This window comes from Heteronotia binoei, chromosome 3 (genome assembly GCF_032191835.1).
Source record: "Heteronotia binoei isolate CCM8104 ecotype False Entrance Well chromosome 3, APGP_CSIRO_Hbin_v1, whole genome shotgun sequence".
Lineage (NCBI taxonomy): Eukaryota > Metazoa > Chordata > Lepidosauria > Squamata > Gekkonidae > Heteronotia > Heteronotia binoei.
The window spans coordinates 159,878,999-159,939,946 of NC_083225.1; the positions used below are offsets into that span (position 1 = coordinate 159,878,999).

Sequence of the window (60,948 nt, forward strand, 5' to 3'; positions counted from 1 at the left end):
TGCGGACTGGGAGGGGAGATCTCCCTACCGACTTTTGACGGTGTCTCACTAATACCAGTGCGCAAGGTCAAAAGCCTGGGAGTGCTACTGGAGCCCTCCCTGACAATGGAGGCACAGATAGCTGCCACTGCGAAATCCGCCTTCTTCCATCTTAGAAGGGCGAGACAGTTGGCCCCCTTCCTGGAACGTAGCGACCTAGCAACAGTGATCCATGCAACGGTCACCTCGAGACTAGACTACTGTAATGCCCTCTACATGGGGCTGCCCTTGTGCCGAACTCGGAAGTTGCAGCTAGTGCAGACTGCTGCGGCCAGGCTGCTACTGGGACTACCTCGGTGGGAACATGTGCGGCCTGGGCTGAAGGAACTGCACTGGCTTCCAATTATATTCCAAGTTCGCTATAAGGTGCTGGTTATCACCTTTAAAGCCCTATATGGCCGAGGCCCTGCCTACCTTAGGGACCGCCTCTCCCCACACGTTCCCCAGAGAGCACTAAGATCTAGTTCTCAAAGCCTTCTAAGGATCCCTGGACCAAAAGAGGCCAAACTAAGAGTAACAAGAGAGCAGGCCTTTTCTGTAATGGCCCCCCACTGGTGGAACCAATTGCCGGAGGAAGTGCGAGCCCTGCGGGACTTTAATCAATTCCGCAGGGCTTGCAAAACCACTCTCTTTCTGCAAGCATATGAGGAACCCTGAAAGCGATATCTCGCCATCGAAATACGTCAACTGAATATAGCACCTAACTTAATTTTAGCTGTAATTTAATGTAACTGTTTTAACTGTATGTATTAATTGTATTTTAAAATTGTTTTATAAATCATGGTATACCATGTCATGTTAGCCCTGAGCCTGCTCCGGCGGGAAGGGCGGGATATAAATAAAAGTTTATTATTATTAAAAAGGATTTTTTCAATAGTGTATAATATCCTACAATATAGAATGTATCAGGGGGAAAAGCCTAGTGTATGAAATGGGAGAAAAATTTAAACGATCAGATACCACAAGAGTTAGAGACCTTTTTATTCAAGAAGACGTCACTGTTTTTACTCAGGCTGGGTATCAGAGGAAGCTGCTGGTTATATGATCTTTACTATCTGTACTGTAGGAAGTAGAAGGCATTGGAACTGATATCACAGAAAGGCAGATTTCTTCCACAAGTTTTGTATAACTTGCGTTACTGATGCTTTGATTGCTGCATATGAAGGTACCAGCAACAGCATGAAAGGCAGAACATGTGATTTGTTCCAGGTCTTTCTCCTCTGTTTCTTAGAAACTCGTTAATTCTGTTTTGAAATTTTCTTTAAATATCCATTATTTAAACTTATATATACACAAGGGATAAAATTATTTCATTGTGTCAGGATTTTCCTCCTAGCCACATCATTATCACACTGAATGACAATCTGTAGAAAGAAACCACTCATTAGCTCTTGCAGGTTTTAAATTGTATTTAGAGAGGTTTTTCCCCTTGTTGCATAGCCATTTTCTAGTATAAAGTCTGTAAAATTGTAAGCTGGGTCCTGTTAAATCATACTAAATCAAAATGAAGAAATAGATTATTTGTTCACTTGGCATTTTCAGTACCTATACAGTAGATGGGGAAAGAACAAAGTGTAATGTCCCTTCTTGAGTGTTTCTACCAGTTTTTGGTTCTGCCAAGTGATTTCCCTGCTTTCTGTCATTATGTCAGTGCCAGATGGTGTAAATGTCCAGTTATATTCAGTTAGAGCAAGAAAAGCTGAGAAAGAAAAACACTATGGAGCAAACTCCTGCACTTTGATGCGTCCAGGAAGGAGGTGGGTGATCAGAGTCTCTGATGCTGCCTCTAGCTGTAAAAAGATGCTTCAAGACTCCCCACTCTGTTTTCCCCCCTGTCTGGTAGGCAGAAGAAAGTGGAAGAATATTTAGTATTGTTGCATTTTGGCTTGGTAGGTCACAAGTTTTGCATACTTTGCATATGTGCGCAGTTGAGAACATCTCTTAATTATTTGAAGCAGCACTCATAGCAATGTGAATTCAGTATAGTTACAAAACAATGTTGGCAATGTACAAATACTTTACTAATTTTAACTTCCAGCTATCCACAGATTATGGATGCTTCACCAGCCATGTGAATATGTGAGCCTGGATTATGTTGTTTGTGTCCAGTGTTCCCTCTAAGATGAGTTAGTGTGGGGTAGCTCACAGATTTTTAACCTCTAGCTCACACATTTTTGTCTTAGCTCAGGAAGGATGACCCCAGAGCACACTAATATATGCTGTAGCTCACAACTTCAATGCCAGTAGCTCACAAAGTAGAATTTTTGCTCACAAGACTCTGCAGCTTAGAGGGAACATTGCTTGTGTCCAGTAGATTTTCACTGTTCTGAATAGAATTTGGCTAAGGCCTAGAATTTGGCCCAAAAGATTGAAGTAGTATAAATTAAAGCATCTCTGTGTGTGCTTTACCCTGTAAGAGAGTGTGATGGACATCTGTTGTTAATTGTGGAAAATGCAGTTATTAGGAATGTGGGATCTGCACTGAAAAAAAATGTTAAAAACATAGTGATTGCTTTATAGATGGGCCTAGATGAGAATAAATGTCTACCTTTTGGTTTTTGGTAGGAGCATTTGTGATCTGTCATCTATCTAAAGAGAATATTGAAAACAACTTTGAAACCATATTTTTGCTATGTAGCCTCCTTTGTTTAGAAGATTATTAGCCTGGCTAAATTCTGCCAAGAAAAACTCTGTTGCTTCCTCCTGTTAACTGTAGCATGCTCCTCTTTGTAATCTCATTGTCCAGTAAAGCCCTGCCAATTGAGTCAGCTTGTAAGAGATACTTGTATAACTTGAATTATTGGTTTCCATGGGGATTCTACTATGTGACCTGTTATTTCATCCTGCCTGTACATTTATTAAAACTTGGGCCTAGCTCTCACTGAAGTAGTAAACTGGACTGTACCATTTTATACAGAAGTGGGGATTTGCATGCTGGAAGTCTACTCTGTATGAAAAATGTTTCCTTGTAGAAAACTACCATGTTGGATATAGGATTCTAGCCTGGTCTTATTCCTGGCATTTTTGTGTGTGGAGGAACATTCACTCATTGGGGATGGGGGATCTGCTATTTGCAGTAGTATAGCCCAGATGACACAATTGAATACCAGAACTAGACCTCAGCTGCCTCACTTCTTTGGTATTTCTACAGTACATGATGATTTGTAGAGCTTTCCATATATAGAGTAATGGTTTTAAAACAAATAAAGCTGAATTGTGAATTTGTATTAAAGCAGATAATTCTCCCTTCTTCCCGCCTTCAAAGAAACTCAATTATAACACTGGCATTCTTTTACTATAGGATGTATATACTTATAGGGTGGAGCTCATCACTCCACTAAGCAAAGTTCAAAGGTTTTCTCCAACTTAAATGGCTCTTCTGTTGGAAAAAGGCTCCTTCCTTCCACTTTGGTATATGTCTTAAAATAAGGGTTGCCATGCTCCCTGTGGCACCTGGAGATCTCCCGTTATTAGTTGATCTCCAGATGACCAGGATGATCTGGAGAAAATGGCTGTTTTTGGAGGGTGGGCTGTATAGTGGACCTGCTGAGGTCCTTTCTCAGGTTCTACCCCCCAAATCTGCAGGAATTTCCCAACCCAGAGCTGGCCTCCCTACTCAAAATGTATGTTCTCCTGCATCTATTACCTCCCCCACTATCTGATCTATATTGTAAGTTCCATCAGGCTGGCAATGTATTTTTTGCTCTTTTTTGTGTTTGACAAAATGCTATGTAACTTAACAATGTTATATTATTGTTGTGAGCCGCCCTGAGCCCGCCTCGGTGGGGAGGGCGGGATATAAATCGAATAAATAAAAATCATATTCTGATTAGTAACTTGCATCTCCAGAGTGTGAAAGGAGAATATGCAACTTGGTAGGGTTTGGGAGATGTGGTTTGAAGTTCCTTAAGCACACACATACCCATTTGTTTCGACACAGTCAACCGTAGGAGAGGCTTGTTTCTAGAATTTCTGAATGTTCCATTTTGAGTCAAAATTCTTTCCACCCCCACTGAACTTTCTGAATCACCCTCATAGATTGGGTCTCTCTTTAAATGACAGTCCAGAAGGAAAACAAAACCACCTTCTTTTGCTTTATAGACAACAGCCTTATTCAGCCACAAAGTCTGGGCTTATTTAGCTAAGCATTGCCTGGTCTGTATACTGGATGTGGCAGGGGACCTGTTGAAAGTACAGTTTGTTATTATGGTGTAGAATTTAAATATCTCAGACTGTAAAAGGATGTCATGGGAGTTACACCGCCAGTTTTAGATGTGGCTTCTTAGGTTTCCCATCTTAGTGTTGCTCCTTCTAGCATTTCTGTAGGTTATAAAAAAAGCAACCTCAAATCATATCCTTGAAGCCTCTACTTTGAAGTAGTCACACACTATATTTTGAAATTCATGCCAGTTGCAGAATAAACTGGGTAAAGGACATAGCCTTGAGTATGTCGCACAGCAGTTACTTCTGTATTGCTTTTCTTCTTTTACACTTCATAGATTTACGTTTTGAATGAGTCAAGCAAAATTTGAGATCTGGGATTGGTTGCCTGTTGAACTGGATAACATACCTGCGGTTGTTGCTCTGTAATGGGAAGAATGGTCCAAAGATTTATTTACTTCATTTATGCTCCATCCTTCTGCTTGATGAGATGTGAAATAATGGCACAGGATGATTTTTTGTCAGATTTCCCATTTTTTCTATAGACTACCATCCTCTTTGTGAGTCCCTTGATTCTGCAAAGTTTCTGCCACTCATGGGCCGTTTTCGCACTAGCGTTTACTCTGGCGTAGCACCCCATTTACCTCCGGATCTTTTCCTGGTTTTCGCACCTGTTGCTCCGGCGCTGCGTCTTGCTCCAGTGCTGCAGGGGTTTCACGCCGGAGTATCTAGATCCACCTCCTTCCGGAGTTTTTGAAAACCTCCGGATCCACACCGGATCCACTCCTCGGAGTTTGCTGTGGGAAATCCATCCACGCCGGATTGACTGCTTTGTGGGCGTCACCCTCTCCCTTTCCGTCCTCCCACCCCATCCACCCCCCTTGGCCAATCATCAGCCGTTCGCGGCGCTTCCCAAAAGTGCCCGCACGGCCATTTTTTTTTTTAAAAAACTTCATCTTTCTTGCGTAATAGTGATATTTCGAAATTAACAAATAGAAAAAAAAACCCTCCTGAAGCAGCGGGTATGTGAGGTTGCTTTTCCGCTGTTGCGTTATTTCGCAACTTCGAAATTGCATTATACATTGTTTGGGGGGGGAAATCTAGTGCCGGCGTGGGCCAAAGCGTTCATGTGTGTGTGTTTTAAAAAGGCAATGCCTCCCTCAGCTGTGCCACCAGCATTTCTGGACCTGCACAAAATCGCCATGTATAAAATGGGAAGTTGGAGTCCTGCATTCTCCTCCCTGGCTACATTCCGCTCGGTTAGAAAACAGACGCGAGCTCGCTCTTCACACGCGCCACAGAAGGGGAAGGAGAGAATGGGGCGGGGGGGGGGGAGCTCTGGCAGCAGGAGTCAGTCAGGTCCCCGTTGCAGCTGCAAGCGCCAGCCGGGGAGGGGGAAGAGCGCGGAGGAAATGCCAGCTTCGCCACCCGAGAGGGATCGAGGCTGGGAAGGGAAGAAGCTGCCACACACACACACACAAACCCCTCCATTTCTCTCTCTTCGTTATTGCGATATTTCGCAACTCCGGAAAATAGACGCGAGGTCGCTCTTCACACACGCCACAGAAGGGGAAGGAGAGAATGGGGCGGGGGGGGGAGCTCTGGCAGCAGGAGTCAGTCAGGTCCCCGTTGCGGCTGCAAGCGCCAGCCGGGGAGGGGGAAGAGCGCGGAGGAAATCCCAGCTTCACCACCCGGGAGGGAGCGAGGCTGGGAAAGGAAGAAGCTGCCACATACACACACACACACACACGCAACTCTGGAATTTGTGTTGGGGGGGGGAATCTAGTGCTGGGATTCTCCACTGTGAATGCTTCTGTTAATACATAAAGGGCTGTGGAGGATACTACAGCTGCAGCCACTCCATAAGCAGAAGCGGCACACGTGATGCGGTTTACGTTGTTACGTTGTTATGCAATTAGAAGAAGAAGAAGAAGATATTGGATTTATATCCCGCCCTCCACTCCGAAGAGTCTCAGAGCGGCTCACAATCTCCTTTACCTTCCTCCCCCACAACAGACACCCTGTGAGGTGGGTGGGGCTGGAGAGGGCTCTCACAGCAGCTGCCCTTTCAAGGACAACCTCTGCTAGAGCTATGGCTGACCCAAGGCCATGCTAGCAGGTGCAAGTGGAGGAGTGGGGAATCAAACCCGGTTCTCCCAGATAAGAGTCCGCACACTTAACCACTACACCAAACCGGCTCTTAGACTTGCGCTTAAAAAAAAAATGATTGACAGGGCATCGAACTCAAGTCGCTGCTAGTGCAAAAACGATTTGAGCCGGGGCTTCATGGAAAGCGACTCCACTAAGGAGGCAATGTGCGAAAACGAGGAAAATGATCCGGACATAATTGCGCCGAGGAATAAGGGGAGCAAACGCTAAGTGCGAAAACGACCATGGTTTGTACCTAAAAACTGTTGGATGTAATGTAAGATTCACTGCATTGAGAGGGATTCCATTTGATACAGAATTTAAATTTTATGTCATCGTTTGATCACTGTAGACAAACTTAAGAATTATGGGCTGTGGGCAATTTTTGCCAGAACTGGCAACCTTCCATTATTTCCATCTTGCAGTTCCTGGGTAGTTCCTGTCACTCAGAAGCCGGATGAGGTAGTGGTTTTAGGCTGTAGGGTGGGGGGTGCGGTTTGAGGTCATGGGTCTGATGGAAATCCACCAGCGGATATTTTTGGTAGTATCCAAGCTACTGTCTGAACTGTGCATTTATGAATATAACTTTCTCAACTTAAAAGATTTAATTCATTTTTGTATAGAAAGTGATATATATTAATTTATTTGGAGATCGTTTGATCATCTTTAATGGGTCCTCAGCATGGTGTTCGTGGGCACTATGATGCCTACTGACACCTTTCCTGCTGCCCACCAGGTGGTTTTAGAAGGTAAGTGGCGTCAGATAGGTCTTTTGCCTGGCATGGCTTCTGATTAACTGGGTGACTTTATAAAAATGTTGCTTTGGCAGCAGCTGCTGCCATAGGACAAGGATTTTCACTGAGTGACTAAAGGTAAGTTGTGTGTATGCAGAACCCCTTAAAATAGACTTTAATAAAGATGTCATACATAAAATCACTCCCTGACATTTTGTGGTTGGCTCTACCTCCTGTGACAACCATTTTGCACTTGTGCTCACCACCCTGTGTTAAAATTTCAAAGGTCCCTGCAAACTCAAAATTGTTGGGGACCTCAGACTTATAGTGTTCTTTGAAATGAGGCTGCTCAGTATCTTGGTGAGGGGGGCGGTACAGGGTATTTATTTTACATTTATAAATGGTTATGTATGTAGCTATTCATTTGTGAAAACTGTGGTCCTTTGCAAAAATAAAGCGGTAAATGTTGTGAAAGCACAATAAATTTTTACAGTGAGTATTACCTTTATTACACAATTACTGGAGGGCCTTTTCCCTCCTGTCCACCGTTTAATGGAAAGATAGCTATTCAGCAAGTATAGAAGAACCATTTGTTTTTCAGTGGCAGATATGTTGTCTTAAGTACTTAAAATAGGTAGCACTTTATGGAAATCAGAAGGTTTCCTGAAAATGGAAAGAAAACTAAGTGAAGTTTATTCATGACTTTAGGGTAGGCTGTGGATTTTAATTTTCTCAGTTAAGGTTGGTGCCATCTGATGACTTTCTAACGTGTTAGGTCAGGAGTGGCCAAACTTGCTTAACATAAGAGTCAGATGTCTGAGAACTGCAAGACAGGGAGGGAGATAGGCAAGCAAATAGATGTGGGAAGGAGAGGTGAAAAGAAAGCAACTTTAAATGCATTCTCCAAGGTGTTGGCTGGCTTGGAGAAGTGATTTAAAGAGACAGATACCTTTTCCAAACTGGACAATGGGGTTGTGGGGACTTCAAGAGCCACACAATATGTGTAAAAGAGCCAGATGTGGCTCCCGAACTGCAGTTTGGCCACTCCTGTGTTGGGTAGTTCAACTATTGTTTCTTGTTTTCTTACTGCTTGATTTTAGTGATTTATGTTGCCTGTAGATTAAACATGTTCTGAAATATATTAAATGAATTTTAAATTCTAAAAGTTCTTGTGTGCATCAGTCTGAGAACCCACTGGGTCCAGCCTTGGCCTACTTGACATAGGGTGGTGTCCTAGAAATTCTTTTTAGCTACAAACTGTTGAGTTCTGATAGTCTTACTTGCTAATATACTGTTAAACTGCAAGGTGGTACTTTAAAAAGAACACACACACATGTTTGTCTGCCAACGCAGCAGGAAAGAGGCCTTCTGTTCCAAGTGCTGATGCAATTTGAGCAGTTTGTTACAAGCTTGCAAAGGTGGGAGGCATTTGGAGAAGAATGTGGACAGAATGATTGACAATTGTTGGGTGAATAAGAGGAGAAGATAAAAATTAATGCTAGGCCTTCTGATTTATTTTTATTTTATTTATTTAATGTATACTGTGCCATATCCCAGATGTGGGCTCAGGGCAGCTTACAGCATATTTCCTTGGAGTGAAGCAGAAACGAAATACATTGTGAGGCTAGGAATGAAAGAGTTAACTTATTTTCCACTTTATGCAAGTATTTAATGAAATTGGTAAGAAATGTTGAAATATGGAGCTGTGTGGTTTATAGAGGGGGGGATCGGGCATGAATATGCATTTAAGCAGAGTGCCCAGATCTTTTTATTTATGTTTTTGAGTTGCTTTTCAAACTTTTGCAAATTGGACAGCTCATTAAAAAAAATGGTAAAGATAGTCCCCTGTGCAAGGACCAGTCGTTTCTGACTCTGGAGTGACGTCGCATCACGACATTTTGGACAGCTCATAACAGCGTACAAAAGTTAAAACCTTAAATCCAATAAACAATCTCTGAAAACAACATCAGCAAAGAGAATTCAGAGTAACACCACTTCTGTCAACTGACACATTGTTAAAATCAAAAATCAACAATGGCCCGCCATAACTTTAGTGAATAACTGTCTGAAGTTGCCAATACAATCTGTATAGGGAGGAGACCTTGTTAAAGAATTCCAAGGGGAAGATTCCACTATTCAAAAACACTACTTTATGCTCTGGCAGGTTTAAGCACTTTAAACAATGGGACACTTGGCAGGGTTTCACTTGCTAGTAGCAAGGTATGTGGACCAGAATTTCATCTATAGCATTACATACTTTTTCTGTCTTCTGTGCTCTTTCCCTCTTTCTTTATCCTATCAGATAATATCATTGATGATAAAAGAAGAATGGCTAGGAGACTGGAAGTTCCAAGATGGGAAAACAGACACGCCAAAAATGGGGGGGAAGTTTCCATAATCTTTTTTCCAAAGGTATTTTTAGTTTTTCAGCAAAAACCTGGACATTTGGGGAATACTGGGGAAAAAACTCCTGAGAAACATTGTCTTGTAGAATGAATGAAATACTTTTTAAGGTTTTATTCACTTTAAATGCATTATATAAAGAATTTTAAGTAGGTAATCTATATAATAATTCCTGTGATTCTGTAAATATATACAGGAATTATCACCCAGTATATTACCAAGGATGTGTTTTTATTTTTATTTTTCCTGTCAGATGGCAACAGCTCAGCTATTTCTGCTGAGGTATAGCAGTGCAATAGTTTGCGGCTTTCTCTTTAGTATTGGATGTACTTGTTATTTTGCTTGTAGAAAAGTAAGGCCATTTAAACTTGTCAGATATATTGTGTATAAGGTATAAGTGATGTATTTTATGTTGTTTACACAGTTAAATATATTCTGGGTTGATATGAAAGAAAATACTTCATACATTTCAAAAACATTTTTAAAATGTCCAATTTTTCTTGAAGAAACAGGGAAAAATCAGTTTCACCTCTATAGTTTTAAAATTTATGAACATTTTACATCCTTATCAATGTCAGGGGCATGTTTATAGGAGCACAAGCGTGAATGGGATATTTAAAGGCACTATTGTTTCTGCAGGTGTCTAATGACTCACACAGGATTTGTAATACAGTTAAGGTCACCAGCTTTTAACTACGGTAGTTCCTCCAGCTGTACCTTTAATTACAATAGTACCACTATTTTGGGGACACCAACATAAACCCAAACCCTACAATTGTAGAGTATCAGTTCAGCCATTTCATACTGATACTAGGTTCTCTTATTGAATTTATAATATGTTGCATTGTAGCAAGGGGGTGTGCAACTGGTGGCCCATGACTCAGTCTGCTCCATAGAGAATTCCCAGGCGACCCTCAGCAAAGTCTCCAATCCTAAGGACCCAGTTCCTGTACATCTAAAACAGGCAAGGTTCCTTAGGGAGGCTTGGTCAGCTGTTAAAGATGCAGGTGTTTGGGCAGACTTAGCTGAATTATTGTTCATTTATATAGCGTTGGTTAGTGCCATACAGTTCTTAATCTACTAATCCTTTACAATGTAGGTGTGGCTGAGAAATGAATTGTCAAAGCCAGCTTGCTATCTTCATGGCTGGAAGGTGTGTGAGTGTGTGTGTGTGTTCATTTGGGTTTGTTTTTCTGCATCCCAGTATGTTGAAGAATAATTTGCCCTCTTTAAGAAATAAGTTCTTGTCAGGTGAAAGGAATAGAGCTCTGTCCAGTGGGCTCCCGGCCTCCAGCAATTTTAATGAGATAAAACCAATTGTATTTCTTCTAGATTGCAGTAATTGACTGTTAATCTTACAGAACAATGTTTTTAATTTAGACCTGCATAACATAAGGTCTGTAGGCTGATGGCGGCCCCATGTGGTTATCTGTAGGCTCCTGGGAAATTGCAGATACCTGTTGCTTTGCAAAGATTTTTTGAAAGGTTCATTTTTCAGAAACCATGCTGGTTCTTCAGCAAAGATTGTTCTTCTGTATGTTTAATGATTCTTGTTTTCATAAAGCTTTGTACGAATTTACATGGGCAGATGGTAGATTGATAGGTCTGTAATTTCCAGTTCCCTTAAAAAAATGATGTTAATGTTGGCTATCTTCCAGTTCTCCAGTTTCACCTAATAATAATAGAGTGCTGTCAAGACACAAGTGACTTATAGTTACCCTTCATCGGGTCTTCAAGGCAACAGATAAGTAGAGGTGGTTTGTCATTGCCTTCCTCTGCGTAGCACCTGTAATCTTCCTTGGTGGCCTCCCATCCAAGTACTGACCATGGCTGACAATACTTAGCTTCCAAACTGACGAACTCAGGCTATTCAGGCTGCTACTACCGTCTCATAAGAACATAAGAGAAGCCACATTGGATCAGGCCAATGGCCCATCCAGTCCAACACTCCGTGTCACACAGTGGCCAGTGTGTGTGTGTGTATATACACACACACACACACACATATACATACATTCATATACACACATACATACACACACATACATATATACACACACACACAGTAGCTAATAGCCACTGATGGACCTCTGCTCCATATTTTTATCCAATCCCCTCTTAAAGCTGGCTATGCTTGTAGCCGCCTCCACCTCCTTTTAATTGAGGACTTGTGGGAAGATTAGTGCTATTTTTTTTTCATCCTTGGCTGAAGATTTTACATCAAAGATTCTACATCTGTTCAAGGTTTCTCTCATTTAGTGTTGCTGGAACAGAAGCTGTAAAGTGGACCTTTGTGCTCATTGTCATACAGGTAGCAAAAACTATGTCAACAGTTGTCAAAAACATCATTCTTAGGGAGTCTGACAATTGAAAGGGAATACCCTAATCTGATAAGAACTCATTTAGGGTGCTTGTCGGACTTTGTGTATGAAATTTAAAAGAGGACTTTAGGACTGACAAATTACATGTTATCCTCTGTTGGTACATATATAAATGGCAGAGGCCCTTTGCCATGCTGAGGTTAATGCTATGCATCTAACAGAGTGGGTTCTGACTTAGTAGTTTATAAATGTGTTAGTTTTTTGGTTGCTGCAAGACTTTCTTTTAGTTGCAATAGTCCAACATGACTATGGCTGGATTCTGTTAACAAATTCTGAGTGTGAAGAGGTAGTGTGTCTCTCTCTCTCTCTCTCTCTCGGCTTGGCTTCGCGAACGAAGATTTAAGAAGGGTGCAATAGTCCACGTTTGCTGCAGGCTCGCTGGTGGCTGACAAGACCAATGTGGGACAGGCAGGTCCGGCCACAGCGGCTGCAGGGAAAAGTCTGATTTAGGGTTGGTCCTGTAGCAGTGCGATATGTATAGTAAATATTTATGAACTTTTTGAAACCACCTCATCTAACTGGTGTTTTATCAATTTGCTATGTTACTAATTTGTTTTTTGTAACTTTTTTTTTTGGAAACGGAAAACTTCCTGCAAAATTTTAATTAAAATTTTTTTGCATAAAAGTATAATAAATGTGGAAGAATTTGATACTGGTAGTTCAAACTGCTGTTGATTCACTTCTGCATTTTTTTTTCTTTCTAGGTCCATTGAGAAGATGGGTTGCAAAGGTCTCATTGGTATTGGACAGCAATTGTTCCGTCGGAAAGTTGTGGACTGCACAAGAGAAGACAGCCGTCTGTCACGATGCCTCAACACATTTGACTTGGTTGCTCTTGGTGTGGGCAGCACGCTTGGGGCAGGAGTTTATGTGCTTGCTGGGGCAGTAGCCCGAGAAAATGCAGGACCCGCCATTGTGATCTCATTCTTGATTGCTGCTCTGGCATCTGTGCTGGCTGGACTTTGCTATGGGGAATTTGGTGCTCGAGTTCCAAAGACTGGATCAGCTTATCTGTACAGCTATGTCACTGTGGGTGAGCTGTTGGCATTCATCACTGGATGGAATCTCATTCTTTCCTATGTCATTGGTGGGTATTTTGCTCCATTTAATCCAAATGGGACATCTGCATTTGTGGAACGTTTGCATAATACTCTGTTCTTAACAGCAGTTTCCTTTTTTTTTTGAGAGCTCAAAGCCCATTGTAAAAATTATGATCCCGACATAGGAAACACAGAATATATTTGGATAAAAAGGAGGGGTTATTGAGCATGGATAGACCAATAATAGTAGTTTATTTTTCGATTATGCTGTTAGAAAAAAAGAGACTGCATTCTTGTAAAAAATTGAGCATGAATAGAACCATGAAGTCAGTGGGATTAAGGGTACCAGACTATGCTAGTTGGTGACCTGAGTTTCTAACTCTCACGTTTGTGAATAAAAAGCTTTAAGGAGGTAAATGTGGCTGCCCTAGGCTCTGTGTTGCATCCCAAGGATCTTTTCAAATAAAGGTGGTGTTTTTCTGTGGCACAAGTAGTCTTACTGTGATTCAAGACTTCTTCTTGCACTGGAAAATGGTGCGGCCTTTAGGGGGAATGGACCTATAACCGTATGTGTGGACTCACTTCCTGGCTTATAAAACCATGCTGTTATTGAATTGGGTCCACTTGTACAGGGTGATTGGCAAGATTATATATAATTGCCAGTCACCTGTTTGAAGGCATGGGAAGACTGAATTCAGAGGAGAGCAGATTGGGACTGTCAAGAGTTGGTCGACTTGTCAGAATGTATGTTATGTAGGGGGACATGTGTGTTGATGCACACATGCATACATACATTTGTGCAGCACTTGAAACTGTAGGTGAGGAATAGCTAATTCTTTGTTGCTTTTGTGTAGAAAACTGGCAGACTGGGGGGGGGGGAACTGTGATGTTTTATTTTTCTAAAGGCTTTAGGTGACTGGATTTCCCTTTTTTAAACATCTGAAAGCATCTATTGGGTGTGGGGAAGAAAGCCAGGAGAAAATTATTGTAATTCCTCTCCATGCTGGTTCCCTCACATACTTTTTGCTCTCCATGGTACAGCATGGTTAACCATGTGTACTTTGATGGCTTGGTTGAGTTATTTGATCAACTAATTGTGCAGTTTGTGTAATTTACTGAATTCTGTCAAATATCAGAAATTGATTTTTCCTTGCAGTAAATTAGTGTCCCCGTATCAGTTTTGATTTCTGCTTTGTTCCCTAGATAATGAGCTTAGTTTAGCATGTTGAGCTTAATATTGCATCACCTATGGGGACACCTTTAGGGAATTCTGCATCATAATAGCAACTGTGTCTAAAGTCTGCTTGATGCAGGTTTTTCCCCCCTCTGCAGTGACTGGAATGCAGCTGAACAATGTTCATCTTTGTCTGTGTTGGTATCCAAACTACATACAGTACAGTCTTGCAGTGGGCAGTTTTTATTGTGTGGCTCAAGCATTTAGATCATATGAAAAAAGGAAAGGGCATTGGGGGTGGGGAGACAGAAATAAAGTTAATTGTTGTTAGTTTATTTTTGTAGTACTTAGTGAAGCACAGCATGACTTTACTCAAGGAGGGAATTTGTTCACCAAAAGAAGTGTTGCTGTTGGAAGGGCGTGGAGAGATGTATGTTAAACATCAAAAGCTCACTATTTATTTACATCCTCTTGGTGTTCATACACATTGTTTTAGGAATTTCCTTGCTTTGTAGGCATTTATACATGTTACAAAACACAGCTTTTGCTGATCATAGAAGGGCTCTCTACAAGCAGTAGAATCCCCCCCCCTTTTTTTGGTCTGTTTCGCAAAATATGAGGCTGGTTAAGAGCTGAATTTGGAATGCTCAAGGATAGTTTACCTGTGTTGAGGTGTGCATGAAGAACTACATGTTGAGGAAACTGAACTACAATTTTTTTTTAAAAAAAAAAACCTTTCCCCATTGTATTCAGATGTGCTTTTATATTCTGGGTTATAGAAGACAATCAGGCTGATGGCTTTGAGTATCTGGTTGCTACAGTTACATGACACAAAATCATAATTTCTAAACTCAGGGTAACAACTTCTGTGCCCCCCCTTTCATTTCAAGGGTGTCTGGGCTGATAGGGGGGAAAAAGCTTGTCTGGCCAAGCCAGTTCACTCTTTTTGCTGTAGTTCTGTGAATTCATAGGAGCAGCTGCTACTCATGTGATTGAACCGTGGCCTAAAGTCAGTAAACTGGGCAGCACCAGGGATGAGGCAGAACAAATCAGAGATGCAAAAAAGTGGTCACTCTTGTTTCATATCCCTTTCAGCCTGCTTTTCTGGCTCATCTTCTTTCCAGTACTAAAACAGTTGTTTACTGGAATCCTGAGCTTGTTTTACCAGCTTGAAACAAATTCGAAACTATCCCCCTACTGTGCATATAGTATGGCTAAGAATAGACTATTCCATTGACTTTGCAACATGATTGGGGCCCGCCATTATTTTTTATTCATGTGTAGCCTGCTTTTTCCCATTGAGAGTCAAGGTGGATTATAAACTATGAAAAGCAATTCAGTCAGACAGCAAGAGCCTCCAATAAAATATGGAGGCAATGTGGTGTTATGAGGTCTGTTTCCCCAAAAACATTTTTATATAAAGTCGTATCAGACTGGACTTTAAACTGTTCCTCTGGATCATGCCCTTGGAGGAGCATTTGCTGTGCATCAGCATATTGTTCATCTTCCAGGGTAGTGCTACATGTGGAGATATTTTAGAGGGGGACTTATTCTTGAGCAGGGTTGTTACCCCACAGTCTCATAGAGCTTAGAGGTACTCCCAGCTTTCCTTATATCTGTTCTTCTTACACCAATAATATATAGAGCATCTAGACATGGGTAGTTTTTTGAGAGTGGTCTAGATATGTGGTTCTCAATCTTTTGTGTATTAGCTCCCACTGACTACTGTCAAAGAACTTCGAGCCTTACCATGGTAGAAACCAAAAGCCCCCTTTTCCCAAGAAGGACATGTTTACAGGCATTTAAGGACATTTTTAAAAATTGCAGAAGCACAATGGATAGTCTGGCAAAAATGGTCAGCAGGAAGCAGCACATCGAAGACATTTGCTGGTGGGCAGAGCAGTGGGGAATTAAGAGAAACACCAAGTGGCCAAGGTTATTAGTAGCATTCCAAAAATGTCATGTATAAGTAATACAGTACATGTAATAAAGCTCACATATAGGCAATACAGGTCTACAGGAGATGGCACATCATAACTGAAGGTGGACTTGGGAAGAGCAAATTCTTATTTCTTATTATGAAAACCTTGCATTTCACTTAAAGTGTTGCTGCATCCCATTGGTGTATGCTTACCATCAGTTGAGAACCACTGGTCTAGGTTATTTGAACAATAAAGGAAATGTTATTGATTGAAATATCAGGTCTCAAAGAACAAGGTCATGAGTGGGAGAACGGCCCATTGGACTTACCGTGAGGGGTCCTTCTCCTCAGAGGTTCGGAGGACATCTCTGTGGGTTATTCCTACTATTCCTTCAGGGAGGCAGGAACACTTTTTTCAACTTCCTGTTGGCGCCTTCGGAATAACCCCGCCCTCAGTTGTGGGACTCCGAAAGCAGTGTCGTCTTCCCTCTAACTAGAAGGACTATAAACACAACTAACAACTCGTTTTAACATGTAAACTGTAAACTTGAACTCCGATAATACTGAAAGTAACACAGTACAAGGGAGATAGGCTATAGAAAGAAACCTAAGCGATGAAAATGAATCTGGGAGTGGCGAGATGTCCTCCGAACCTCTGAGGAGAAGGACCCCTCACGGTAAGTCCAATGGGCCGTTCTCCCTCAGAGGTTGTCGGACATCTCTGTGGGACCTACCAGAGCAGTCCCCTTTAATCGGGTGGGTCTTCATCGCTGACCTCCCCCAGAACATGCAGTAATACCTTTCTCCCAAATGCTGCATCTGCTGATGCCATGGAATGGATCTTATAATGTCTTATGAATGTAGACGGAGAGGACCAAGTAGCAGCTCTACACACCTCTTCGACTGAAGCCCTATTCAGCAGTGCCGCGTTTGTGGAGGCACTCCTAAGAGAATGTGCAGTGATTCCTCCAGGTACCTGTAACCCTGATGCCCTATATGCTTCGCTGATACAGGCCTTCAGCACTGCACTGATGGATGAATTAGACATCTTGTCTCCCACTCTTGGAGGAGAGATGTTGATGAACATGGATTCAGTTTTTCTAATTGACTCAGATCTTAGAATGAAAATCTTCAAGGCCCTGCGCACATCTAACGTATGCCAGACTACCTCCTTTGGGTGTTTGGGTTCTGGACAAAAGGTGGGTAAGTAGATTTCTTGTGAGCGGTGGAACCTAGAAGCAGCCTTAGGAATGAAGGAGGGATCCGTGCGCAGAACCACCTTTTCTTTGTGGAACACGCAAAGACCCGCCTTCACTGATAAGGCCCCCAGTTCCGAGACTCGACGTGCAGACGTGATGGCTACTAAGAAGAGAGTTTTCATTCGCACCCATTTTAAGTCCACCTCTCGAAGGGGCTCAAATGGCTTCTTGGTAAGCGCTGATAAAACGATATGGAGCCGCCAAGACGGAAAGCGATGGACTGTCGGAGGAGATTTCGATTTTGCCCCCTGCAAAAATAATTGGATGTGTGGATGTTGAGATAGCCTATACCCTCCAACGACCGGTAAGACAGTGGACAGCGTAGCTGGTTTTAACCTGGACTCCAGGCCCTCCTGTAAAAACGCTAGTATCTCCGCAATGGAAGGGGAAAGCGAAGGAACCTTTTTCCTACGACACCATCGGACAAAGGCCTTCCAGGTGGTGTTGTATATGCGAACTGTGGAGGGCCTTCTTGATGCTAGCATAGTGTCCGTCACCTCCGGAGAGTAACCTAGATTTCTGAATGTCTCCCGCTCAATCTCCACGCGGTCAGATGAAACCACCCCGGGTCGGGGTGCCACACCGGACCCTGATGAAGCATGTCGGGAGGAACTGGAAGTGACATTGGAAGGTCTATTGATAGCTCTGTCAACATTGAGAACCACGGACGCCGTGGCCAATAGGGAGCTACCATGATGATTTCCGCCTGTAGAGCTCTCACCCTCCGCAGTACTCGAGAAACTAGAGGGACCGGAGGAAACGCATACAAGAGACCTGGAGGCCATATGGCTGTCAAGGCATCTGTCTGTTCGGCTTCTGGATGGGAGAACCTTGTGAAGTACCTTGGTAGTTGCGAATTTGTGTTTGAAGCGAAAAGATCCACCTCTGGTAGACCCCAACGCTGGCATATGAGGTCGAATATGTCTGAGCTGAGGGCCCACTCGCCCTCGCAGATTTCCTGTCTGCTTAACCAATCTGCCTGTATGTTGTCCTGGCCTCTGATGTGTTCCGCCCTTAGAGAGGCCAGATGTTTTTCTGCCCATGTCAGAATTCTTGATGCTTCCCGGTGCAACTGTGAAGACCTGGAGCCCCCCTGGTTGTTCAGATACGCCTTGGCTGTGATATTGTCCGTTCTGACAAGCACATGCTTCTGGAACAATTGGGTCCTGAATGCAACCAGGGCTAGACGTATGGCTCTGATTTCCAGCAGGTTGATGGGAAGCAGACTCTCGGACTGAGACCACCTGCCTTGGACTGGCTTGTCCTGAAGAGACGCTCCCCAGCCCCCCAGGCTGGCATCTGTGAATACCTCCAGGTATGAGGGAGGATGGAACAACTTGCCCTGGCGAAGATGAGACAAGTCCGTCCACCATCGCAAACTCCTCTTGACTGACAACGGAATTATCAGATTTATGGCCTTTCTCTCCATTATCTGAAGTTGAAATGGTCGTAGGAACAGTTGAAGAGGCCTGGAATGGAATCTGGCCCATTGAATCATGTCTATGGTCGATATCAAAAGTCCCATTAGTTTGGCAAGCAACATCAGAGGTGATGATTTGCTCTGGATGACCCTGGAAGCCAAATCCTTGATGGCCCTGGCCTTGGACAGAGGTAGAAATAGCGAATTGCAAGTGGAGTCGATCATTGCGCCTAGGTGTTCCAACCTCTGACTCGGCTGAAGTGAACTCTTTTCTTTGTTCACCAGGAATCCGTGAGACTGAAGACACTGAATGGCCAGAGTTGTCCCCCGAAGGGATTTCTCTTTGCTGTTGGATCTGACCAAGAGGTCGTCCAGATAGGGGTGAATGTGAATACCCTGCTTCCTCAGCTGGGCTATTGGGTGAATTAACATTTTGGAAAAAACTCTGGGCGCTGTTGACAGGCCAAAGGGTAAGGCTCTGTATTGGAAGTGCTGATTCAGTACCACGAACCTTAGAAAACGACGATGAGAAGGGTGGATAGGGATGTGGAGATAAGCTTCGGTCAGGTCTATGGAAGTGAGGTACTCCCCTGACAATAGAGAGTCCATAATGAATCTCAAGGTTTCCATTCTGAAGTGACGTACTTTGACATAGCGATTTAGAAACTTGAGATCCAAGATGGCCCTCCAGTCGCCATTCTTCTTGGGTATGGTGAAAAGGATGGAGTATACGCCTTTCCCCTTCTCCAACCCTGGGACTAGTTCGACTGCTCGAATGTCGATAAGATGCTGAATTGCTTTTGAGGTGATGAGACGTTTGTGCTTCTGCTTGGGGGAAGGTGATCTGACGAATCTGTCTGGTGGAATGCGGTGAAACTCTATTGAATACCCCTCTTTTACAATTTCTAAAGACCATTGGTCTGCCTGAGAGGCCTCCCAGGCTTCTGCAAAGTGGAGTAGTCGAGCTCCCACCGGTACGTGACCGTAGTCATGCCTGCTTGGACTTGCCCTCTCTGTCAGGCTTGTCCATTTTGGAGAAGTTATTACGATTGAATTTGGAGCCGAATGAGCCTCTTTTGAAGGAATTCTTTGGTGTTTCCCAATTAAACTTCTTTGATTCAGAACGATATCTGGCCAAGGACTGTTGGGTCCGAAAGGACTGGGGGCCCCTCTTTTCATTCCTCCGAATGGATTTGGGCATGGCCTTCTTTTTATCCCTAGTCTCTACTAGGATCTTGTCCAAAGCGTCCCCGAAGAGACGATCCCCTTGAAAGGGATAAGCTGCCACTGTGGACTTAGAGAGGAAGTCAGCTTGCCAAGCCCTAAGCCACAGGAGGCGTCTAGCCACAGTAGCGGAAGCCATTGTTTTAGAGGCAAAGGTCAGTATATCTAAGGTTGCGTCAGCTGTGAATGACGCTGCCTTAAGGATGCGTGAGGCGCCCTCTAACATGCGTCTGTTGTCCTCTGGTAACATCTGGAGTAACTTACGTACCCAAACAATGGACGCCCTGGAGACCAGGGAGGCCGCGGAGGACGCCTTAACTATCATGGCCACAGATTCGTACAATCTCTTCAAGGTTGCCTCAGCTTTTTTGTCCAGGGGATCTCTAAGAGAACCCTGGCCGTCCTCTGAAACCAGTCCCGAAGACTGTAGAGCTGCTACTGGGCCGTCCACAGTTGGAGCTTGTAACAACTCATTGGTATAGGCAGGCAGTGCATATAACTTCTTTACTAAGTGAGGAAACTGCTTAAGGGAAGCTGGCTTTTCCCATTCTGCTCTAACCTGCTTTTCAAAGTATTCTGGAAAAGGGAAGACTTGTTCAGAAGCTTCCCCCCTGGGCAAGAACTCAGAATTACCACTGGTTCTTGACTTAAACTTCTTAGATTTAGCTACCTTGACTTCCTCATCAATAGGGCCCTCCTCAATTTCTAAGGCTGAAAGCGTTTTGGCTAGAAGAAACTGGTAATCTTCCTGATGGAAGAAACGACTAGCCTGTTCAGGAATTTTAACCTCCTCCTGTTCCTCCTCAGAGAAACATTCCCCCTCTTCCCTGTCTTCCTGGTCAGAGTCAGATGCCATAGTCTCGAGGATTGGGAAGACTGCACTGGGGCCTTTCGCGCTGCCTTAGTGGGCCAGGAGAAAGAGCGGGGAGGGTCTGCAGGAAAGGTTGATCCTTGAGGGAGAAGCCCCAGCCGGGCGCAAAAAGAGCCCATTTCCTCCTGCATAGCTCTTCTAATAAAAAGCATAGCCTCTGGGTTCAGAGGGTTGCCCATTTGTACATTACCCCCGTCCTGGAAGCCTTCGATGCGCGGTTGCAGGTAGTTCCGAGTCTCCGGAGTGCCTGCTCCTGGGGGTTGGAAGGTCTGAGAGCTACGCTCCGCACTTCCAAAATGGCCGCCGCTGCTTGCTGCCGCCCCGAGGGACGTAGCCTGGGCCTTCATTACGCGCCGTTTCTTGGCGCTCGCAGCTGGCTCGTCTGCGGCCGCGTCAGGAAGGGCGCGAACAAGCCGCAAAGGCAGGTCGGCTCCTTCGACGTGAGTCGGCGCTGCTAGAAGCGCGGCGCGCGACTCTCCCTCCTCGTCCGATAGGAAACCGTCCCTACTACAGGCCATTCTAAAACGACCCAGAACAAGTTTCCTCGGTAGTCTTTGATCAGCAAAGGCAGAAGGAAAAGGAGGGATAAGTAGATATGGAAAGGAAAGGATATGGAATGGAAATTGAGAAGAAGAAACAGAGAAAAAAAGGCTGAGCCTAGCCTTGTGCTGCTGCTCCCTGTAGAGGCAGGAACAAAACTGAGGGCGGGGTTATTCCGAAGGCGCCAACAGGAAGTTGAAAAAAGTGTTCCTGCCTCCCTGAAGGAATAGTAGGAATAACCCACAGAGATGTCCGACAACCTCTGAGGGAGAAGGGGACAATGGTATAATAATGCTACAATTTTATGCATAGGATTATGTGGATGTTAGTGGCAAGCCAGGCATACACCTTTAAATACTTACTCAAATGCAAGACTAGGGTTTTTTCAGGTATGCCATAAAAAAGATGGTGATGTCTTAAATTAGCATGCCAGTTACAGTTATGTACAATAATTTAAAAAGTTGTGTATAACATTAGTAGGAGTGGCTATTTACATTCAGGGTCATCTTCTTTTCAAATAAATACAGTAATTAAGCAGATATAAATATACCTCTTATAAGTGAGCAATGATTCCCCTCAACAAGAGAGGCCAAGCTAGAGAGAAGATTCTTGCTTTTTCAAATGGGATTATAGGAAATTAGCTTTTGGGGCCCTGGTCAAAAAACTGCCAGAAAGTCTAAACTAATATAAGATCCAAATTTAGGATCAGCTAGTAAGGCTCCAGTGATTAAGTTGGCAGCAAGAATATTCTTTGCTAGAGTGCACTTAATATGTCAATAGTGAATACAAAGGATCCTCCAGTTGAAGTTCTTGCTGAGATCAAAAAGTCTAGTTGATGGGGTTTAACACTTCAAAGGGCTATTAAACTAAGTGCAGGGCAAACAGTTGGCAAGTGTGGTTCATTTATATTTGATGAACACTTCAAAAAGACAAGGACAGACAAGGGTGATTGGTCATAACTTTGAAATCTACATTTCCTTGGATTATGGCTTTTATACAACAGAGAAATGGGTTACCCTGCTATTGTGGTGACTGGGGAGTTGAATTTATGTATGGCTTTCAGTTCAGTCCTATGCAGAGTAACCAAATTATTTCAGTGGGTTTATGTCAGGGTAATCATGGATATGATTAGACCATTCATGTATAAAGGAAATGCTTTTTTGTCACAAGTGGCTGCTTTCATACTTCCTGGGGAATCCATAGCAGTGATAAGGGAAGTAACCACTTCTTTGGCTGTGTCCCATGTAGCTTCCCTATTTCCATTATTGTGGTATGGGACCCAGAAATACTAACTTATCATGCTGTTGCTGAAATTCCAGTTATTAATATTTTTGAGAGCCCAAGGAAATAGGGAAACTAGTGTTCACACTTTCATATTAAGAAAGCTTTGTGGCTGTGGTATACTCTTATGAAGTGTTTGAACTAATGAATATAGTGAGAGAGAGTGTCTTCTGGCCCACTTCAAGTGTAGTCCTATGCAATGATTTCACTGGACTCAGATTGGATTAACTCTGCATACGATTGCACAGTACTTGGGTCTGAAAAAGTAAGAAAGAAAATCCAGCTGCATACTTCAGCCCTATGTTGTGAATTTGGTGGATTGATGGTGGAAGGAAGGAAGCCAAATGGAGAGCAGACTTTGCAGCCTGTGTCAGTCTTCAAGGCTAGCTTTTTTCTGCACAACAGAGAGATGGCGGAAGGAAGGAAGCAGAGCAGAGGTCATGCTTTGCTGGGGGCGGGGCTAGCTGTGGCTTTTCTTGTGACCCGGTAGTGAGGCTTCCATGGCCCGGTACTGGGTCATGACCCTGCAAATGGGAAACACTGCTCTAGATGCTTTGGGGGTGTCCAGATTCAGTGCACCCAAAGACCATTCTCCATTCAATCCTCCCTCTTTTTCCAGCGTGCTCAATTGAACAAGCACGCTATTGCAGGTTCTCATTTTTTCGTTCTCTGACAGGTACGTCAAGCGTGGCCAGAGCATGGAGTGCAACATTTGATGAACTTATAGGCAAACATCTTGAGACTTTCTTTCGTAACCACATGTCTATGAACGCTCCTGGAGTGCTAGCAGACTATCCAGACATCTTTTCTGTTTTCATTATCTTAATCTTAACAGGTAAGAAAGAGACAAGATCATGTTTTTGAAGCTTCTCTGGCTAATAATGTTCTTCTGCAGACCTCTTGTTTGTTTTTGTGGGAAGAAAGAACACTCTCATTTATTTTGGCTTTTGTTTTAAAAGCTTTGTTTGCTGTAAGTGTCAGGTTGACTTGTTGAGCAACTGCAGAGTTAAGGCTGCTGCGGCCACCTCCTGTTTGTAATTGCTTTGATAAGAATTGTGTCCTAGATGCTGAAGGGAAAATGAGGAAAGAACTGCAATAGCGGCTTATACCATGCCATTAATGGACTATACAGTTGTTAGGGAAATGGAATCTGAAAAGCTATGGACACTGCAGAAGAACTAAGGCTTGTAACTCACCTTCATAAGCTGCCAGTTCATATAATGTCTCAGCCAGGAAGTTGTGGAAAAAAGAAGACCGAATTGCAACTACCCTGTTGGATGGCTGTTTATTTTAGAAGAATCAAAACATTAAAATATGTATGTATGAGTGCAAAATTCTCAAACAAAACAAAAAAATCCTTCCAGCCCCTTAGCTGCATGTAAGTTATGCTGAAATGAAGGCCAGCAGTATGTTTACTTGAAACCGAATGCCATTTTTATAAAAATGCAAGATCTATGCAGACTTAACCCCCCCGGTGTATTTTGGCATTTGTTGAGCTGGTCTTACAAATGGTCTGCAGAGAAGTCAAAATTGCAGCTCTGCCATATTCTGGTTCAGTCTACTTTTTGCAGGTTTTCCAAAGGTTACAGACCATTAAGGTGTAATCTTAGGTGTGGACCTCAGGGCTGTTTTTCCTCAACCTGAATAGGCAGTTCCTCATTCTGCATCAGTAATGTGCCCATATGTTGAAAGTGCCCACATTTTAGGTCTGTCAAGTTTGTAAGCAGGGAACTGTGATGGCAGAGAAATTGCTGCGAATACCCAAATGAATTGTTACATGAATGCTACATCAGTGCAACCCATAGCAAGTCTGAGACCACTATCTTACCAAGACCAGTATTGTCTCCTCAGATAGGCAGGAGGTCTTCAGGATTTCAGTGGGACGTCTTTCATGTCATCATGCTACTTGATCCTTTTAACTGGAGATATGAGGGATTGAACCCAGGACCTTCTGCATGCAGAGCAGATATTCTGTCACTAAGCTATGAACATGCTATGTTACTGAACTGTTGGTAGCCTTATTTGGCACCCAAATTGGGGGGGGGGGGGGGGGAGATTGGCACAGTGAGTTGAACAGATGAAAGGGTCAGTAAACTTTTTTTTTTTTGCAGAAATAATAAAATACATTGTTTTTTCTTTTTTGATGGAGTCAAAATGTCTAATTATCTGATCAATTTTTAAAGGACTTTTAACTTTTGGAGTTAAAGAATCTGCAATGGTTAACAAAGTGTTCACTTGCATCAACGTTCTTGTCTTGGGCTTCGTGATGGTGTCTGGATTTGTGAAGGGGTCAGTAAAAAATTGGCAACTCCCAGGTGACAATGTGAATAATACAACAAATGCTTCACATGCATACAAGTATGTACCAGTTTTTATGTTTTTTTTCTAATATATGTTATGTTGTGGGGTTCTTTGTGTTAATGCATGCTATGTAAGTTCCATCTTAAGAAGTTGTTTTTGCTTAATTTAGTTCCATTTGGTAAAACATGTTTAGACTAGATGTGTCCCCAGTGTGAGCATATGGGCTGTTACTGTGGGCATACAGCAGCCTGATTTGTGTACAGATAGCTCTGCATAGGAGAGCAAGTGGACATCCCAGTTGTTGTGATGATAGTACCATTTCTAAAACCTTCACTCCTCTGGAAATTGGGAAGCCATATACACATAACCCACATGGCAGTGCTGTTTAACACAAACAGTGCCTCCATTTTAACTCAGTCTAGCTGGAGCTTAGCCAGCATCCCAATATACTGCTAAAGAGACAGCGAGTGTGGCCCACAAACGATAGGAATCCTTCAGTGCTTGTTCTGTCTACAGTTAAAGTAAAATGCGGCATAGTGGCTCAGATCCTGTACCTTTGCTTCTCTCCAGGTGCTGCAGAGGCAGTCCTCTGCTGCAGAGCTCACTTCTATCACGCTAGTCAGTTCCACTTGTGTAATTCCAGTGGGTTTTTTCCAGTGAGCTCAAAGTTCCTAAGCACGAGAGGAATAAAGTTTAGCTGCTGAGAACGGTCTTTGCAGTACCTGGAGAGAAGCCTCCATGGAGAAGAGGTACAGGATCCCAGCTGCTGAATCTAAGTTATAGGAGGGGGTATTTATTTTGAATTATATGCAAAGCCTGCAGACTCATAAACAGCAGACAAATGACAAAATAATATGAGATCAGACTTTGTCAGAACTAACACAACTTCCTTTTTACAATGAGGAAGGCTTTATACCAACCCAAGTGGGGGGTGGAATCTTTAAGATTTTGTTGCTAAATCTGCCCCATATTTCCAGTCATAGAAGGAATCCTCTTACCTCCTCCTAAACCACTCTCTGAGAAGGATTTTTGCAATCCTGCTAAGTAATACAGAGGGCCCTTTGTCTCTGTCCTGGCTCAGGCCACTGGCTACTGCATTACTTTTCCTGTAGCTCAATTTCTCTGGAATTTGACTGCCAAGAGCTGGCCCCTGAGCTCAGGGGGGTGGATGCACCTCCTTCCTTTGTTGTTTGCTCCTTTTCTTGACCCACTAACCCTTCTCTTCCAACTGCCCAGAAGAGCCATGAAAAGATTTTACTTGCTTTAGTGAATAGCGGTGATAGCAGCCAAGAGTTGTCTTGCAAGTTCATTCCAGGATGTACAGTAGGCTCACTCCAAATTCATTTATTGGATGAGCATGGCCCAACCCTAAATAAATGGATTTGTGCCTGTCAGTAGCTGTTGAGTTACTTTAACATGCTTATGATGTTTGAATAAAATTGTGCCTTTTGAACAAAACAAAAAAGGATGAAATGTAAAGCTTTTCCAAAAGAAATGTGCAGATAATGTTCCAATGTGTGTATCTACTGAATGGTTGGAGCATTCCCAAGTGCATGTTGTTCCATTGGAACAAGCTTGGGGGTTGGTTTACGCACTGCCCAGCATGTGGAGACTACCTGAAACTTCTCAACATGGAGGTTAATTTTTTAGGTGGGGGCAGTTTAATTAATTTTTGAGAACAATACTGCAACATCATGGGTCATGGTGGTGAAGTGGTTAGAGCATTAGACTAGGAGCAGGGATCTCTCTCTCTCTCTCTTTCCTCCCCCCCCCCCATCAGGGTGACACCTCACTAGGTTGTGACGATAAAAAAGAGGAGGGTGGAATTCTTTCTGAGCTGTCTAAAGAAGAGTTATGCCCTTCTAAGTCCATTGCCTTCAGTGGCCTTAGAAGGTTGTAACTCTGTTTAGGATTGCAGTGTTAATTTGGGGCTGACCTGCTGGAGAGGCAAGCAGCTGTCAGAAGCTTTCCATATGATTTACAAAGTTATGCAGGGTTTAATAAGGAAAGATCAAAAGGGCTTTAAAAATACCTTTTGACTATCCAGTCCATTCCTGAATAAATCTGACAGTTTTGTGGATATTTAGGAAAAAATCTCCAGAAAACAATCAAGGATTCAAGCATGTAAGCCCTGTTTGAGCGATGCCTTCTCAAAAAATAATTTCCACAGATTCAGTGGGATTTCCTGTGTACTGAGAGTATTAAAACCTTAATATGCTGGGCTTTGTTGTGGTTTCAAATCTGCATGCCCTTTGTGTGTAGCCCCCAAGCCTTTAGGCAGATCTACACCACAGACTTAAGATTGTTTTATGTTTCTGCTTCGGAGGAAACCGTGGGAACATTTGCTTTTAACAGCTGAAGGCCTACATCCCACCCCCCATAACAGGGTTTCAGTGTAGGTTACAACAATAAATCAGTACCAGATAACTTTGTAACTGTAATTTGAAATGGAGGCTATGGATCTTTAACAGAACATGGTCATGCTCCAGTGGGGTAACCACCTTATTTTGTCGCAGCGAAGCCAAAAACGAATCTTGTGGCTTTATAAAGAAATGGCAGTTTTTGGTGAAGCAAAAGTTCTCAGGATTGTCAAGCTACAGTTCCCAGGATTCTTTGAAGAAAGATTATGATCTTAAACCAATAGCAAACTGCATACTAAATACTATGCTGTCTCTAGAGAGAAAATGATAACATCACAACAGCCTAGTGAGAGAAGGTCAGCCTCTTCTCTGTGAAATGTACCTCTGGTTTCAAGGTTATTCTTTGAACTGGTGATGTCTTGCTAACAAAATCCCCTCTGGTCTCTTGTTTGATGTTTTTAGTGCCACTGAGGAGGAAATCCCACATGGTGCTGGTGGATTCATGCCCTATGGTTTCTCTGGAGTACTATCAGGGGCAGCTACCTGTTTTTATGCATTTGTAGGATTTGACTGCATTGCTACCACAGGTAAGGTCTCAGTGTTCACAGCGAGTAAACAGAGTTCTTCATTGTGAATTCTATGTGGGGGCCTTATTTGGATGCTGCTGTTCACGGTAGCATTAAACCATAAGAATGGAGAATGGGAAATAAAACAGAATTATTAGCCCATTAGCCCTGCACCATGAGATGCCTGTAAATAGACAGCAGTATTGCATGTGGGAATTAAAGTAGCTAGAACTGTTGACTGAAAGTAATAACTAAGCAGAATTGATAATAATCATTGGCTGCAGGTGGTAACATGTTCAAATGCTTTTGCTTTGCTGGGTGAAGGAATCTCCACTAACTAAAGCTGCGTGTTGTAATTTGACATGTCAGTGAAAAGTCCACATGGAACTCTTTCCCCAGCACCAGATGAAGGAAGGTATATCTGAAGATGCCTTAGACTTAGCCAGACCCTTGGTCTGGCAAAGTCAGTGTTGTCTAACTGGCTTCGGCTCTCCAGGGTCTCAGAGGCCTTTCACATCACTACCTAATCTGTTTAGCTAGAGATACCTGGGATTGAACCTGGGATCTTCCTCAGCATTCAAAGCAAATGCTCAAACAATGATCTGTGGCCTCTGTCCCTGAAGGTAAAATCACAGGATATGATGAAAAGCAGTATATGTTCCTTACCACATCTTTTTTGTGGTGACCAGACACTACCAAGTTACATGCATCAATGACCTCTGGTGAGCTTTGTCTGCAGCAGCAACCCAGTGTTTTAATTATCCAGCACAACACTAACTGTGCTCATATCATAAGAGCTTTCCAACATTGACATCAGAGCATGCCATGTCTTGATGTCCTACCATCATATTAGTTGTGATGAGTTAATATTGCTGATTTGTGTTCCTCAGCTGTTCTTGCTTATCCATTGAACTGTGGCTTTTAGGCACTGATTTTAGAACAGGGATAGGTGATTCTAGCTGTTTTGATTAATGAAACACGAGATCTAGGTGTTCCCCATATATTGATGACAACCAGCTCAAAATTATGGATGATCTCATACTGTGACTTTATGAAGCTACTAAAAAGCACCAGATTGTAACACCTAACCCCTATAGTGTAAGTCAGGGTGGGTGGAGGGAGCTGTCATGGCATTATCAGACGTGAGTGAAAGAGCCGTCCCTGAGACTCCTTTGAGATGTTCTAGTTTAGGGGTCCCCAACAACCAGGTCGCAGACTGGTATTGGTCCATGTCCTGCTTGCAACTGCTAGCAACTGGGCAGAGGCGGTGCACCACCCCCATCCACCCAGGATCCGGGTGGACGAAAGAGGCAGTGCGACCTCGCTCTGAGGCAGGGAGGCAGCCTTAGATTGAAGCAGAGCAGCCCTTCCACCCCTTTCATCCACCCGGGTCCTGTGGCACCACTGCTGCAACCTTAGCCTGTCCCTCATTTATAGACCTCTGCCTATCAGCTGATCGGCAGGGGTCTTTAAATGGGAGGGGGAGGCAGATTGGCCTTCTGCCACCTGGCCACATAGTGGGGAGGTGGCAGAAACAGCACCGGTCTTCCCCCATTAAAAAACCCCCATGGGGGGCAGCGACGTGGCACAAGCTGGGGGGCAGCCTGGGGCAGCAAAACCCCCAGTGCTGCAAAACCCCCAGTGCCCCCCCCCCCCCCAGTCTGTGGAAAAATTCTCTTTCATGAAACTGGACCCTGGTGCCAAAAAAGTTGGGAGCCACTGTTCTAGTTGATTAAATATATCAAGAAATCAAAACTTGAAAACTGATTGTTGTATGTTTGGAAGCCTTTAGGTCGGGATAGACACCTGCAGGGCATTTCCTTTGAAACACTTTGTTTTAATGATTGCAGTCTCTGTACAGAAGAATGAGGGTTACTTTTTCTAGGGTTTTAAAAATCTTCGAACACTTGTTGATAAACTCAAAATGAAATAAATGCTAATTACAGTATTTAGAAATTGAAACAAGTAAAATAGAGAGTCAAATTCCATTATGCTGAATCATGTAACTTGTTTGATATCTGGTATGTTTGAACCAAGCTATTTTACATTTAGAGTAACATTCTAGAATGCCATAGTTATTAACAATGTAACTACATGCCATTGGCTATGATAATTAGCTATACATTATTAGTTTTTCATGTGGAAAGTAATCATGCTTATGTGGTTTTTCCTGCTGACCATATAAAAAAAACCCTCCCCCCCACACTGTGGTGGTGGTGATGGTAAAGAATCTTGATTTTGTTTAGCAGGTATACATGCAGTGCTTTTTTTTGGTAGAAAAACCTAAGCAGGAGCTCATTTGCATTTAGGCCACATTGTCTGGCCTGAGAGTACGTGGCTGCTGCGTGGTGGGTTGGGCCAGCCCAAGCCCTGGCCAACCCAGGTGGCGCTCCACTCCTGTGGGCTCCTGCAGAAAAAAAGCCTTGGATACATGTACCATCCCATGTGGATTTTATCCCATTTCAAAGTTTAATGTTGCAAAAAACTAATTTTGCTTTCTGTCCCAAATCTTAATAGAGTAACAAAAAAGGGTGGAGGTAAAAGAAAAATCTTGCACAAATACAAACTGATTTACTGAAATGCTAAAAACTTGAAAGAAGAAATTTAGCTTTTGGCAAATATAAACCATTATTTCAGTTAGCTACAACTGAGTTGTAAACTTTGATGATTCAAGTAGAATTAAGCTCCCATGGCATCACTGACTGTGAAGATTTGTATTTTTCCTCCCTAGGAGGGAACTTGCTTTCTAAACATTTTTTTGCAATAACAGTTTCTGTGCTGATGGGTTTTTTTGCAGGAGAGGAAGTCAAGAACCCCCAGAAAGCAATTCCAATAGGAATTGTGGCCTCACTTCTGATCTGCTTTGTTGCGTACTTTGGTGTGTCAGCTGCTCTCACCCTCATGATGCCTTACTACCTACTAGACACGAACAGCCCTTTACCTAATGCTTTTAAGTATGTAAAATGGGAAGGTGCAAACTATGCAGTGGCTGTTGGCTCGCTGTGTGCTCTTTCTACCAGGTAAGTGCTGTTGCTTTCTTTGACTTGGTCAGTGAAGATGTTAACGTCCTGCTTTAAAGCAGGAGGCCTAGGGTGCATTATGAGTTGTGTGCCTTAAGCAGGTTTTCTGACTTGGATCCCACCTAACATTTCCTGAAACGAAGGATTTTCATCTGTAGAAATAGAATTCTCCAGCCTCTGTAGCCCAAATGCCCCTCAGAATGCTGCTGCTTGCCCAGGGGGTGGGGTTGGAGTAGGGGTGGGGGTCTAAGATCTAGTATGGGAGGGGGGAGTTGGTGAACACCCTCCCCCAGAATGCCCAGAAATTTAAAATGGGATCTGTGTTGTTTCAAGGTGCTCGGGTGCTCTGACTTCATTATCCTGCTGCATAGGATGTTTCTTGATCCCTAACTACTGAGCTGCTGTTCTGTTGTTGTTTTTAACCTGTGTGGTTTGCTCTCTGTTGTACTGATGACTGTTAATATTTTGAAAGCTACCTCAGAAACACTTGGTACTGAAAAGTGGGATATAAAAATGGATTCTTACTGATAAACAGATATGAAAAATCAAGTGGGTAACCCATGAGGAATTGCAGAGAATGACACCCCCCCTTTCCTTTCCCCTTTCTCAAACTTCCTCTGGCTTTTAAAGATGGCAAAACAGGCCATTGGATTTAAACTATTGTGAGGAGAACTCCAAATGCAAGTGGAAATTGAGGGCAGGAGAGGACTGATATCACATTGTCCATCTCCCTACCACCCATGATCTTCATTTTCAGTTCCAGTTTAAATGTGTTACATTGTTAAATGGTCTACTCCTCTCAGTTTATATAATTGTTTGAAAGATGTTGGGGATAAAGACAACTTTTCTAACAATTGTTTAAGTTACAAAGAAAACACCACCAGCAACAACTCAAAATATATTAGTGGGGACTAGGAATGGTAGATAGGAAATATAGACTATTTCTCACCCTTAAAAGATCATTTACATTGCCATCCTGTGCAGATGGGCTTGAAAAGTTGTAATTCTTAGGCTCTGTGGGGTATTGGGTGTAGTTGCCTAAAGGCTGGTCTCAGGCCTTTGGAAACATTCTGTTGGTCAGCAGCATATTGGGGGGGGGGTACTCCACATCAATACCGCATAGCAGTGACAGCTCCCCCCCCCCCACAAATGAATGCCCGATGTTTCCTATGGGGGAACTGAGGCAATTACCCTGATTTGGCGGGGGGGGGCTGCTGATCCACCCACAAAATGAATGACAGGTGTTTCCTGTGGGAAATCTCTATGGGACTGAGGACAACAGCCCCCATTGGGGATGGGGTGGAGAGAATGTTAGGTTTGCCAGCCCCCAGTTATTTGTTGAGAGAGGAAGCAATAGTGTGAGTAAAAAATAAAAAATGGTTACCATTGGGGGGTTTTACAAAGGGTGTTTTGTGCTTTGCACTGGTTTGTGGTTTGCAATGGGAGAGTTTTCAAAAATAGATGTGTTGTTTCCATCTGTATTTCTTTATTTACATTAATTGCCCATTTAATCATTTGCGATTTCACTACTTCATCTTCTGTAGACCATTGTAGAAGTAATTTATATACTTTTGAAATTAATTTATCATTGTCTCCAAGCAGAACTTTTTCCAATTCTGTTTGCTCTTTCCTTATTCCTTCAGTTTTAATATCATTCTCCACCAAGCTCTTTATTTGTTGCATTTGAAACCAATCATATTTATGATTCAACTCTTCAGCAGTTTTCAGTTCTATTTTGCCACTTTGTATTTTTAATAATTGATTATATGACAACCACTTTTCTTCACCTATCTCAGCCGTTATTTTTATTACTTCAGCTGCACTATCCATAACGGTCTTCTCTCATCTCCATATTTCTTGTATCATCCAACTGTGCTCTTGATATCAAGCTATTTCTTCACAGTAATCAAAACAAGAAGGATTCACTTTCTCATGTGCAGCTTTCACAATTTTTGTAAACTGGTGCCATGCCATATTGTCATATTGGTTCTGCAAGAGATAAAACAGCATTGTGTTTTTCTGTCCCCCACACCCCTTGGATCTTTCCCATGCCCCATTCCTCCCCCCCCCTTGCTAATTACCATTTCTAGGTAATATTCATCACACACTGGTTCTTCCTCTACCTTCTCTTCCTCATCCTGTCCAGTCTTCTTGCCTGTTATGTATTTCACACAACTATCCTCTTGACAATGTGCTATTGTTCTACAAAATTTACAGCCGTCTGCTCCTACTCTACAATGTGACAAATCCAGAATTTGATCAATTAAGTCTCCAATACAATCCTTCATCCTCCAGCTGCAAAAAATCCCACAATTCTAAATTTTTCCTGACCTCTGCTATCAACAACATCCCCATTTCCTTCATGCTACTTACATCCTCTTTCCAATTCTGAGCACACTGTACCCATTCCTCTTATTCTTCCTCCGCTTCATCTTTTCCCTCATCTTGTCCAGACTCCTTGCCATTGATTTTGGATGAAAGATGCTTCATCTCCTCATAAATAGGTTCCTCTCCAACATCAGCTTTCTCCCTATCTGTCTCCATGGTGTTCATATCTTTATGGACAGACTGTTCCATAGTCAGAACCCCGTCAGCCTCCACAGTGTTAATTTCTTCATAAAATAATGGTTCAGTAGAGTCGGGAAACCAAAAGCAACAAACACATGCCATGGGGAGGATGGGTGTGTAGTCTCCCCTATTTTAAGGAGCTCCATGGGAAAACCCTCTGGCACTCATTGGAGTGTTTAAATGTCGGTGGGACACGCCCTGTGACAACAGAGAGCATCCTGCACACCCCCTCCCTGGAATTTTTTTTTGAGTTTTCAAGCTTTGGGGGTTTTTCTGGTTGGGGGTGTGTGGAGGAGCCTCCCATGCCACCAAAAAACAGTGCCCCCTAAGGAACCATATACTGGTAGGGGGTCACACATCACCCCCCAAAATTAAACATTCTTTTCAGGACATCCCTTAACCACAGCAATCATACACCTGGCGACAATCCTAGCATCCTCTCCACCCCGTTTCCCAGTGGACACTTGCCCCTCAGTCCCATAGATGTTTTCCCCACAGGAAACATCAGGCATTCATTTGTGGGTGGATCAGGAGGTCAGTTGCCCCATCAGGACAGTTGCCTCAGGTCCCATAGAAAACATCTGGCATTTTTTTGTGGGTGTGGGGGGGGGGGAGGGCAGCTGTCACTTTGGTATGTGATCTTGATGTGAAACGGAGTACCCCCCATATGCTGCTTTGGTCAGTGTCGTGACTTAGTGAGAGAAAGACACAACACCGTGAAAGGCTCTCTTTTCCAGCATCCTCAGATGCAGGATTTTTAGAAGCCCAAATAATCTTCTACTTCAAAAAGGGCATGTATGACTCCATCCCCAGATTTACAACATGTATTTATTCTTGGAGTATCTGTAGTATTACAGCTCAGCTTGATCTTAATGTTATGTCTGACGCTGTCTTGGGTAAAATTTAATGCTTTTATTTTATAGTTTCTGGACTTATAAACATCATCATCTACCTGGAATTCCATTTTAGGCAGAAAAACAGATTAAAATGTTGATTGAGATATAGGGTTGCCAGCTCTGGATTGGGAAGTACCTGGAGATTTTGGGAGTGGAGCTGGAGGAGAGGGTGGGAATTTTGGGAGGGGAAGGGACTTCAGTGGGGTATAAAGCAGCCATTTCCTGTAGATGCACTGATCATCTGGAGATCAGTTGCAATTCTAGGAGATCTCCAGTCACTTATTTAGAATGTTGCAAACCTGGTTTTCAAAATGAATGGTTAACAGAGCAACTCTATGCACTCAGAGAATGCTTTACGGGTGTATCACTATTTAGGATTGGTCTGTAAAACTGTTGAGTGGAGGCTATTTGAATGCTGGAAATTCCAGCTTTAGTGATAGAGGGAGAGAGGAGGAGAGTTTTCTAAGTCTCACTTCTATAGATAGCAAAAGCTTCCATTCTCTCCTTTCTCTTTCTCATCCTGACTTTAGATGCCCGTACTGCAAATTATTTTCGTTTTGTAAAGAATGTACATTCTTTAAGGTAGAGATGGAGGCCATTTAGCTGGAATGTTTCTGTGCTGTATTTCTTGATGCATTGGTATGTAAGAAATGTATTAACAATAACTTGTGCCTTTGTCTCTTGCTAGCCTGCTTGGATCCATGTTTCCAATGCCTCGAGTCATTTATGCCATGGCAGAAGATGGACTCCTGTTCAAGTATTTGGCTCGGGTCAATGAGAGGACAAAAACTCCAATGATTGCTACAATAATTTCAGGAGCCGTGGCAGGTAAGACCAGATCCATGCTTCAAACAGTAATGTCCCACCTCTGTTTTAACCACAGAGAGCACACAGTAAGCTATACCTGGCATATGATTTCAGCTTGCCAACTGGTTAAATTCAGGGCTTTTTTTGGTGGCAGTACTCACCAGTACTGCCACCTTTTGGGGGGAGAAGGGCCTCTCTTAAGTCCTGAGGAGGTAGTTGATGGAAACTTATATATGAATACTAACAATCTTTTTTTAAATACCCCCCTCCCCACTTATAATTCCCTATTCTTGATTCTGAGAGAAATATTTTAAAACTTGACTCTTACCTGCATATTACATCTCGTCGTTCTTCCAATGAAGGCAGGACAGAGTACCTAATTCTATCCTGTTTTATTCTTGTGATATCTCTCTTCGTTAGTGCCCCTGGCAAATAATCTTTATACCTATTTGTTTGGTTTTATTGAGTTATTATCAACTACAGAAAAATCAGGGGACAAGAAACCGGAAGACAGGGAACATGTATTATTCCAATGCAAATTATATCAGTGTATTAGGGCCGACTATATACTCCCGATCTGTTCCAGTGTCCCTGGGAGAAATGTTAGACATCAGCTAGACAAATTATTGGCGGATAGGAATAAAAGAACCACTTTATGTGTGGCAAAATTTGCTTCGCGAGCTATGAGTCTCCGGAAGCAATTCCTAAGGGAAATATCCAACTGAATGCCTTGGCTATGGAACCTAACTACTGTTCTGGAGGGAAATTATATCATACTGTGTATGTTTTATTCTGATTATTGTTTTACCTGATTGTATTTTATTAAGTTATTTGTATCTAATTTGACTGGTCTATGACTGTTTTAAACTTGATTTGACTGTTAACCTTTCATCCAAATTTTAAATGAATTTTATGGATGTTTTTATCCAATTTCTTTGTAATAGTCATAGGCACCCAATTTTATGAATGCTACTGTTGGTTTTATTCTGTTTTTGATGCAAAAAGTTTTATGTGATTCGATTGTACAAGCTGGTCACTGACTGTAACAATAAACTTGAAGAAGTACAGAAAAATCATTATCTTGGCATGGCACATAATATAATGGCTACTCCAGTTGTTTCTGGCATTGCTTGTAACAGGATTTCAGTTTTACTCCTTACTGTAGGAGATCCAACAGTCAAATCCTGTCTCCCCTTAAGGTAAACAGTCTCAGTTCCTGAGGTTGTGATCTGTCTGTAGACAACAGCATGTTTTACTCCTTTTGCTTCATCACACATTCTCCCTAACAATCAAAAGTCATACATGCATAATAACTGTCATGGTTTATATCCACCTGTATTCTTTTCCAAATAGGGCTTTCTGATACTTACGATAGCTATAAATATTGTGCAAATTGGGCACTGCAAGATATTGTAAAATTCTTCTTCCTGTTCATATTGTGCTTGCTTTCTCTACACAGTGAATCATTGCTAGATTATGAACAAGGTTCATAATCTAAATTGGCACAGTGGTTTAGAGCATGAAATGTAAAAAGCTTTCTGTGTTTGTTTTCAGACTTTGTTTCATAAACACATCAATAGGGCAGGGGGGAGCATTTTGTGTGTGTATTGTAGGTTAAGTAGAATAAGAAAAATCAGTGTACAAGCTTTCAAGTTCTGTAGAACTCTTCACTAGTTATGCTGGTTGCTTAAAAAAACCACAAAAAGTATATAACACTCTGCGTTTCCAGTGTATTTTACCATCTGTTTCAAAGATATCTCTTCAGTTAGATTCTAGCATGCAAAGAAGGAGAGGGAGCATAGTCTTGTGACCCCTTTTTGTATGAAGCAGGGCTTAGAATGATTGTTGCCAAAGGGACCCAGCAACGTTCTTCACATAACAAGGGTTTTAGGAAGGAGTAATTCAGGTACCCAGGAGGCATTTGTGCTGCCTCTTGCCTTCAAGCATACTAACTGCCCCAGTTATTCTCCCTCTGAGTACAGGAGGACATCTTGGGTGCTTTCCACCATCTTGTCAGGGAGGCAGAAAATAGAATAATTCTTCTTCCTCTTCCTTGACCCTGGATCACCCAGATCTCCTCCTTCCTAGAAGATAGGAAGCAATTTTAATCCTATTCTTTATTCCTAATCTAATTCTTCCTTTTTTCCCAACCTTACTCCTCTAACAATCTTCTTAAATTCCAGTCTGTTACACTGAGCTACTTTCACTTTCCATCTGCCTTCACACCTTCACAGTAGTTGGGAGAGCGGCACGGCTGATTTTAAAGTGGCTGACTCCCCCCCCCCCCCCTTGCCTTCACTTGCGGAGCGCGGCAAAGAGTGGCGGATGGAAAATTTCAGGGACGAGTTCCTAGAATTCGCGTCCTCCATAAGTCGTCGTACTGAGGCTGTGGGAGTGGACCCCGGGACCGGCATGTCTTCCCAGCTTGCTGCGGTTCCCGGCAACGTTTTAGTGAATCTAGTCACTGCGGGCTGAAACGTCCAGGGGCTTCAATGGAAGGGCTTGAAGTTCCTCCACACCAGAGGCTCGCATCTGATGGCAGCCATTTTGAAGGAGGATTTTTGGCGTGCCAGGAGCTTTATGCTTTGCACCTTGGGATGGTTACTAATCTCCCGGCGGGAAACAATACAGGAGGCCAACCCCTATTGGATCACGCCTCCACGGTCGACCCAGCCCTAATACAACAAAGTGGTAATGTACTGTACCCTAAAGGGCCATTTTCTATTGAATTTATGACTATGCTCCAGCAAACAATTAGAGCAGAAATGTTTAATGCCTGTCAATCAGGGACTATGGGCATGGGGTCAGTGGGATCCAGATCTCCTTCCCCTCCTTCCTCCTCAAGGTGCGCAGAGAAAAATCTTTCCAGAGGGTGCAACTGGCCAACTAAGGCAGCCAGAAAAGAGATTTCTAACTCTAGATTGTTGGAGGAAGATTCAGAGGAGAATCAGTCAGATGTGGAGTCACAATCCAAAGATCAGGAAAGTTTTATTTCAGATGAGGAAGTGGAGGATGTCTGTGTCCCAGAGCAGTCCGCTGCTTTAAAGCTGATGCCTCTGGGGAGGAGAATCCCAGTACCGATACCAATCCCAGGAATAAAACTACTGGGGATAGGGAGTTTTTCCCAGGCTCGCACACCACTACCAAGGTTTTCCCTTTTCCACAATTCTTTGAGAGATGATTAAAAGCTGAATGGGGAAAACCTAACTCTAATCGGCAGTTTCCTGCCTTCGTAAAAAAGTTATATGATCTGCCTGTTTTTGCAAACGAAATGTTGCAGGTTCCAGTAGTGGACACACCAGTGATGGCTCTTCAAAATCCGGGTTTGGTGTCAGAAGATGGGCACTGTTCCATTATAGACAATTGGGACAAGAAAATTGACCTAGCCCTAAAAAGATCACACGAGGCGATAACTATGGCAATTAAGGCATGTACTGCATCGTCTATTGTATCTAGAGCAGCCATAGTCTGGGCTAGGAGACTCTCAATTGCTACCAGAAAATAATATGAAATTGATGGAGGGAACCACTAGACTACTTAAAGCAGCAGAGTTCACAGCCGACGCTTCTCTAGATGCCCTCACCTTCTGCTCCAGAAGTCTGGCATCAGGGGCATTAGCCAGAAGAGGCATCTGGCTTAGAGCATGGCCTGTAGACAACCATTCCAAACGTGATATCGTATCCATTTCAAGGAGAAAAGCTCTTTGGGTAGTGCCTTAGATAAGATCTTAGTGGAAAGCAAAGACAAAAAGAAAGCCATGCCAAGGAACATTTGCAGAACTGACAGAAGAAGCTTCTATTCTCAGTCCTTTCATTCCTCACACACATTGGCCAGATCAAGATCCTATGCAGATAACAAGAGATCATCCTGGAACCAACCAAGACAACCTTTCAGAAAAGGGTTCAATAATCCTAGATTCAACAAGCAGAATTCAGAGCGTAGAGACAAGCAGGACCAGGAGCCAAAATTCAACAAGGCGTGACTGGATTTCAACTCCGGTAGGGGGAAGACTTCAATATTTTCAAGACGCTTGGGAGGCTTCCCAAACAGATTGCTGGACATTAGAAATCGTATCATGTGGGTATGCAATAGAATTCAAAAGCATTCTACTGGAACGTTTTCTGGTGTCCCCAGTCCAGAAGAACTCTACAAAAAGATCTATAATGAACAAGGCCATCACACATCTCTTAGAGATCAATGCCATAGAACACATTCCAACAGATCAGAGGGGTTGAGGTGTTTATTCAATATTCTTCACGGTTCCCAAGAAAAACGGGGACTGGAGAGCAATACTCGATCTAAAGTTTCTCAACAGATTCATTTATCTCCGACACTTTCATATGGAGACCCTGAAGTCAATCACAGAGGTCTTACAACCAGGAGAGTTCCTCACCTCACTGGATCTCACGGAAGCTTATTTGCACATTCCGATCCAGCTATCTCATTGCCGGTTCCTTCGGTTCTGTGTGGGGAACACTTTCAATTCAGAGTGCTTCCCTTCGGTCTAGCCATGGCCCCCAAGGTATTCACGAAGGTGATGGTAAATGTTGTGGCACATCTCAGACAACAGGGGATCCATGTTCATCCATACCTAGACGACCTTCTGATCAGATCAGCGTCCAACCGGAAAGCTCTGTCAGATGTCCAAGCAACTATGCAGTGTCTGCAGGAACACGGCTTTCTTATAAATATAGCCAAGAGCTCTCTAGAACCAACACAAAGGTTGGAACACTTGGGGATTATAGATACACGAAAGAACTCTATCTTTCTTCCGAACAACAAGATACAGAAAACCAAGCAACTCGTGAATTTAGTCATTTGGAACACTCACACTCCATTATTGACTTTAGCCAAATTGATGGGTTTAGCCAAATTGATGGGTTGTGTTGCCAATGCCGTGTTTGCCAAGTACTCCTTTCCAGGCTTCTGAGTCTTTACCTACTCTGGCATTGAAATCGCCAAGGATAATCACCTTGTCCTCTGTAGGGGTCTTCCGTACGAGGTTGCGTAGATCAGCATAGAACTTGTTCTTTTCTGCAGGATCTGCTTGAAGGGTTGGGGCATACACACTGAAGAGTGTTGCATGCTGCTTGTTTTGAAGTGGGAGGCGCATAGACATGATGCGATCTGAGTGATCTGTTGGCAGGTTTTCGAGTTTAGAGGCAATGGAGTTCCTGACCATGAAGCCAACGCCAGAAAGGCTTACCCGACCAGTAGAGGGTATAGCCAGCACTGTGTTCTTGAAGACTACCTTCCCCAGGGAAACGGACCTCACTGAGAGCTGCTATGTTGATATTCAACCTGAGAAGTTCATGGGCAACTAGAGCAGAGCGTCGTTCAGGGCGACCACTGTCTACTGTGTCAAGCATGGTTCTGACATTCCAACACGCAAGCTTTAGTCTTTGCACACTTTGTGAGGCTGGTGCATGCCTTTTCTTTGTTATTTTTCGACCGCAAGTAAGGATGCCCGTTGACCGCGGCTAGCCAATTGGGGGAGGGGGAGGAGACGAGCTTTGTTTAGGCCACCTTTTCTAGGCCCCTCTCCATACGGAGCAAGCAGTGCTGTCCCTAAATAAGGCTGCTTGGTTGTTCAGGGTGCTGCCGAAAAATGCTTTCGTCTCCGGGTCAGCATCAGGTGACCAATACCCTGAACCGCCTACCTGCAGGATTGGGACTGCGGCTTCCAGTGGCATCTTCCACCTGCCGTTTCACCCCTTGCCCATCGCTGCAGGACTTGGTATGTTGTGGGTTGTGGATATGGATACCCTTCAGGCCTGCGCAGAGGAATTTTTAGGTGAAGTGCAGTGTGCGCAGTACTGGCTCCACCCTTTCACCATGGGGTCATCTGCCATGGCCCAGTAAGCCAGGACGACGGCAGCGAGTCCTCCAGGTGGTAGATGTTACATTAACGAGCTCTGTCTGCCCGGGCTTGATGTTAGAGTTTTCCTTCTCTTGGCTGGCAATGTTGGTGAGCCTAGCCTGCCCATCCGGTTATACCGCCGGACATTCGGTCGCACCATGACGTGGCAAACTCTGTGAAAACTGGGGGGACCAGCGAGAAGGTGTTGCCATGGATGCAGTAATGTAGGAGAGGCCATTGCAGTGACCATCTGCCAGGCATAGCCAGACAGTGACCACGCAGCGTTCACACCGGGAAAGGAGAGGCGATGTATTGCACATGCACTTTCCCTGGGGGGGGGGCAGGACACCCAGAGGGAGCCCACCCCCCACCCCCCCGTTTCAGGTGGTCTATATGATTAAGACTTTTGTTCAGTTAATCCTCCAAAAGTCTTAATCATATATGTTTCAGGTGGTCTATATGATTAAGACTTTTGGAGGATTAACTGAACTGAACCTGTTAAGAACTTGGTAGATAGAAATTTGTCTTGGAATTTAAGAGATCTTTTGATGTAGTGTCAGGGAGAAGCATAGCATGGAAAGGTTTTGTGTCCTGTATAATCTAGCAACATAGGAAGAATTGTATAACTCTTTTAAAGCAAGACTCCAGCGTTTGTGATTGTACACCCCCCCCTTCAACCCCCCCCCCCCCACACCAGACACTTGTGCAGTGTCTGCTAAAGGCTCAGAAACCAGATTGTTCTATGTAAATAGTCTTCTAGCATCCAGAAGAAATATACATGTTCCTCAGTACTTTGCTTTTCTCTAGGGCTCTCACTGCCCATTGTTTACTTCTTCTGCCACAGAAATGGCCACTGAGTTCATTCCTTTTCACTACTTCAGTTTTCTTTTGAAATTTCATTTCTTCAAGCAATCAGAGCAACTGAAAGTGTCACATGTAGGATTACTTGCACTTTCCAGACCTTGAGGTGGTTCTTCTTTTATTTGGAATTTTAAGTTTTTATTGAGAAAATGAAAGAAAAAGAAAAAAAATACCCATTCTAAGTAAAACATTCATCTTAATCCCAGGTATTCTACCCCAAAGTGGCATTACCCTATTTCAACCTATCCTTTGAAATTTCATTCCAGGTTTTGAAGTAATTATTTTAAAATAACATACAAATCGTATTTGTCAAGGTAATACCCAAATATTTAACCTTTCTATTTTATAAACTGTTTTTTTATCAATTGAATTTGATCTTGTATTTTCATATTTTTTTATCATCTTGGTCTTCTGTTTATTAACTTTATAGCACACAACTGCTCCAGATTCTTTCAAGTTGGTCATTAGGTTTTGATTTCCTTAGAGCAGGGGTCCCCAACCCCCGGTCTGCGGACTGGTACTGGTCCATGGCCTGTCTGGAACCGGTCCACGAAGCCTGGCCGCCCCCCCGTGGCACTATCCAGACTCGCCGCCCCTGTCTCTCCTCGCACGCCTCCACCACCACCCTCCGTTTTAAGGCAGAAGAAAGGGCGGTGAAGCACCGCCTTCTCTGGCTCCTTAAGGGCTGACCCCCACCCCGCCAACACGCTGATCTCGGCAGGAAAAACCTTTGTAGCAGTGGACAGCAACCTGCTGAAGAAGTGGCCCTGCCCTTGTCTCCTCTCCACTGTCTTCCTGGGTGTGGGAAGGAAGTGGGGTGGAGACAAGGGTGGCGCCACTTCTTCAGCGGGTTGCCGTCCACTGCTACAAAGGTTTTTCCCACCGAGATCGGTGCGGGGAGGGGCGGTCAGCCCTTAAAGGGCCAGGGAAGACGGTGCTTCACCGCCCTTTCTTCTGAACGGTAGAAATGGAGGGTGGTGGAGGAGGTGCCACGACGAGAGACGGGGCAGGAAGGCTGCACAGGCGCGGGGGAGTGGCAGCAAGGCTGCACGGCCATTGGGGGGTGGCAGGGAGGCTGCATGGTCACAGGGGGTGGCAGGGAGGCGGAGCCGAATTTGGTGCCCCCACCCTGCCAGCCCTGGGGCTGTGGTGGATGGGTTGGCCCTGGTGCTGGTCCCCGGCACCACAGAGATTGGGGACCGCTGCTTTAGAGGATTTTCTAAAACCAACATCAAATTGTCTGCAAAAACTCTCAAAGTATAAGATTCTCCTTTCATCTTTACACCTTCAGTTCTTTCTTCTTTTCTTACATCCCTATTCAGTGTTTCATGAACCAGACTAACAGCGCGCCTCGCGGCCTCACTGGATCGCTTCTATATGCGTCTTATGGCTACCCCAGCCCCTCTTCCTCCTCAGTTCTTCCTTTTGAATTTTCCCCTCACAACTATGGAACTCAAGGGGTGGGTGTAATATGGATTTCTCACTACTAGTCTCTTCGGGGTTTTTGTTTTGCTTTCAGATGGATATAACCTCAGTTTGTAGGTAGGGGACCACAGCAGCTTTGATAACTTTCCCAATATACTGGCACGAGAGAACTTTAAAGTAAACCACAGAAATTTATTAACATACACACCATCTCCAACTGGGGAATGGGAAATATATACATGGGCTATATTGTATCTCAAGCAGTTAACAGTTTCTTCGTAGTTCAAGCTTTATAATATCTAGTTCACTTAGGTCCCTCAGGTTTCACAGATCATACAGCTTTCACTCTCCAACACTATTCTGGGTTGGCCTCTTGGGTATAATGTGCCAAGTCCCTTAAGTCGACTGGTGTCTCTTCTCCTAGCCCTTCAGACTTCTAGACCCACATCTTTCCCTCAACCACCTCTTTAGCTTTTACGAGAAGTGTCTCTGTGTTTGTGACCTCTCAGGTCTTTTACTGTGATTCTCCTCTAGTCACACACAGCCCCATGGCTGTCTAAATAGAGTGAACAGTGAGCTTTGCTTCTCTCGAAGACTCTCCTCAGCTACTGTCTCAGCTCCTTCTCAGACCAACTGCTCTCTTCAGCAGTCTCCCTCAGACCCCGTCTGACACTAACTGCCCTCAGCCGTTAGCTGTCAATCACCTCTGAGAGTTCCGAGCACTCTGGCCCCCAGCCTCAGATCACCTGACGCAGGCTCTATGTGTCCTTAGTTTTCTTGTTAACCTGTTCATTACTGTCACACAGACAAAACAAAAGTGATTGACAATGGGCAACCTTGTCTTGTTCCTTCTCTGTATCTCACATGGTTTAGTCAAATCTCAATTGATAATTATTTTGCAACTTGTCATGTATAAATTGATTTAACCCATTTTGTAAAATTTTCTCCAAAATCTGTATTTTCCAAAACTCTAAAAAAGAAGGTCCACTTCAGATTTTCAAATGCCTTCTTTGCATCTTTAAAAAAATCGATACAACTGGTTTTTCTAGATGTTCCAAGGTATTTAATACAATTTTAAGATCATCTCTCAACTGTCTTTTGAGCAGGAAGCCAATCTGATCTTCATGTATAAATTCCTGAAAAATTATTCTCTTTCAGATAGTATTGTAAACCACATGTAGTCTGGAAATCAGTCTGTAATTACTTGGAAACATCAAGTCCTGTCCTTTAGGTATCAAAGTTGTGTTAGCCTCTTTCCATGTCTCCGGCATTCTGTCTTCTTATAAAATAGAATTCATTGTCTTTTGTAAAGGTTCTAAGAGTTTGTCCTCAAAACACTACCCAGAAAGCCATCCTGGGGCCGTTCCTGATTTAATTTTTTTATGGCTTCCACCACTTCTCTTATTGTAATAGGTCCATTCATAATCTGTCATTGTTCTGTGATTTTGGGTAAATATTTGTTTTTTAATATAATCTATTTTTTCCAATGAAGTATCATGACTTTTATATATATCTGAATAATACTGAACAAAATCTTTTTGTATGGCCATAACACCTTGAGGTTCTTTTTCATGGACTGTGCAGTTCCTGAAGACAGCCATTGTCTGTTTTTTTAAAAAAGGTCTTCAGCAGTGAATAATGCTGCAGGGAAAACCTGGAAGAGAAATTCTGACCTTTCTCTTCTGTGTATATATGTTCTCCCCCCACCTCCCATCACAATTAACTCATCTCACTTTTCTCTGAGGTTGATCAGAATGGAAGTGTGCATAAGGATTGAACTGTCATAATTAAGCGAAGTTGAATATGAAATCTAAATATCCTGTTTTATTGTTTTCTTTCTGTTTCTCCCACCAGCTGTTATGGCCTTTCTTTTTGACCTGAAAAGTCTCGTAGATCTTATGTCCATTGGGACACTCCTGGCTTACTCCTTGGTGGCTGCCTGCGTATTGGTACTGAGGTATGGAGCAACCTCTGTGCACTGCAACACAGAGAAAAAATGTTGAATACATCAGATACTTTCTCAACATACCTGTTTCTGAATGTGGCCGTTCCACAGGACGGCTCATATAATACAAACTAGTCATATCTAGTCTGACCACAGAACTATTTAGCTCAACATGTACTTTAAACACTTGTCTGCTGCTTTTCCACTGAATTAGGGCCCTCAATATAGCAAACAATTTAAAAGGCTTTGGAAACAGGACATATGTATACATAAAATCAGCAATGAAAAGCAAACAAGAAGGATTGTCAGTAAGGCTTTTGGTTGAGGACAGTGACGGGTTCTATCATGGCTGGAACACCCCCTCCTTTTGTCCATCTTTTCCCCTTTTGGCATCCTCCTTATCCTGCCTACAAGGCAGCAGCACAGTCCAGAACTGACTTAAAATTTGATTCATGAATGCCATCTGGGGTTTGTTTTTAAGACTGTATTGATTGATTATCTATTGTGATTTTAAATGATGCTTGTATTGTACTTTAGTTATTGTACATCACCCAGATCTATGTGTGCTTGGGGATTGGGTGATCTGTACATTTAATATATAAATACAAGGGATGAAATGGAAAAGTCTTGCTGATGGTAGACAGTGATCATGGGAAATAGGCAAATCTTCCTGGGCAGGTGCTTCAATTAAATTGGGGCCAAGACCGAGAAGGGGTGTTATCACACAGCAGGTGTCTAGCAGGACCTTCTGCTGACTGCCACTACTCTGGTAAGGGTTTGTATGGAGGGCTCAGAGCACCCAGCCACCCTTGTCTTCCTTATTAATAAATCCTCTTAACCGTGACCAAGGAGACATGAGAAAACAGGCAGTATAATCAACAAAAGAAGTTTATTGTTAGTGCTCTAAAACAGTAGGTGGGTGACAAAGATTTAGTGGTAAAGTGAATACGAACAATAAAGGTTGGTGCAAATAAACAAAAGCCCTGATGCGTTTAACTATACAATCCCTACTCTAATACCAAACTCACCACACTTCCCTTGGCTGAGGGATCTTTTCCTGCTGCCTGTTCCAGAGCTCTCCTTCTCTGCCTGCAGCCTCTCTAGGAAAGAACACACCCTGTCTGGGCTTGACTCTTTTATGCTTTCCTCCCAGAACCTGCCCATCTCTGGACTAGTTTCGCTCCAAAACCTTTCCACCCAATCAGAGGGGGACAGAGGAGATCCTGGGAAATGTAGGCTTTCCCCAGTAACTCCTAGGCAGGCTTCCATGGAGCCTGCAAGCTTCACTAGGCCTAGGATCATAACAGGCATGCAAAAAAAAAAAATTCTGGCTCCATTGTAGCATATGAGGATCATTATAGTCAATGGGCCCCATAGGCTATAATGGAGAATCATTCTAGGGGTATCTGGAACTCTGGGGGAATTGCTTTTTGAGGTTGAGGCACCAGATTTGTGGCATAGCTGCTGGTGCCTCTCCTAAAAAATGTCCCCAAGTTTCAAAAAGATTGGACCAGGGAGTCCAATTCTACAGTCCCTGGAAGGAGGTGCCCCCCATCCGCCATTGTTTCCAATGGGCTGAAGCAGTATCTCTGGACAGAAGCAGATTTCTGTGAGCAACCTTTTAAAAAATTGTATGACATTGCTCCCTTGCACAGCTTAGAAGGAACTAGGTATGAAAGGAATGGCAATCAAAGGGTACTTAGATGTACTTTACAGAAAGAGAAATAATAATAATAATAATAATCTGTTCCGCCTGTTCCCCATAGGGGCTCAGAGCGGAGCACTACATGAATAATAAGATCACAATAAAATCAACATAACAATAAAACAGCATAAGAGTAAAAACCGATTACAATATTCAGTCCAACAGAATAGTTCAGTAGGACCAGATGGCATAACAATATGATGCAGCAAAACAGCGCAGTAGGATAGTACAGTAGGGGAGACCAACCGATTTAGTGAATAGATGCCCACTGCTTCACCCAAAAACCTGGCGGAACAGCTCTGTTTTACAGGCCCTACGAAAGGCTAGCAAGCCAGGTGGGGCCCGGATCTCCATAGGGAGCTGATTCCACCAGGTTGGGGCCAGGACTGAGAAAGACCTGGCCCTAGTAGAGGCAAAACAGGCATCTCTTGGGCCGGGGACGGTCAGAAGATCCTGGGAGGCCGAACGAAGCGACCTCCGGGGCATATACAGGAAGAGAGGGTCCCGCAGGTATGTTGGTCCCAGGCTGCATAAGGCTTTAAAGGTCAGAACTAACACCTTGAAGCGAATCCGGTATTCTATAGGCAACCAGTGCAGGCTGCAGAGCACCAGCCACATGCTCACCCGTACAGGTGATGCAGTCAGCAGGCGAGTAACCACATTCTGCATTCACTGCAGTTTCCGGATCAGCTTCAAGGGCAAACCAGCGTAGAGTGAGTTACAATAATCTAGTCTGGAAGTGACCATTGCATGGGTCACTGTAGCCAGGTCTTTGGGGGAAAGATATGGTGCTAGCTGCCTGATCTGCCATAGATGGAAGAAGGCAGACCCGGCAGCCACCATGACCTGGGCCTGCATAGAAAGTGAGGCATCCAGGATCATTCCCAGACTCTTCACCTGTTGAGTCGGCACTAACACACAAATGATGGAAGTGAACAGTTGCTGGTAAATCAGGTGTGAACTATGTGTCTGTGTATGTTAATGTACTAACACAATTGTTCAGGGTGCTCCTGGGTATATTTATTCCTAGTAATGTACTCAAAAATAGCCAGTGTTTGGGCTGCAAAAACTTTATGGATTATTAATCAACATGTCACTTATTGATAATGTAAATTGTATATAGTTTATGTGATCTTTGCTGATCTCTCTTTGGATTTTGGCTTAGTTTGGTTCTTTGTAAAAGGTTGCTGATCCAGAGCTGTAACCTCTTTTATAGTAGATGTAAAGAACCTCAGAAACTAAGTAGGTTAGTAGAGACCACTAAGGGAAGTCCAAAGTCACTGCACAGAGGCAGGCAAACCACCTCAGTCTCTTGCCTTGAAAACCGTATGAGGTCACTGTCAGTCAGCTGTGGTTTGATGGCACTTCCCCTCATTCTGTGCTGCAAAGAGGCACAGCAGAATTTATTTTAAATAATTTATTTGAGCTCAAAAGGAACTGTACACAACTAAAGACAGATAAAGCCTTTTGAGAACTTGGTATCCATTCAGCAGCCCAAGGATAAATGCTCCTCTTGAGAGTGCATCTGTTTCAGGAGCATCACTACTTGGACTTCTGAGGCCCTTTCTGCTTTTATGCATACCCAGTCTTGGATGCAGAAAGCTTGTGCCCAAATGCCATATGTTTGTTAACTCTTTTAGCATAACAGCTGCCTGGACAAACTTCTTTATCTTTATGTGCTTTGGCAAGCTGCTTTGCATAACATTTGCTTTTGACACCTCTAATCACAAGGTTGTGTAGTCTCTTCCCACAAGCCTTTTTCTATTTAGCGTTAGCAGTCATTGTGGGTTGATTAAAAAAGTTAGAGTGATTATAGATCTGACTCTATATGGAACAGGCCCTTGCATTGTGCACAGAGACCAGTGTTCCCTCTAAGCTCACAGTTTTTTAGCTTCTGGCTCACATTTCCACATATGGAAATGCTCGCTCTCCTTCCAGCCTATGTCCCATCCTGTTAGTAGCGGGTAGTGGGGCCAAGAGAAATTATTCGCCTCTGTCCCTGGTGTTGTGCAATGCCAGGTCCATTAATAATAAGACCGCAGTCCTACAAGACTTCCTGCATGAGCAGTCAATGGACCTGGCTTGTGTGACTGAGACCTGGGTGCGAGATGGAGAGACAGTAGCTCTCTCTCAAATGGCTCCACCTGGGTACTCAGTCCTTCACCAGTCACGGACTAGCGGGTGGGGGGGAGGGGTGGCACTATTCATACGGGAGGCTTACTCCTTTCAGGTGCTTCCACCCCCAATGATCACCGGCATAGAGTATGCTGGCCTGTTATGGGATGTGGGGAAGAGGTTGGCTATTTGGCTTGTGTACTGACCGCCTACTGCACTGGCCAGTGCCTACCATCCCTGATGGAGGCTGTAGCAGGCTGGGCATTGGAATTCCCACAGTTTTTTGTCCTGGGCGATTTCAGCGTCCATGCCGATGACGCAGACTCTGTATGGGCAATGGACCTAGGCGACAGTGGGACTCTCCCAGTGTGTAACAACTACTATCCATCAGGTTGGGCACACGCTGGATTTGATGTTTGTGGCAGGGGTTATGGTGGACGGGATTATTATTGAGGCTGTGCCATGGTTGGACCATTATACTCTGAAGGCCCGTATGGTTGTGCCACCACAACCCTGTTTAGGTGGCGAGTGTATTTTAGCTCGCCCACAAAGCCAGTTGGACCCTATGTGGCTTCAAATGGCGCTGCGAGATCCTTGGCCCCCTGGCAACTCAGTAGATGAACTAGGGGAGACGTGGCATCAACAACGTTCCGCAGCCATCTATGAGATTGCTCCCCGGCATCTTCTTTGCCATCGCTCACGGCTTGCGCCATGGTACACCCTGGAACTGCGGCTGATGAAATGGCGGCTTAGATGACTAGAGAAGCGATGGCGACGTGCTTGCGACGAGGCGACAAGAACATCTTATAGGCTGTTTATGAAGTCCTATGAGATGGCAGTCAAGGCTGCGAAGAAGGTTTACTTTGCAACCCAGATTGCGTTTGCGAATTCTTGCCTGGCCCAATTATTTAGTACAATTAGGACCCTTACAAACTTGGCACAGAGCAAACTCCGGATGCTGCAACTGGTGCAAAATGCAACAGTCAGGTTGTTGTTGGAGCTACCTGTACGGGAGCACATCCAACCTATGCTGAAAACGTTACACTGGTTGCCTGTGGCATTCCAGATACGTTTCAAGGTGGTGGTTATAACCTTTAAAGCCCTATATGGCCTGGGACCTGTCTACCTTCGGGACCTCCTTTCCCCATATGTGCCCCAGAGAGCATTATGTTCAGGGTCCCAAAATCTCCTTCAGATTCCCAGACTGAAAGAAGTTCAGTTGTCCACCACTAGAGCCAGAGCATTCTCAACAATAGCCCCCGCTCCGTGGAATGCCCTCCCCGAAAACATCAGGGCCCTGCGGGACCTGCCACAGTTCAGCTGGGCCTGTAAGACTGAACTATTTAAGTCTGTCTTCAATAGTTAAGGGGAGGTAGCAAATGTCCCGCAGCACTGACAGTCCCACTGGACAAATACAGATATTAAGAAACACTAACATCAGTCTTGGATTTTATGGTTAAAACGTGTAGAATTGATTTTATTGTATATTGTTTTTGAGTATTCTGTGTAGTTTTTAACTGTTGCTAGCCACCCTTAGCCCATTAGGGGAGGGCGGGATATAAATCTGATAAAATAAATAAAATAAATTTTGTCTTAGCTCAGGACAAGTGGCCCCAGAACAAACTTGATTTATGCAGTAGCCAAATCAGTCACTCACAACTTTATTGCCAATAGCTCATGAAGTAGAATTTTTGCTCACAAGACTCCACAGCTTAGAGCCAGGAGTATTGGTAGGGACTAAAATTAGACAGGAAAAGGGGCTTTTGGAAAAGCTTTACATTTCATCCTTTTTTGTTTCGTTCAAAAGGCACAGTTTTATTCAAAGCATGTTAAAGTAACAGCTACTGACAAATCCATTTATTTAGAGTTGTGCCATGCTCATCCAATAAATCAGGGGTGGCCAACGGTAGCTCTCCAGATGTTTTTTGCCTACAACTCCCATCAGCCCCATCCAGCATGGCTGATGGCTGGGGCTGATGGGAGTTGTAGGCAAAAAACATCTGGAGAGCTACCGTTGGGCACCCCTGCAATAAATGAATTTGGAGTGAGTCTACTGTACATCCTGGAATGAACTTGCAAGACAGCTCTTGGCTGCTATCACCACTATTCACTAAAGCAAGTAAAAGTAGTTTTGTGCTTCTATTCCTTGGTTTGTTTAAATAGTGTGTGTTCTCAGAATGCCCTTGTGGTGCCACCTTAACTCTGTAGAGGTAGGCAGGATAGAAATATAACTAAATATGAGGGTATAGAGAAGAGCAGGTTTGATTTGTATAAGGAGATGACAGTAAAGTGAAACACATTCTTTGGTGTTGTAAAGATTAGCAAAGTTTATCCCACTGTGAGCGTCCATGAGTCAGAGCTCACTTCATTAGATGATGGTAATATGCCATGGAACATCTTCTCACAAAGATCTTTTGAACTTAGTGCTTGACTGTAGAATATGAATTGTTTTAGAGTTGTGGGTGGTAGCTAAGAGTATGCAGGTATGTCTGTCACTGGTTTTCATTATAAGATGGTGCTTATGTACCTGATGCAGTTTCACAGTGGTGTCTGGTAACCAGCTCTGAGCATCGTTGTGGATAAACCTAAAATATTTAGGTAATATTTGGCCATCCCTTTTCTTGAGATTCATCTGTGATGATAACCAGGTGGAAGAAAACAGAAACAAAAACTAGGCCAGCCTTCCTTGCTGTTACAGGTGACATGGTGTCTTGCTAACTCAGTTTCCTTCCTTTTAGGTACCAACCTGAGCAGCCCAACTTGGCATACCAGATGGCCAGCACAACAGATGAGGCAGACAACAATGAGTCTGTGAGCACCAGTGAATCCCAGGCTGGGTTTCTACCAGAGGAAGAAGAGAAGTGCTCCCTAAAAGCTGTTCTGTTCCCCCAGAACTCTGATCCATCCAAACTCTCTGGGTTTATAGTGAATGTTTCTTCCTGTATCATAGGTAAGAGATGTGGCCTTGCCTTTTGATTCAGGGCTGATGGAGGTGGTGGGGCTACATCAGTTTAAGGTGTTTTGATGTATTTAGCAAAATAAGTGGGAAAAGGTGGATGGGTTAAGTTGAACTGATAAACCTGCCTTGTGCTTAGACCACTGGTCTATCAAGTTCAACACTGTCCTCTCTGACTAGCAGCAGTGTGCTAGGGTATCAAGCAGAGCTCTTTTGCGTCATCTGCCACCTGATCCTTTGAATCGGTGGTGCTATCTGGGACACTTTGCATGCAATAAAGACACCTGACCTTTGAGCTGTAGCCTCACCTGTTTTCTTCTGGCCAGTTGGGAATGGTTAATGTGCCCCCAGCACAGTTTCCAGGTGAAGACCAGATAATACTGGAAGAATCACAGAGAGATAACTGGATGACAGTCATAGTGTTTTATGTGTTCCCCTCCCGTAACATACAAAATGCTTTTTGTACATGATGTGAGAAACTCTTGTAGAACCCAGTATTTTTATTCATTTGTGATAAGGTTCTACAGCTGAGAATAATGGCTAAGGCTTACCTGGCCAACACATGACTGAGCTAACACTTCCATCAAAGTCTGTCATAATTCTTAGCGCAAGATCTTGGTAGAGTTGACATAACATCTGTCTAAGAGACAGGATGTCAGCTGCTGGACCTTGTTCCAGCATGAAGATCAAACAATGCTTATGGGTTTTTTTAAAAAAAAAATTGCTTGCTGCATTTTTGAAGAAGATGATGATGATATTAGATTTATATCCCGCCCTCCACTCCGAAGAGTCTCAGAGCGGCTCACAATCTCCTTAACCTTCCTCCCGCACAACAGACACCCTGTGAGGTGGGTGGGGCTGAGAGGGCTCTCACAGCAGCTGCCCTTTCAAGGACAACCTCTGCCAGAGCTATGGCTGACCCAAGGCCATCCCAGCAGGTGCAAGTGGAGGAGTGGGGAATCAAACCTGGTTCTCCCCGATAAGAGTCCGCACACTTAACCACTACACCAAACTGGCTCTCCAGTTTTGCCTGTTTTATGCAAACTGTTGAAGGCACCGAGATACAAATAAAGCCAACAAAGAAGGGCCAGCAATTAATAAGCTTTCTTCTGTTAACTGTCAAGAAAACATCTGTTTGCCTTAAGCAGTACACCAAATGGGCATTGGAAGCTATGGAATGCTTCAGCCTACACCTGAGTGTGCGGCTGTTCCTGGTGGTTTTACTTATTCCTGACTTGGCTTTAAAATTGCTGCTTTCCCTCCCTTCCACTGTTTTAGAATAACAAGCGTTTGTGTATCTTGTTCTCAGGTTTCCTTATCGTCACCTTCTGCAGCTTGACTGTCCTTGGCAAAGAGGCTCTGATGAAGGGGACCATATGGACTATTAGCTTGCTTGTTATAGTTTTCCTCCTCTGCTTTGTTGTCACTGTGGTTATTTGGAGGCAACCTGAAAGCAAAACCAAGCTCTCATTCAAGGTAAGCAGCCTGCAAGAAAGTGGATTGTGAAAAGCAGTCCCAGGATCTGCTGGTTTCTCACATTCAGGGAGAGATTAATGGAAGGCTGCTTTTGCTAGAAGAAAACAGACGGAGTGGGGGTGGGGAGGGGACACAGAACAAACTTTCCCAAGCTCAGATGCACCGCAGATTTGGCCTTCAATGCTTCTGGTGCTCCTTTTTCTGGGTGCTTATCTTTAACAGAGGTCGGGACTGAGAGTAGGCTAGGCTCACTTCTTCCTTTTCACTGAATGGCAAAAAATCCATACCACATCTAGAAGTAGGCAAAAGTTCTATGCATTAAAAAAAGCCCTGATCCAGGAAAAGCAATGTATTGGGTTGGATCCAGATGAAATTGGCAATTTCCTTTAGTTCCCCCTTCCTTGCTGCAGACTTCCCCTCAAGTCATTCCTCAGGTTTCCTGTCTTCCAGGAGCAGCACTTTTTGGAGATCAGTGGGCTACAGTGGGAGAGAACAGTTAGGGAAGTTCCATTCTACCATTGGAAAACTTGGGATGGGAGACAAGTTCCCATGCAGTTTCCTAGAAGCTAGCTGTGTCCTGAGGTTTTCCTTCAGGACCTGGGTGTGAAGGAAGATTGGAACTCAACATGACTTCCAGGTAGGGTTGCCAGCCTCCAGGTGGGTTACATAAATGCAAAAAAACTGTGGAAAATGAATGAATAAGTATTAAATATATTTACACAAGTAAACCAATTACTCTAAGGGGCTGTTCAGATGCACAGTATAATCAGTTGTCGCTGCTGTTTCATACCGGATTAAAAGTGGCTGATCAGACAGCAACATCTGCCTCCCGGTATTAACTAGTAGTAGGCCCCCCCCCCCAATCCTTCTCGGAACCAGAGTATTTTGTTACCTGCTCCTTTGCAGTGTTTTTTGAGTTCTCCAGTTTCACCTCGTAGTTTCCCCATCTGGATAGTTCTCGACCAACTTCCGGATGTCTGAAGGCTGTCCTGGAGCAAAAGGAGCCTCAGACATCCGGTTTACGGTCGCCATTTTTTTTTTTACTACTTAGCAATATTTGCATAATTGCATAACCACATAATGTTTTTACCTATGCGCATGCCCATATGTGCATAATGAGCACATGCACACGACGCGCATAAAAGTGGCGAAAAAACTGCATGGTGCCATCATGTGGATGGCAGAAGACAGTTTCACCACGGAGTGATTCCAATTGCAGAATGGCAGTCTGATCAATAATATCCAGAACAAAGATATTCGGAACAGAACCGGGTCAGTTTAACATGGACTCAACACGCTGTGTGAACAGGGCCTAAATCACCTTTTACAAAAATACATATCACGTAGCAATATACAAAATGTCTCAGATTCAAAAGTCCATAATGAGAAGAATAAAGTTACAGTGTTATTTTTCCATTCTTCTTGTCAGTTTTGGACTTCAAGAGCTTGTAAACCATTCGCCCGCATCCGCAGGTAAATCAAAGTGCCATTTCTACAAGAATTCCGCGTGCAATCAGTTCTTATTTTTCATTGGCATTTTTTCAGTCTGGCAACTTTGAAAAAAGAACTGAAGGCCGAAACTGACAAGATGAATGGAAAAAAAACATAGTGACTTTATTCTTCTCACTATAGACTTTTGAATCTGAGATATTTTGTATATTGCTAAGTGATATGTATTTTTGTAAAAGGTGATTTAGAGTAATTGGTTTACTTGTATAAATATATTTAATATTTATTTGTTAATTTTCCACAGTTTTTTGGCGTTTATATAATCTGTCTTTCACTGTGGTACTCCAGATCTGATTGATCCTCCAGGTGGGGCCTGGAGGCATCCTGCTTTTGCAACTGATCTCCACTGCCAGAGATCAGCTCCCCTGGACAAAATGGCTGCTTTGAAGGGTGGACTGTATGACATTGTACCATGCTGAGGCCCCTCCCCTCCCCAAACCCACCTTCTCCCAGATCCACCCCCAGAGTATTTTCCAACACAGACCTGGCAACCCTACTTTCAGGCCTGTAGTTCTGGGCTGTTCACTATGCTAATAATGATCTGCTAACAAATATTTGTGGTCGGGAAAAAATAATAAGTTTTTATTTATATCCCACCCTCCCCGCCGAGGCAGGCTCAGGGCGGCTCACAAGACATGGTGTGTACCATGATTATAATAATACAATTCATATAATAAAATGCAATTAGTAAATACGGTTAAAAACAGTTACATAAATATTTAAAAACCACAATAAATTAGGGGTGCTACTTTACAGTAATATATATATATCCAGATGTCACTTTCAGGGTTCCACCTTACAGGCTTGTTGAAAGAGGGTAGTTTTACAAGCCCTGTGGAACTGGTTAAAGTCCCGCAGGGCTCGCACTTCCTCCAGTAGCTGATTCCACCAGTGGGGAGCCATTATTGAGAAGGCCTGCTCCCTCATTGCTTTCAGTTTGGCCTCCCTTGGTCCAGGGATTTTTAGGAAATTTTGGGAACTAGATCTCAGTGCTCTCTGGGGAACATATGGAGAGAGGCGGTCCCTAAGGTAGGCAGGTCCTCGGCCATATAGGGCTTTAAAGGTAATAACCAGCACCTTGTAGCGAACTCAGAACACAATTGGAAGCCAGTGCAGCTCCCTCAACCCAGGCTGCACGTGTTCCCACCGAGGTAGTCCCACTAACAGCCTGGCCGCTGCTTCCCAGGTTCTGTATTCTCTCTTGGACTTTGTCCCAGTAAAAAGGGCTTGTGGTGGCAGGGTGGTCATCAGTGTGGTAAACTAGGAGAGCAGGCATGCCTTGTGGTAGGAAGGCAACCAGAGAATTCGCATTTTTGCTAGCTTGACATGTATAGGAACCTCCAAGGGGATATTTGGACCTTGAAATAGGAATAGGACAAGATGGAGGCTTAGCAACAGGCATTTGGTTGATTTAAGGCTCACATGGATTCTTTTGTATTTATGATTCTTAATTTGCTTGTTTATTTAATCATTTATTTATTATTCTTAATTTGCTTTGTGGAATTAGATTAAAAACTGGATAAAATTAGTAAGCTGACATGTTGAATTTGCTGTTGGTTTTAACAAGGAGTCTGATGACCTAATATATCCACAGTAAAGTCAGATGTAGATTTGATATCACATCCCAGGGGAAATTTTGACCAGATGACTTTTCACTCACTGAGAGTAGCTTCCACATTCAGTTTGAAACTGTAGGTAGATAGGGGTAAACATGTAATTTCTCCTGTTTCCTTCCATTGATCAGGTAATATGAGAAATCTACTTTAATAGCATGTGATCTGCAATCAAGCTATCCCTTGATTTGCTTGTATGACCTTGTGAGAAAATGGCTGTGTAAACTGCTCCATACCTCCCTCTAGCCGTGACCCAGAACTACAGCTGTGTTTGTTTTGTTTTCCAGGTCCCCTTTCTGCCTGTCCTTCCAATCCTGAGCATCTTTGTAAATATTTATCTCATGGTACAGCTGGACACTAGCACTTGGATACGGTTTGCTATCTGGATGGCATTAGGTGAGTTGGATAGTGGGTGTTTGACTAAATTAGTTTGCAAGATCCTGTTACAGAAAGCACACAGTGAGGATAAAAACCCTTTGTCATTTTAAGTAGACATTTGTTGTTCAGTCACACAGTCGAGTCCGACTCTTTGCGATCCCATGGACAAAGTCACGCCAGGTCCTCCTGTCTTCCACCATCCTCCGAAGTCTGCTCAAATTCGTGTTTGTTACATCAGAAACGCTGTCCAGCCATCTCATCTTTTGCCGTCTCCTTCTTTTGCCTTCTGTCTTTCCTAGCATCAGGATCTTCTCCAGGGAGTGCTCCCTTCTCATTTGGTGGCCAAAGTATTTGAGCTTGAGCTTCAGCATCTGACCTTCCAGGGAACAGTCTGGGTTGATTTCCCTTGGGACTGACTAATTTGATCTTCTTGCAGTCCAAGGGACTCTCAAGTAGGCATAGTGTATAGTTAGAAAGCAATATTTTATATGGCCATGGTCACAGCTCCTGTTATTTATTGTGCTCTGAAAGAGTGCAAATATGACAGGGATACATAACCTTATGATGACTTCACTTGTCTTAAGGTGTAGCATGGATTACTTCCTGAATATTGTAGGTAGATCAAAACTCTTGTTCACTAATTTTACCTCAGTGTTCCTTTACATGTTGACCTAAAGCGTTCTTGAAGTAAAATCTAGGTTAATCTTTGTGGCAATAAGTTTCCCTAAGTAAAGGAAGGATATGTTTGTTGTACTAGCAGTGAGAATGAGCTAAAGATTTTAATTATTAGTTCAGTAGTACTCACTTCAAGTCTTGTGGAGAGCCATATTTCTAGTTACCATCATAGAGCCACATAAGCAGGCCTTGGATTCCATGGGAGCTCATAGGAGCGCAGCTCCTGAACCTTTCTGAGAGTTCCACCTCCTTGTCCATTGATTAGTAGATGCAGCTACATAACAATCTCTGGATGAGCTCCACCACCTATTTTTCTACAAAATGACCCCTGCACATAAGTACATCAAACACATACTTATGGTGATGTAAGATATAACTATGGCTATAACTATAGATATAACTATGGTAAAATATAACTAAATGTGTAGCTACAAGCTTTTTAAATTACCAGAATACTTCTGAACATGTAGTGTCTCACTCTCCAGCAGTGGATATTTCTTGCCTGCCACCCACAAGCCCCACTGGCCACTGGCCTTGCCCACTTTCCTGAAACATGGGTTGGGTGCCACATGGGGTAATGGTGCTCAAAAGAGCCACGGGTAGCTCCTGAGTCACTGAATAAGTATCACTGTATTAGCTTTAGCTTATTCTTGAGGTAATAGGTACAACCTGTGCACCATCCTTGCCTTGCTAATGTTTTATTCTTTTCATCAGGTTTTGTTATTTATTTTGGCTATGGCATATGGCACAGTGTGGAGGCCTCGTACTCAGCACCAACAGATGCGGAAAGAAGTACAGACAACAACACGGACACATGCAAATGATCGACAGCATGTTACATAAAAACAAAGACTGAGCATCATTGATGGCAAAGAGGAATACCTTTTTCTCTCAGACCCTGAAGTATTTTATTATGTGGAACATCAGGTGGGTCTCTGTGTCCCACTAGCACCTCTTGCAGCTACTTTTTACCTTGATGGTGCAGCTATAAGGGATCACAAGGAAAAACCCCCAAACTTCTGGCATACTCCCAAGCAGCACTGTGGCCCAGTGTTGGCAGCTTTCTTTCATCCCTTCTTTCTCTCTCCCCTCCCTCTTTTGGTTTTAACTGTATGGCAAGAAAACCGCTCTTCTGTATGCCAGTTCACTTCTAATGCTGCTGTGAGACCAAGCCTGCGAATTAACGCTTTAAGATACCATACTTGGATTTAAACGGAGCAGACTCTGCATCATCTGCCAAGATACACATGTTGGACCACCACAAACGAGGGGGCCATGCCTAAACAAAGACATAAATAATAACTTCCTGTATGGTATGATAGTACCCCTAAATTGACCTGGTTGAAACAAACACTGGGTGGTGTTATTTAATCACTGTACTTGACCTTTTTGTGTGTGCAGGTGGTAATTCCTGTGCTTTGGAATGCAATGTTGTTGTAGCCATCTTTCGGGTAGTTGCTTGCAGGCTGAATTCTTGTTCTTGTGATACAAACAGTTGTCTGGCAAATAGCAGATCCTGCTGCTTGTGAGAAAAGCTTCTAGCTTAAGATATAATGGTATGTAGAATACGTGGTTCCTTGTTCATCTCCTACCCATCAGTTGCTTGAATCAGCAAAATTTCAGAGTAAATTTGTATGATTACCATGGGGTGGGGTATTAGTCTCATACTGTATAAAACACTGGTCTGTAGTAAATGCTTCCCAGTTCTTTTGTTTCTTCCTGTCACCTTGTCAGGTAGGCCATTGAAGCTGAGAGAAAAGGACTGCATTCAGTTATCTAGTGAGTTCACAGTTGAGGGTAGGATTTGAATCTGATTTTTGCCACATGCAGCTCCCATGTCTCTCAGATGGAGTTGCATGTTTGCATAATTAAAAGTTTGTGGGGAAGGGTTATGCTGAACTTGGCTTTCTCTGACATGGAGTAGGAACCAGGATTCATTTATTGCCCATCTAGACAATTTAAGACAAGCACATGGTCCTGTAAACAGAAATATTGTGGCTGCTGCCCCCATCCTGAGGTGTGGGGCAGAGGTGCAGTACTAACAGCAAAGAGTTTTTATTTGCAGCTAGACACCTGAGTCTGAGGCACAAATGCATGTGAGTTTACTACACATTATTAGACTGGGGTGGCTGCTGCTACATTCACTGGGCAGTTTTTGGATTGTCAGTGAAATGGTATTTCCTTTTGGTAAACATCTTTCATCAGGGTGGCTTTAGAGTCCATCTCAGTTGTGCTATACTTTTTGTAGACTCATTCTCCTGGAACATACATGTACTTGAATAGAAGTGAGGGGTCCTTGGAGGCAGCAGAAGCTTGGGGTGCAGCAGAAGCTTGGGGGGAGTCTTGGGGGGAGACGGTGGGGGGATTATGGAAGTTTGTTAAATGTATCTATGCACAGACAGGGTTGCCTCTTTGTAAAAATGCAGATTTCCAAAGGAAAAGAAATTCAGATTCATGCAGATTCTTTATGTAAAATTCTTTTGCTAAATTATGTTTGTGAATCTGTGGTTTTTCCTCTTGTGTTGTTGGTTTTTTTGGAAACCTGAAATTTATTTTTTATTTTTTGTTTTGTATTTATGTTTAGTTTCTTTATATATTATAGGAGGCATATTGTTTGGAAAAGAGTGGCTCTTAGAAAAAAGGGAAACCTTGTTTGGAGAGGGGGTTAATTTCTTCCTGTGTTTGAGGAAGTTCAGAGGAAAACTTTTCCTTGTGGCATCCAAAGTCTGTTGGTTGATCTTTCATTTGGCACTTTAAACGCTAAATTGGCACACCTCTCTCTTCCTGGCAGCAACTTTGCTATAGCTCATAAAGTAGAGCAGTATGGGAATGGTTTAAAAGCACAGAGAAGAATTGAATGCTCAGTAAAGGAAAAGTTTCTGTTCATTAGGGGAACATGGGGGGCAAATGAAAGTCCATATGCAGGCCAAGTGTGGATAAGGTTTTGCTAGTGAAGGGCTGGGTTGTGGCTTGAAGTACTTTGGATTTTATTCACAAATAAATTGATTCTTCCCTGCAGTGTTTTATGGAAGATTTTTATACCGTGCTCCATTTCAGAGCTTTCATCTAGTCTCATCAGGACGTATACATCTATTCTACTGAGTGTGTGGCAGGCAACATATGATGTAGATGATCCAATCACAGATCCTCAGAAGTGCAGCTTAGCCTCAAAAAACAATTGGTAGGGTACTGTTATGGATTAGGTTTTCAAAATGGTGCAAGCTATTTAAAAACCTACCACATCCTCAATTTCCTCAATCAAAACTGCCCTCCCTTTCAGGCTGATTTTTTTTCCATTGGAGGAGGGGGAGACAGT

The 60,948-nt window shown here is 43.4% G+C and overlaps 1 protein-coding gene across 2 annotated transcripts; it reads left to right on the forward strand.

The window, feature by feature from the left end:
- Nucleotides 1–12,577: 12,577 nt before the first annotated feature.
- Nucleotides 12,578–60,650, forward strand: SLC7A1 (solute carrier family 7 member 1). 2 transcript variants are annotated; one of them, XM_060234731.1, is made up of 11 exons: nucleotides 12,578–12,953; nucleotides 23,273–23,431; nucleotides 24,780–24,964; nucleotides 27,733–27,844; nucleotides 30,621–30,843; nucleotides 34,996–35,135; nucleotides 45,115–45,217; nucleotides 51,764–51,975; nucleotides 53,291–53,457; nucleotides 56,867–56,975; nucleotides 58,347–60,650. In XM_060234731.1, exons 1-11 carry the CDS (start codon nucleotides 12,584–12,586, stop codon nucleotides 58,454–58,456), a joined length of 1,890 nt encoding a protein of 629 aa, XP_060090714.1. In that variant the 5' UTR covers nucleotides 12,578–12,583; the 3' UTR covers nucleotides 58,457–60,650. The 2 variants fall into 2 exon arrangements, with proteins under 2 accessions (XP_060090714.1, XP_060090713.1); XM_060234730.1 differs by having other exon boundaries at nucleotides 24,780–24,954; nucleotides 27,720–27,844.
- Nucleotides 60,651–60,948: the final 298 nt, after the last annotated feature.

Excerpts from the sequence above, each read along its gene's own strand:
- SLC7A1 (XM_060234730.1), top strand. The coding sequence starts at position 12,584 with ATGGGTTGCAAAGGTCTCATTGGTATTGGACAGCAATTGTTCCGTCGG. Across the intron at positions 27,845-30,620 it reads TGACTGCATTGCTACCACAG|GAGAGGAAGTCAAGAACCCC; the intron begins GTAAGGTCTCAG and ends GTTTTTTTGCAG. Across the intron at positions 51,976-53,290 it reads TGTTTCTTCCTGTATCATAG|GTTTCCTTATCGTCACCTTC; the intron begins GTAAGAGATGTG and ends TCTTGTTCTCAG.